This window comes from Rhipicephalus microplus, chromosome 2 (genome assembly GCF_043290135.1).
Source record: "Rhipicephalus microplus isolate Deutch F79 chromosome 2, USDA_Rmic, whole genome shotgun sequence".
Lineage (NCBI taxonomy): Eukaryota > Metazoa > Arthropoda > Arachnida > Ixodida > Ixodidae > Rhipicephalus > Rhipicephalus microplus.
The window spans coordinates 268,737,872-268,809,960 of NC_134701.1; the positions used below are offsets into that span (position 1 = coordinate 268,737,872).

Here is a 72,089-nt window from a genome sequence, read left to right on the forward strand (position 1 = left end):
TCCAATTCAGCGTCTGCCGTGGCAACCTTCTTTCTTGAAATCATTATCCTGCGTCACGGTGCAACCCGTGTCTTCTTAAGCAATCACGGAAAGACTTTGCTATCCGCAGTAGTTGAAGGAAGGCTTAAAAATTGCGGTACAGTTCACAAGACCGCATCAGCATACCATCCTCAGACGAACGGTATCACAGAAAGCTTCCACCGCACACTAATATAAATGATATCCATGTATGTTGGGCTAGCCCACGACAATTGGGACAACATTTACTCATTTGTGACGTTTGCTTTAACACCGCCACCCAACGCAATACTGGGTACTCACCCTTCAACCTTGTTTACGGTCGTCCGGCGACATTCACGATCGACGCTTCCTTCTTTTGCACAACAACCGTCACTTCGACTACACCCGACCAGCTCGGGTGTAGTCTACAAAACTGTCGGCAGAGTCTTAAAAACTGTCGGAAACTTGATCCGCTTAGTAGCGAAGCCAGTTAATATGATCGCAAGCAGCAGTACGACATCTCTCATCGTGACTTCTCTTTCCGTCCTGGCGACGAAGTCCTCCTTTGAACGCCTACTCGTGTTCCACGATGGTGTGAAAAGTTTCAGTCGCGATTTCTTGGACCCTACATAATTAACGAACAAACATCCTCTTTGAACTATCGTATCGCTCCCGTTGACGTTTCTCCAGATCGTCGCTACCGTGGTTCGGAGATTGTCCATGTTTCCCGTCTTAAGCCTTTTGTGCGACGTCTCTCACAAGTCTAAATCGCGGCCAGGTTGGCCGCTTTGACACGCGGGCCAATTAGTGTGAGCACTATTAATACTGTTAGCACTATTATATTATTCCCCTTCTCACCTGTTAATGCTCATCATTGCCGCTTGGGTATAGGCAGAGGGGCTTTGGCTCAGTGGCTCAAGTGTGAATAAATAAGAGTTTTGGAGGCTTGAACATTATATATATATGCGTGTGTGTGTATTGAGAGAGACAGAGATCTAACAGACAATAATGTCGAGGAAAGAACAGAAGTTATTAGACCAAATGGTAATCTAAATGTGAAGACAAAAAGTGCGGAAAGAGTCGATATATATATATATATATATATATATATATATATATATATATATATATATATATATATATATATATATATATATATATATATATATACACATATATATTGATTGATGAGGCTCGAGCATTCTACTTCATACAGAGCGGAACTTCTTGATGCATCGAAGTAAAAACATGCACGCTAAGTAAGTCAATCCTACCAAAAGTCGTTATGCAAATCAAGATGTTAACATTGCATAACCTAATGGGCTTCTTGGTTAAACAGCGCAAATGGGACAACGACAAGAAAAAAGAAACACAGACAGGCGCTGACTCGCTACTAAAATTTATTTTGGAAAGATCAGGATATATTTAGGTGAAGTGCAGCTTAACAGAAAACACACACACACGAAAAAATTCGAACAGCAAAACACCCAAACATGCCTCGAGCAAAGAAATAAACAGATAAAAATATACATTGATGTCATCTTCTGCGGGTACTGCAAAAATACATAAAATCTGCGTAGCTCAGCGAATCGCTGATTCACTTATAATTTTTCCTTCAGATGACTTACGTGTTCCCAGGAGCATCGACTACCAATCGGTCGTGTTTTCTGAGCACACTCGAACTGTGCTACAGGGTCTATTTATCATCCATCATAAACCACTGTACAAGTTATATACATTAAACCTCGCAGTTAAATAACAAAGCAATAAAAAAGAAACAAAGTGTCGTAACAGAGGCAGCAGTCCTACCATGGCCCTGCTCTCAATAGAGCCTTCACCAAGGAAAAGATTGTTTGTTTACGTAAGGTGCGGAAGTAATTCCTTGCAGTTTTGAGGTAATGTTCGCGGCAGTTGATGTGTCCACAGCAATTGAGAGTATCGCATTACGTTGCTTTGAGTCGAACTTTCGTAACTTTTGCCAAGCCTTGCAGAGCTACGGCTCAGGAAATAGACACTACCATTATTGTTAAGAAGGAGAAAGAAGATGACCACCTGTTTGTGACACAAAGCGACAAGGAAATCCGTGTGGATATCTCAGAAAGAAAAGCCTCTTATTTGCCAAAAAATTCCTCCTGGTGCGTCGTTTTTTTCAGCAACAGATTTTTTCGGCAACTAAGAGGCTTTTCAATCTGCGGAATCCGTTCGGATTTCTTTGTCGCTTTGCTTTGTTCTACAAACGGGTGGTTTGTCTTCTTTCTTTTTCTTAACCATTCTGCCATTTTGCGAGTTTCCGCAGAACTCGTTTCAGGGCAAAATTCGTGAAAAGAAAATAGGCATGCACGTGACACACACACACACACACACACACACACACACACACACACACACACACACACACACACACACACACACACACACACACACACACACACACACACACACACACACACACACGAGCACACACGTGCTTATATTGATTAACGTGTTTCCAAGTAAAAAAAAATACGGAACTAAAATGTCACCTTATTATCGGAAAGGAAAGTCAAAGCGGCTGTGTAAACTATTACAGCTGAAGAGAAAGGATAGTTCTCTCAAGTAGCTGGCAAAGACGAGCTGGCAAAAAGCTGGCAAAGACGAGGCCTGCGCACGTTACCCTGCTTTTTGTTGGTTGCTTCTAGTCATACGAAAAGCGCCGTAGAGCATATTGAGACGTTATGTATATTGCAAAAGCCAGTCGTTGTCAGTTATAATCATCGTCACCGGCGTCATCGTCATCCTCATGGCGGATACGTGGGTACCCCACATGTGCCATGCTGTGATGGCAGAAAGAGAGTGTGGGGTCTGGAACGCGCTTGTTCTTCATCGTCATCTGCATCATCGTTATCGTCAGTGGCAGCTACGGGGCACAACGCCGACAACAAACACGCCCCGACCTTGGGTAGCTTCACCTTTAAAATGTGAAAGTAGGCTGTCAACATGGGTGTGACATTGTTTGCGATTGGAATGCAGTAGCTGCCCGTCTTTTGACCATAAATGCTGGCCTTTTATAGTAGTCAAAGTCGGGCCCTTTAAAAGAGGCGGATAGTTTTGAAGCAAAGTCTATAGTGTCTCAGTCACGTGTGATATAGGGGTAATTTTCCTACGGGTTTCTGCCAGTAGACGCGTGAATGGTTCGCTCTTGGTAAGAGCCGATTGCTCTAGGAGAATGAGTTGGAAGGTTTGACAGTAAAATTTTCAACTGTCCCTCTGTTCACATATCTGTCTATACAACCCTGTTACTTCAAAGAAGTGGGACGGTGAGTGGAAAGGGGACTATACCGCAGCATGAGTAAACATTAGGTAAGGGTCAGCATAATAAACTTGTTTAGAGAGTGTGGTTGGGGAAAGAAGATAATAAGGATGCTATTTTCTGCCTCCCATCGTGGGGCATGGCTCAGTGCCTTAAGATATGCGGAAGGGAAAGTAAAGATAGGAAGGAGCTTCTAAGGAACGTATAAACTGAAACAAACTTTTTTTAAAAGAGGAAGGGCGTGAGGGCGTAAAAGGGGCACTGAGGCTTTGGCTCGTCCTTGTTTAAATTGTCATATTTTGTGAGGCTTTCGCCTGTCCTTGTTGAAATCGTCATATTTTCTGTTCCGTGGTGCCGCGATTTCAGGAACTAATAATACACTTACTTCTGCTGAAATACACCAGACAGGAAGAAATAATCGGTGTAACTAAAATAATCATTTTTAACACGGAAGTGTTGTGCTTCATGCGGCAGTGCACCAAGGGTTCACTGGCGCAATTTCCATGATGTTTAGAAGGTCGGTAAAGTGAACACGAACAGATGACGATTTAAAAAAAAAAGCAGAAGGAAAAGTTTCGATGATGCGAATGTCCTAAAAGTGGAAACCACCACGATTCTGTCTACTGCAATAACTGCCGGGCACTCTGCCCACTACGATACCGACACACATGTACACAAGGATAAACAAACGCGGCTTATATTTACCACACCTTCTTGCTTTGAGTGCCCTTGGTGGGCGGGATCGAGGAGCGTCGCCACCTAGCAGTGGTTAAGGAAGAGGCGTCATCGACTTTAAACATGTTACGTTTTTTGCGCTCCCGTGTAGTTATGCATCCCGCAGTAAGTATTTACCACTGGTAATCCACTGGAGGGACGTACAAATATCTGTAATACTGATTAGTATGGCCAGTGCCGAGCGCAATTCAGAACGGGCAATGAGGGAGAGATCAATCATGTTTTTTTTGGTAATGCTCAAATAACAGTAAAAACCTCTGCCGTTGTTGACGGCTGAACCTGATCACTTTAGAGGACCAATGCGATGTTCTACAAGCTGGGCTACGAGCATTGATGGGCTACTATATTAGATTTTGGTGCAACTAAATCGTTGTTTCTCTGGCCAGTCGTAGCGGTCATGGATTCTTTTTGAAACGTCTTTGTTTATACATTCATTAAACTGCAACAGGTTTACAAACAACTGGCGAAAAAAAATTTCGAATGCCATCTTCAAGGCATAAAGTAGTTACTACCTGTGTGCAAAGTATAAACAAACTAAAAAAAGCCAGATACAGGAGAATGAATGAAGAATGTGCGTGACACCCGGAACAGCAAACAAATGTACCACCAAAGCAATTTCCGAAGAAATCGCGCGTCCGTAACGATACCTTGCATCAGTCAGACACTCAGTTATGCAATCCGAAACTTGTTATTCCGGGTGCGCCAACACTGTTGTCTAAAAAACGCCAAATGAAAATCCTTCACTCAGCGTTTTCTCGAATGAAGCTGGGAATGTTGACCCTGGGGCGAGGAATGAAGGAACACGAAAGAAAGGAATGGCAGGAACGTTCACCAGTCTAGGAGGACTGGTGTGCGACCCTACACAGGGGAAAAGGGGGAGAGCTTTGAAGATGCAGAAATGGAGAGAGGAGAGAGCACGCACACAAAGTCACACTTCACGGTCATCATAACACATTAGGTTAAAATCAACGGTTTGAAGGACCCTCATAGGCCACTACCCTTCCCAGAGAAGTTCAAAATTTGTTTCCTGTCCTGTACTTTTATTTATATTTCTTGAATGTGTGAGTGATATATACAGTGCTGCATAAGTGCATTTTGCCCCTACCGCAAATAAGCGCCTTTCTACAGTTCGAAAACGCCCGAGGGAACACAAGAACCGGAACAAGGCTTACCAAACCTACGCTGTGTGTGGTGACTCCTACCACGAGCAATATTTCTTCGAGCAGGCACAAAGGACCTTCCCCGCCGACATAACGCCTCATTCAATATCATGCGGCCAACGTTTTCAGGTTTTTTTCCCCGGCAGTATTGCGTAAACAACCAGCGGTTTCAAGGGCACTTACGACGCCAAGGCCAATTCAGGAAGACCATTAGAAATTTTGATCTGGCCAGCATAATGTACGAATGTTCCTTCGTCCCTGTTCATTCGTACCTCCAAGGCCTATCTGGACGATAAGACGCATATAAAATTACCTTAAAAACAAATTTTCACATATATGCGACTTTTCGCAGTGTAGTCTTGACACTTGTGTTATCTGTTTATGGGACAATTCATAAACATAATGCATAGCAGGAGAACACATAAAGGGGACATCATTCTTTGCATACTATAGTTTTGATATTTGAGACGTTATTATGGCAGGGTGTTTTTCAAGTTGTACATTGTATGTGCTGTGGATTTGTTACGCCAGAGGAAGCTCAACGAGCCCATACTGAGGCGCGGCTGGTCAAATGTACTCAGTTTTATTTTGCCTCAGGATTGCCTTAGCGACAATGTGGGGACCCTCAGAAGTGCTTGGCTGAACAATAGTGTTTACATTTATTTTAGCAGGAAGAGGTTTCTAAATGGCCCCGCCACGGTGGTCTAGTGGCTAAGGTACTCGGCTGCTGACCCGCAGGTCGCGGGATCAAATTCCGGCTGTGGCGGCTGCATTTCCGATGGAGGCGGAAATGTTGTAGGCCCGTGTACTCAGATTTGGGTGCACGTTAAAGAACCCCAGGTGGTCAAAATTTCCGGAGCCCTCCACTACGGCATCTTTCATAATCATATGGTAGTTTTGGGACGTTAAACCTCACAAATCAATCAATCAGAGGTTTCTAAATGAGCTCTATGAAAAAAGTCAGACAGGACGCGTTTTTCTTAGTTTTTCAGAGCACAGTATAATGTAGATATTACTGTAGTATAATCACCAAACAGCGATAAAAACAAGCTTAAACTCTGGGATGAAGTGTCGTGCTAGCATACTGTTCTTTGACAATGTAAGGATTATAACTTATGTTGATGCGTATATTTCTCGACTAAAGTATATTTAGTTTTGTTGTGTATTTATGAAATAAAAGGTCCCGCTGCTTTTTTCTTTACTGTCAGATTCGCCCCCCCCCCCCCCCCGAGTGATTTCTTGTTAGGTTCTGCTCTGAGAAAGAAAAGCACACACACTTATTTGAAATGATCGGACGCAGCGAAACTGCCACGGTGCCGTTTTTACAAGCAAGATCACCCCCCTAAAAACTTTGCCGAGACCTTGGTGTTACGCATGGCTCAACATTGTCGTAGGTCAACCTTCTAAAGCGTTGTACAAGGTTGCAGTCGTCGTGACTCGGCACAGGCATAGCGCTCACTAAAAAAAAGAGAACAAAACATACTTTTTAATACAATTTTCTATTAACGGTGCGCTTAATCATACATATTTAATGAAGTCTCTATAGTAGCTTGATTGTGGACGACTTGTTCAATAATACGCACTTGGCCACAGAGACAAAGGTACGCTTTATGGCAAAGGAGAAGACAGCCATTATATTCTAGTTCTTTTAGTTCAGCCTTGCACGTATACGACTCTTCAAAGAGACTCTTATGGATTATACGACTCTCCTGAGAGAGTATAAGAATCTTTAAAGAAGAGTTCCCGCGTTTCTCTAAGGGGAGTAAAAAAAGTGGCAAGCTAGCACTCACATACTAATTTCACATTATTTCTTTTTAGATCGCAGGAGTTGGCAGAGATCCAGAATTGAGTTTTAATTACGGACACTTACGCGCACAGGAAAAAAAAAAGCTTTAAGAAACAAACTTAACAGGTTACCTATTTCGTCACGACAGCTTGGCGCCTGGGTTCAGCGAGTCAGAAGCCCAACACATTGAGTAGGAATGTGACGTATTCAAATGCGTACGCAGATTTTTCGCACAAACGCTCCACGTGTTCCTGGCTTTTTTATTTTTTTCATATCTGAAAGAATTACTTGCGATGCGTACAGAATTAACAAGCCTCACTCCGCCAACCCGATGCGAGCCTGGTCCGTTTGATATGCAAATCAGTACGCTTTCTTCGAGCTAGAGCATAAGATTTTTTAAAAATCTCTATACGTGCGCACCGCCTTTTAACAAAGAAGTGACAAACTTCGTCTTTTCAAGCTCCGGTCTAGGCAGATGGAGCGAAAGCCCACACAATCGGTGACGCCGTGTCTTGGGAATTGGTAACACGAGATTGCTTGCACAGTATGGTAGAGGTTGGACTTCTGAAAGACGGGAATAAGAAAGATAAATGGTGCGCACGTGCCGAGTAACGCTTGAAATAGGAAACTATAAATTTGAAAGGCTTAATCAGTGTCAATTACTTTATTCAGGGACAATCAGAGACGTTGTCGAAGTTGGTATTTTATATATTTTCTTGTATGATTTCGTAATTTTGCACAATCACACACACACACACACGCACACACACATCTATCTATCTATCTATCTATCTATCTATCTATCTATCTGTCTGTCTATCTATCTGTCTATCTATCTATCTATCTATCTATCTATCTATCTATCTATCTATCTATCTATCTATCTATCTATCTATCTGTCTGTCTGTCTGTCTGTCTGTCTGTCTGTCTGTCTGTCTGTCTGTCTGTCTGTCTGTCTGTCGGTCTGTCTGTCTGTCTGTCTGTCTGTCTATCTATCTATCTATCTATCTATCTATCTATCTATCTATCTATCTATCTATCTATCTATCTATCTATCTATCTATCTATCTATCTATCTATCTATCTATCTATCTATCTATCTATCTATCTATCTATCTATCTATCTATCTATCTATCTATCTATCTATCTATCTATCTATCTATCTATCTATCTATCTATCTATCTGTCTATCTGTCTGTCTGTCTGTCTGTCTGTCTGTCTGTCTGTCTGTCTGTCTGTCTGTCTGTCTGTCTATCTATCTATCTATCTATCTATCTATCTATCTATCTATCTATCTATCTATCTATCTATCTATCTATCTATCTATCTATCTATCTATCTATCTATCTATCTATCTTTATGAATATGGTAATCAGAAAATGCGAAATCTAAGGCGGCATATTCGACTCATATTTAAAGTCTGGCGTTTTACCCTCCCCCCTTCCTCATCATTTAGATGTACGTGTGTTTAGGCGCACATGTAAAAACACACACAATTCTAACGAGAGATTGTACAACACCTTCCATCCCTCCCATTCACCCTGCCTATTCTCGAGCGAAAACAATTGAAATTTTGTTTATTACAAGCTTTTTCTACAGTCCTTTAAGTCTCCCTCAATTTTTTTTTCAGTTTTGTTACTACGTTACTCCAATGTAAGGTGAGACGAATCTTCGAAAGCTCTGTCAACATGAAGTGCACCGCTGCAGCGAAAAAAATACTTAAAATAATACAGCAATAGAGAGCAGTGGGAGACCGAACTGCTAAGCGCAGAACAAGAAGTGCAACTCGAAGTCCTGCGGCAAGCCGAGGATGCCGCCAGAGCGTAAGGACTCAAGGCCGCCACCTAGAGGAAGAAGATGATTCTTCCACATCTTGCCGTTTTTTTTTTCTTCAATAAAGTTATTTCCGCCTACGAAATACCGACAACCGAAACGACAAAATTGTGAAAAGCATTGAAAATGGAGATATCCGAATGAGCTGTTTTCTGTTTGCCGCCTCCGCTTGGAAGCGGGAATCGTGCCTGCCTCTGGTTATAGGTCATAGGTCTTCTAGAAAGTAGTTTTCTTTCTAGAGATGCGTTGTGGCATTCATGTTTGTCATGCACTACAACTTTTAAGTAGCGCATGACACGAAAACAAAAGAGAAATGGTTAGTTGTGCGATTTGGTAATGATCCACAATGTAACTGCGTGAAAAACGAACGGAAACAGGAAAGGCAAGAAAAGGACAGACTAGCGCAGTCTGTACTTTTCTCTCCTTTGTTGTTTCTACCCGTTTTTCGTGCAGTTACACATATGGACAAAAGGGACACGACATTACCTGAATGTTCATGCCCTCGTTAATGTAGTTGAGCTACGCGGTATGATGATCAATCGCTAACTCTCCCAGCTTTAAACACTATCGAACTTGCAAATAAAAGATAACTTCAGTAATATCACGTCCGTGTCCTTTTCTCGGCATCTAACTCCTATTTAAAAATAAATAAATAAATAAATAAATAAATAAATAAATAAATAAATAAATAAATAAATAAATAAATAAATAAATAAATAAACAAATTTGCCACTATATAACGTTTTTTTTTTCGGAGTCTTGGATTCCCTAAGTAAACGCAACTCGTGCCAACTATTCCGCATATCTCAACAACGCAGTGTCACATTCCGAGACATTTCAAGACGCCGAACTGCACGCATAAGCCTGCGTTGAAGCTCGCATTATTGCACGTTCGTGCTAAGCTGTGCGTGCACCGCGCGCCTTATCTCGTTTTTGCAACGGCAATGCATTTAGAGATAGATGTAAAGCGAGGAGCGTTCGCCGGAGAGCGGACCACACAATAGTGAGCGATGATGCGCTAGTCGTCTCCGAAGCTCAAGAGAATTAACAAGAAGGACAAGAAGAAGAAGAACAGGAAGAAGAAGAACCAGAACGAGTAGAGCAAAAAAGTACAAGGGAGCAAAGCGGGTGCGGTTGGTGTGAAGAGGTCGACGGGAAGGCGCAGTACATTAGGAACATTTCTGGGCTGACTGGAATACTGAACTTTGATGCGTTCCCAACGCTTAAGCGAAATAAAAACAAAAAAATAAGCACGTGCAAGATACGGAAATAAAAAGCACAGTAAGAGGGCAGGCGGCTGGCGTGGCGCCACCGGTAAGGGACGACTCGACCGTGTGGAAAGCTTTCGGTCTTTCTTAATGTCCCTCTCTCTTTCTCTTCCTCCTCCTTTTCATCCTCACTTCTCCTCCTCCTCTCCAAAGGTCCGGATCGGCGCAGGGTGGCGTTTGAGCTCCGGAGACTCGGTGGTGCACTCTCGCGGAACTTCGCACTTGAGATGCACTCGCAGCGAGCGGACGCGTGCGTTTAGCGTGCGAGGCCGACGACGCGTCATGCTGCGCGCGGGGTGCTGTCCTGCGAGATCCGTGTCGCACTTCCGTGTACGCGAGTCATGGCGCTGCTGCGCTCCTGTTGCTGCTGGCTGTCGGTGCGCAAAGGAAGCTTCGCCTGCGGAATCTACACTTTCGTGAGTCGGAGTCTTGGAACTCTCAGTCTTGTCGTCTGTTCAATACTTTGTGGCAGACGATTCGGGTAGTTTGGATTTATGGTGGACTACGTTCGTACCTGGTAAATATGACTGGGGATACGTTCATTGTGGCACATCGAGTGGCGCTCTCTTTCTTTTTTCCTCGAGAGGCTTCTTCTGACAACAGTGACATGTGATGCAATCGCGTGTCGTCGTGGCCTGTTCTTCTTACTGTAGCTCGCCACTGTCCACTTGTAAGGTGCGTGCAGTTTACAGATTATGTTTTGCGCCTAAAATTGATGAACAACATTGCCATATGATCACTAGATGACTGCTAGTTAAAACGATTTATTTCCATATCACCTTCACAAACATCGCTCTCCTTAGATACCCTACCACTCGGTTGATCAAGTTGTCTGCCTTTCTTACAACGCACGCACCGGTACTGGGACGTGAGTTTTGTTACTGGCAGGGTTGCTACTGAGTAGATTTGAAAAACCATCCAAATACTACGCTAAATGCAGCTGAAGTAGCCAATCCACCTCATTCCTCACCTAATTTGTGGTCCGTTCCAACAGGAGTGAATTATGACTACAGCTTTCATTATTTAGCAGTAAATATTATAATTTATATTAGACACAGGCATTAAAATAAATACACCATATTTATCTCCATTGCTTGCTGTTCAAGCCACTAGTAATTGAAATTAATTATTTATTTTAAAACCATTGAGTAGTATTTGGCTTCCTTGTTAATTTCACCACAAATAATAGGGATATTTTCAGCTAAATGCGGCAAGTTATAAGTACAAAGTGCACAGAAAGTAGCTATGCAGGCAACCTGAATCTTTTTTTCTCTAGAAAAAGAGTACCTACTAACGGGAACCCTGCTATTTGGGCATGTTAAATCAATGAATTTTAGAGCACAACGTCTTTACTACTCATAATGTAATCTTGTTTTCAGTGCCTCAAAAATACACCTAAATCTTCAGTCGAAGTAAGAAAAATTGCAGCAATACAAATGAACACGCGCAGTTTTTACGGTCAGGCTTCATCTTCTCTATCTATTGACGGAAATTGTGTTTATTTTGTGAAAGCTGGTGTATCAGTTGTTCTCCTATTAAGCTTTTCCTTCAAACGGTGCACGGCGTCTGTGCCGACCTTCTGTATTTTTATTAACTTGCGTGTTACTTTTAATAAAAAAAACACTATTTATCCGCTCTTCTGTACCTCAATAACTGATTAAGCTTACGAGCCCAAATCCCGAGGACAAGAGAAAGCTGTTGGGCAGATGAGCACTTGAGGTGAACAGCTATGCGTTGATATATGCAAAATTTTGTGTTAGTCCGTATACTGTTGACGGAAATAGGAAGGGGTGCGTGGACATTTTATTGCAATTTGAACTCCTGCAAGCAAAATGTACATTACGATTTTAATATAACATGTTTCAGCGTGTCATTTGTATGTTTCCTTGTGTCACTGGTCCCGTTAATTCGGGAGGCGATCGCCGGGCTAATTCCAAGGGCCGAAGTATCGGCCCCCCGAACCGCACCACGAAAGCATAGACAATTTAGAAGTGGTCCTATTTGGCGCGCCAGCGGACGCCGGCTGTGGCCCAAAGAACAAGTCAGAGCCGAGAGTTGATAAACAAAACAAAATTATATTCTCAATTATGGCAGATCAAAACGATACACAAGTATGCACACTCGACAATAGTTGAATACAATATGTCACCAATCAAACAACGTACTACGCAGTACAATCAGCCACACTCGAAACAACGGACACAGACAACAATATGCACTACAATGCAGTCGCATCCATCGAACAACCAAGACACTTAAAGACTAAAGAGTTAGAAAACTTATTCAGTCCAAAGTTCTTGGAACAAAGTCTGGATGATACTCTTCCGAGAATCACTCACTCAAAGTCCAGCGTTGTTGTCGTTCCGCTGCCCCCGAAGTTTCTCTTCCAGGAAACCTCGCGTCTTCAATTGGCCGCTCTCCAGGCTCCAAACTTCTTCGCCGGAAACACGTCGGTTTCACACACGCAGCTGTTGCCACGCGTCTTCGCTCGAAAGCGGTAGGCAAACACTCTTGCCTGTAGCTCGAGTCTTCACCCATCAGGTGGAAATCCTCTTCTTCTCCTCCTTTGTCACGGAAGACAAAAGGCTTCGCCCACAAGGCGGAACACCCTACGCACTCTGGCGCATACTTTCTTCTTCTCCTGCTTTGTCACTAAGGACAAAACCTTCACTGACAGACGCGGCGGAATAACCCCACGCACACTGGCGCTAACTTCCTTCTTCTCATGATCTCCCATCTCGGATGCTCGATTAAATACCTTCCGTGCGAGATTCCAGAAAGTTCTCATCATTTCGTCGGCGCGATACGCAGCGAAGGCTGGGGAAAGGGCGAGACGGTACGAGGGCCGTCCGCGAAAGATGACGCAACCCTGCATCACCACGCCCCTTTCCATCGAGAACATTCTAGGGCTTGCTCGGCCGCCGATGCGAGGAGGTTCGTCGGCGAACCTGCGCTTCCGAGGGGAGAGGGACGCGCGCCCGGGGAATCTTTGGATGCTTGTTTTCTTTTTTTATCGTTGACCTCGAGGCATCTCCCGGGCGCTTCGTCGCGAGAATTTGGCGGCGCGCCCTTTTTGAGCGCTCGTTTTGTGACACCTTGCTTGTTATTTTTTTATTTTGTGTCACCACTTTCCTTTTTTACTACAGAACTAATAGAAATTGAGTAACCAGGGTAATGCATACGTGAACTTCTGCGCAGCAAGCAGGCTAGAACGAAATACAGAACAGAGCTAGCCTAATAGTTAGTTGAAGCCCAAAATAATCTGGACTAAGGTGACCGCCAAAATCCGGGCATGGATATTTAATTCGGTTTATATATGTTGTTACCATCCTTGTACGGCCCGGAAACTCGGGTGATTGCAGAGGCTCTCAAGAAATAATGCTATCTGTGCTAAAAATGAAGTGCTTGGAATGAAAGTAAAACAAGAGGCTTTATGCTAACACAGGCACAATCAAATTAATTTGAAGGATAATTATATAGACCAGAGAAAGCATAAGGTTCATCAAATCTGGGACAAAAAATCCTCGTTTACGCGGTCGACTTTCCTGCTATATATATGCCGTAAACAAAACATTCCGTCCCACCAATCAAGATGTCTTTTATGCTGGCGAATAATCTATAAACTTATCCACCGTGCTACTGCCTCAGTGCGCTTTTCGTAAACAGTGTTTTGCATATATAGCTGTCACGCGACCGAAGACCGCTCTGCGTGGATTTGCAAACTCCGTTTCAAGTTCAAGGTCGCGCATATTTGGTTGGTCAAAGATGTTGCATGTAGATAGTGAAATACCTCCTTGGAACATTTTGCATGCTTGCGCGTTTGTATTTTGAGGGAATGTTTCGTGCATATGTAATTTACTGTCTTCAGTACATCTTACTCTTCTATTTATACAATGCTTGTCCCTGCACCTAGACGTTCGTAGCATGTTGTGATGGAATAAACTTTCTTCCACGCATAAAAACTTTAGAAATAAGCTGGAGATAAGAGACACAATTGAGACATGTGTAGACTTTTTCCGGTGAAAGAATTGAGCCGCTTTTCCAACTGACCTCTCTTTCTCCTCTCCAGAGCTAAACTTGTTCCCTACGATTTCCCCAGCAGTGTTATTCCCTATAGCAATAAATGTCTATGCTTTAAATGTAATGATTTCCTTCTCCTTAGGACAACTTTTTTTAATCTTACTGATAAAATCTAAAGCAGTATTTGTTTTCGCAATGTAAATGAAAACATTATCACTAAACTAAGTACTCTTTTTTTGTCGTGGAAGCAGGTTCTGTTGTTTCCACGGCGCTGTACAAAAAAGTTGTTGCCAGGTATAGCGTCTGTCATAACCAATCTTCTGGCGCAAGTTGAGGCTATTCAGAAAAGATTGATTTGGGGGGCTCTGCCAAGAAACTAAAAAAAAGAAAATGAAAAGCTGCGTTTTTCAGGAGGCCCGTGCTTGTTTTCTGTACAATGGTCTCCAGTACGTAACATCACCGCCCCAAAAAATCTAAATAATAATTTTTTTCGTGGCATACTTCGACTCAGCAAAAACAAACGAGAGCTCGAAGTCTGGTGAACCGCGAAGCGCCATAAAAGTTATGCTATTATCACGCAGGTCAAAACAATAGAGTAGCAGTAAAAAAAATTTCCTCAGTAGGCCATTGTTTGAGATAAATGCACAGGAATCCCTGGACTTTAATCAATTAGAAATGAAATAATTATATTTGTACTCGTCTGAAACTACTTTCTATATTTTAAGACTACTTCGTCTCATAAAAGTTGTCAGAATACTTTGAGCAACTTGAGACTGCTTTGCCTCATAACATATGTCTAAGCCTACTTTCAGTAATCTGAGACAATGATGTCTCATAATAGACATCTTAAACTACTTTGTGTGCCCCGCCGCGATGGTCTAGTGGCTAAGGTACTCGGCTGCTGACCCGCAGGTCGCGGGATCAAATCCCGGCTGCGGCGGCTGCATTTCCGATGGAGGCTGAAATGTTGTAGGCCCGTGTGCTCAGATTTGGGTGCACGTTAAAGAACCCCAAGTGGTTGAAATTTCCGGAGCTCTCCACTACGGCGTCTCTCATAATCATATGGTGGTTTTGGGACGTTAAACCCCACATATCAATCATTCAAACTACTTTGTATAATGTGGGACTACTTCCTCTCAAATTGGAGGTCTCGAACTACTTTGAGATTACTTCGCCTCTTATTAGAGGTTTCAAACTACTTTGACTAGCTAAAGACTACTTTGTCTGATTATGCAGGTCTCAACTATTTTGAGTAAGTTTAGACTTCTTTGACTCATCATAGATGTCTAAACCTATTTTGAGTACTTTGAGACTATTTTGTCTCATAATAGACAACTTTAACTACTTTGTACAATTTACGAACAGCGTATCTTACTCTAGAGGTACCAATATTTCTTGAGTATTTTGAGACCGTTTTGCGGCCTAATAGATGTCTCAAACTGTTTTAAATAATATAGGCCTACTGTCTCTCAAACGAGAGGTCTCTCGTACTTTGAGACTGCGCTGTCGCGTGGTAGAGGACTCAAACTGCTTTGAGTACATTGAGGCGGCTTTGCCTCTAATAGAGGACTTAAACTAGCTACTTCGAGTAATTTTAGACTACTTTGCATCAAAAAAAGGTCTCAAATCATTCTGAAGATATTGAAAACTTTTGCGCCATAAAAAACATAAAAAAGGGGGGAGGAGGTTGACGTTTACCTCAGTAATCTTCCTTTTACACCAGTGAACCCTCTGACCACTGCCACCGAGAGACATGTTGACACCAACAGGTGACCAAAGTGCACTTTGTAACTGCTTTCTAGGTTACGCTTCGAGCTTTGTGGGACTCATCAAGCGCATAAGGCACCTCGCGTTCAGGCATTTCACTAGACAAGGAGCTTCGCACGTCAACACTCCATAGTGAGACATACCATTTTCCTCGCACACTCCCCTGAATAGACTTCAAGTGTGTCCCGTTTGTACATTATTTTGTATGATTCTCTTCCTTTCTCTTCTTTTTTATTTCTAGTTCCATTTCACTTGAAGCACATGGGTGGTTTCACTGTTCACGCAGGGTTAACTCAAATAAACAAGTGTTAACATGATTAAACAAACGAGTCCACTGGTGCAGATAGCTAATTTTTATACTGCCTGCAGTAGATTAGGCAAGAAGACTGGTGGTGATTATATGAGGAATCTCAATAAAATATTAGCTTACGAGAAAATTTCTTTTGAAAATTTTGAGCAGAAATCATGGGTGACGCGTACTTTGATACCACTGAATACGGCTCGTTCTTTAAATACATTTATTTGAAGTCAGCTATCAAACTTTCATTGCTTTTAAAATAACCACTCTTGAAATTTTACCGAAATAGTGCTGTTTGGCGAACCTTTTCTTCTCTATCTTTCCTTCTCTGCTTGTCCATGGCACTTTTATTTGCAAAGTGGGGCTGCAGTTGCGTACTAAATCCTTTTTATTGTACAAGAGAACGGTAAATGTGCTTATTTACATCATTTGGTATAGGCAACTTCCTTGGACGTTGAAAGTAGGTTGAAAAGGGGCAGTTGCCCACTTCTAGCAACAGCAACCCCCCCCCCCCCCCCCTCCTCAAACGACACGACCGCTTCCTATTCCTGAAACTTGGAAGAGCAAAATTGACGAGGACAGGAAGGAACACAGAAACTTGGCACAGGTCGTTTCTTTGTTCCTTACTGTCTTTGTCGATTTCGCGCATCCAAGTTTTAAGATTACGAACCAACTAGCCGAGCGACGCATTCCTTTGAGCTTGCCCCGCCGCGGTGGCCTAGTGGCTAAGGTACTCGGCTGCTTACCCGCAGGTCGCGGGATCGAATCCCGGCTGCGGCGGCTGCATTTTCGATGGAGGCGGAAATGTTGTAGGCCCGTGTGATCAGATTTGGGTGCACATTAAAGAACCCCAGGTGGTTCAAATTTCCGGAGCCTTCCACTACGGCGTCTCTCATAATCATTGCGTGGTTTTGGGACGTGAAACCCCACATATAAATCAATCCTTTAAGCTTGCTATTCCTATCCGCCGCGATGCAACACGGCTTTGCACCCCACAACACAAAAACTGCTGATCCCCATGGCAACTTTACATTTACCGATAACTTTCCGGTTGAAAAACACTGATTGGCATTGTCAAGGTTAAATCTATATCCCACCATTGTTAAGTTGTCGAATGAGTAGGATTGATGTGGCACCCTATGCCAAACTCTTCTAGCACCGCTCTATTAATTGATATGTGGGGTTTAATATCCCAAAACCACCATATGATTATGAGAGACGCCGTAGGGGGGGGGGGGGGGGCTCCGGAGATTTCGACCACCGGTGTTCTTTAACGTGCGCCCAAATCGCAGCACACGGGCCTACAACATTTCTGCCTCCATCGGAAATGCAGCCGCCGCAGCCGGGGTTTGATCCCGTGACCTGCGGGTCAGCAGCCGAGTACCTTAGCCACTAGACCACCGCGGCGGGGCTATAGCGCCGCTAGAGGAAGCCATTTTTTGTCCTATTATTATTATTATTATTATTATTATTATTATTATTATTATTATTATTATTATCTTGATGGTGTTGCAGTTGTTAGGAGTGTAGTGAATAGAGGTGGACAGAGAGTACGTTGGGAGAGCTCAAACACCCCCCAAAAAATTTACTTTCTTTGTATACAGACGCACGCATACAACCATACATACTATCATGCATAAGAGAAAGGAGTTTTTGGGCACCACCCCTTTTCTAGTGTTACCCTAACTATATTCATATTCACTTTGAGGAGAACTGCCTTTTTTGTATGCTACAACTATAGCTACACCAGTTAGGTTAACGAATTTATTCATTGCGGCAGTTAGAGTTATTTGAAGCAAATAACAGTATTCGACTCGGTTTGTTGGTGCAGCTAATGTGGGCTTCAACCAACGCTTGAACAAAGCAGATGACGGGAGGACGCCACTCGACTTCGTCGTGCTATTCGTTCTATAACTTTCAATATCACATCAGCCTGCAAGAAAATGCTTGGTCTACAAAGACAAACGTGAACGGAGGGATTTCTTAGAGCGTTGAAACAATATAGCGTACACGGATATTTTTGCGTTACACTTACGCTACTGCAAATTCCTACTGTTCCGCCTTTCGTTAGAGATTGGGGCCTAAGTTACGTATTTATTCGTGCACATGTTTTTTCACCAAACAAATTTTCGTTCTCTTCGTGTTATTTTTCCACTAGTGAAAATTGAAGAGAGCCTACTGAAAAGATAATAGGGGAGACCCAGATTTCACCAATTTTTATGGGGTTTTAAGCATGTTTAGTGGTAATGGTGGTTCTATAACATGTACGTTGACCATTGCAGATATTCTACACCATACTGGTCGCTACAGGAGGATCCCACGTCAGTTCCATGTTCCACTCGCCTGGTGAGAAACAGCTTTTTTTTTTCTAGTTTGGCAACAAAGAGAGAACATACTTTTTTCATTCGTATTGCCGAAAAATGGAGTTGGAATTGCAGCATACACAAGGCAAGGCTTAATATATGGTGCAAAGCGTGCTAGTTGTCCAGCTGCGAAAACAGAAGGAAATAGTTGAAGGAAAAAAATGTAGTCAATGATGAGAATTGAAAAAACAAAAATCTGAAATAAGTTAATAAAAAGAAAGCCAAAAGTGCCGAGGAGTGCGGTACCGGCTACACGCACCCTTACAGGGTACCCACTATGCCATAAATCATTCTAATTTTTGTGCAGAAGGCAGGCATTCACTACGCCATTCTTAAACTTTTACAATTTAATCTGTGACCTGTAATGACCCATGAATTCATTTTCAACCATTTCCCTAAGGAAGTGCATTAGGTTAATAAGCACGGCAACGCCCTATTCATGGCCTATCCCACGAAGTTAGATGTGCCAAGAATTTGAGGAAGCAATCATATAGTTTCTCACAAAAGTTTTGTGAGAATCTCTATGTAACCAACTAACCGACCTGCGTGACCTAATCTAAGCAGCGTAATTGACCTCTGGGCCGGTTCCCACTTTAGGGAGAAAAAAGTTTTTCATCCTAATCATCATTCTTCGCACAAGTGTGATACCTGCAACACACTTGCAAGAAATTTCGTGCGTCTTTTATGCTGTGGCTGACAAAGATGGAGAATTATGCGTAGTGCTATTGTAAGGGAGGTTGTACCTTCAACCACCCATTCATTACGCAATTAGCATTCTGTGACGCCTGGCTGTTCCTTCAACACATCCCTGGAATGGGTTAAAATTCTGGCAGGCTTTGCGACAGGCTGCAAAACATAGCCCGCCTGGCATGGTGCTTATGCGCATTATTTGTTTGGGTGAAAATCCCTGAAGCCTCGTCGAACCAAAAATGTACCATCTGCCTCCCTCTTCGTCAACACGAGTGATGCAAATAATCGTCACGTTATGACGTCGACACACAACGTCATCATGACGCACCGAAATGTGTGACGTCCTCATGACGTCAATAACCGGACGTCGCATGATAACGTCATCACATGACATCGACGCTTGCTCAAACCTGGGTGGATCAGGAAGACAGCGCACAACCAGATGATGTGCAGCTGGATGGTACAATTCTGGTTGACCTCCATTTCTTTCTCTCAACTTATTCTCTTTCTTTCTCTCCTTGCAGCGCATTCAATCTTAGAGGCAATAAACAGCTCAAAGTAGCCAGCCGGTGTATACACTGTTCAACCTCTCTGCGTTTCCTTCTTTCACTAATTCTTGTTTACGTGAAAAGCTATCGTAAAACTTTTGCGCAAGCCAGAATTAATTTTCTTTTTACTGAGTGCCGTGAGTAATCCTAAATATTTGTTGTTTCTTTTCCTTTCCAGTGGGCTTCTCACTGATCCTTGTGCTCCTGAGTTTTTCCGGGCTCTGCATTGTTGTTTCAGTGGTGCTTCTCCTGGCGTTGGTTTTTGTAAGTTATGCAGCATACGGTCGCAATTTCGTGTGTTAAGTTCAATAGTTCACACTAGTTCACTGAGTGAACTTCTTCAGTGAATCAGTTTGCAACTTGAATTAAACAGCGCTTTGTCTGCTGTCCTCATCATTCCTCCTCTGAAAGCTATGAAACATCCGTGAAGATAAGGTATCGCTAGAGTCAACATTTCAGCGTGCGGACTTGTGTTCTTTAAGTCTGCAACTCTGAAGACAAGTCCGCTTGTAGAAACATAGGGTCCAGAAACTCCTCGTGTTGACAAAGTCTTTATAAATTGCCTAAAGAATTACCCCTTTAAGTTTTTGAAAGGGTTAATGAAAGAATGCGCGAAGTATGTACCGGGTCTCTCAGGGCAGCTGTCGAGCTGTAATAAAAATACAGCATACTAATGATATAATGATGTATAATAGTAAAGGAATAACTGTAAGCAGGATATAAGTTTCGAATAACGCCTCATTATATTTTACAGGGAACAGTATAACCCAGCCTGAGTTAAAGCAGATGCTATGATTCTTGACTACGAGCACACCTACTTAATATTTAGCCGAAGTGCCATCAATCAACAGAACAATCAACCAATAAATCAATCAACTAATCAACCAATCAATCAAAAATGTATTTTCACCGCCACATACACGAAGTGAAAAATGGTAAGCCTTAGAAAAGCCGGAAATTTATAGAACAAAGCTCTGGCAACCCAGGCAGACAGTAATGAAGTTGTTACGCAATAGTAAAGAGCATATTACAACGTATAACTCGATACAGTGCTATTGCACGTAAGAATAGTGAATCGCATAGCATAGCAACGAAAGATAGCTTAAAGTGGTACTTACAACAGTACACAGCATAGCTTTTTGCCAACCGAGCCAAAGTTCGGTTAACCTCCCTGCCTTTCCTCTCCCTTTATTCTCTCTGGCTTTTTGTTATTTACTGTCGCTTCAACATCGCTTTATGATGTACCTGATTTACATTCGGCGTACTAACAACTGTATATAGTTGAGCAGCCACGATGGTCTATAGTGGTTATGGGGCTCGACTATAGAACTGAAGATCACTGGACCAAATACCGGTGGCGGCGGTGGCCCTATTTCAATCAAAGCCAAGTGACAGTGGCGCGTGAAGAGATATTTAGGTGCACGTTGAAGAATTCCATATGGTCGAAATTTCGGGAGCTCTCCCTTCGGCGCCCTTCATAATCCTATCGTGGCCTTGAGGCGTAAAACGCCTATAATAACTATTATTGTATTATCGAGACATAACTGTTCTTGCCCTTCCAACGTCCCGGACATAAGTGCCACAATATTTCGATCATTGTTGCAGGGAAACCGGCTTCTGCTAATTCCTTGGTTAACAATCGTGCCCATCACAACCATGTTGGACGTCGCACTGTCGCTGTATTTCATCAGAGACCTCGTAAGTACGTGTTGGATTTTGTGTAGTTTGCTTCGTAGCAGCCTTCCGGTACAGCGGGATCAAATCATTACGCGCTGACGATGCATTGAATTGGAGGTAGCGAATTCCTGCGTCTATTTCTAAGATGAGACACTACAGTACGAAAAAAAAAGAACAACTTACGATGACAACGTGAACATGTAAAAGTCATGGTTAAGTAGTGTTATTCCTTTCGGTAAAGCTGTTGTGTACATGAATCCGCACATTTCCACTTGTTTTTTGAAGCAAAACAGCTGTGATGCTTGGCCCAACAAGATTAAAAGATAACAGTGTTTTATGAGTTGAAATGAAGACTTTTACTTGGCGCCGTCTTGTTTTCCTCGTTTCTTCCGCACGCGGTACTTCCACAGAGATAACCGCCCGCAAAATGAAAAATCTAGATATACGTAAAAGCAGATTCCGAAGAAGGAAATAGCGATAGAAGGTGCACAACTTCCTTCGCAGAGTATTTAAAACGACGCAGCAAAGTTGCCAACTACATGACCCAAATCGATGCTGTTTATGCTAAAGCTTAAGCGACGAACACAAGCCTTGTGTGTTTTCTTTTTCCTGATTATGTTGGTGTGTATATTTGCGAAAAAAATATATATGCATGTGCAACGAATCTCATCAGAAAACTTGTACTGGGATATTGGTAAAGAAGCATGTCAATCGAAGTGCGGATGACGTTAGTGAGCTGATGGTACGGCATCCGTTACATCCGTATGTGTGTTGGGTTCGACAGTTCCACGCTAGACACGCACTATTAACGCACGCAGTGCTTCTCACGTGCACAGTCCGATGCGCGGCGAAACTTAAATTTAACGCTTACTAACTCTTGCAAATCACTTTGAGGTCACTACGAAGCTTCGCTTTTTCTTTACATCAACGTACTTTATGTTTAACTACAAAGTTGTTTTAGATTTCGTTTGCACTAATATAAGCATGTTCGCAATGGTGATACAATGTGCCCACGTGGTCTTTCACAGTACATTTGTTCGCAAATTTCAATGATTAAATTTTTTTTTACAGAAAGTCAACGCTTTTGTGATCGTCATGTACATTGCGGACTACACATTATGTTCCATCAACGTAAGTCGTCACCAAATGTTCAGTTTTGACGTGTGTGCGTAGTGTGATACATCAGAGACTGTGAATTAAGCTAAAAACTTCATAGTTTAAGCATTCTATAACAAATCGCAATACGGTTAAACTGGTTGCAACTCAATATTGAATTTAGCCCCCACAATAAAAACAGGCATAATTAACAATAACTACTCACCCGCCATTTATTTACACTGAGAAAGCGCGTACGAGATTACTAAAATGAAAAATGCGAAGAATATTTCGAGCAAAGCACAATATAAACGAACGGCAAATGTATCTCTTGTGGTGGTACAGCTTATGCTCCTTTTCTTTGTGAATAGTCAAAAATGAAGCCAATGCCAAGAATAATATGATGTTGTTGCACTATAGACAAAGTGAACACGATACCAGAATGTTCATATGAGTACTTATTTGCAGTGTTAAGTTGGGTAAGATGCTGCCCCGACAGAAAATCGAAACTGGTGCAGTTAGGAGCAGTAGGAAGGTCACAAGCTGAAAACAAACGAAGAGGAAACAACTCCCCAATAATATGTTTCCGCCTTTCGGGTACACAAGTGTCCCAATCACCGGAGCAGTCAATTCGTCGAACATTCCGCCTTTTGCGTCCACCGGAGAGGAGTAGCTAGATGAAAGAAATTGTACGAGTTGATTCAAGCTGACCATAAAGAAGGTATTTTGCCTTTAGCGATACACGCAGAGTGAAAACTGCCCCCCCAAAAAAACGATGAATTCGAGAGCATTGTGTCGTGTTCACACATTGCATGCTTCTTTGTTCGTAGCGAACTGGTTGCGTACTGCGCAAGCACTGTGTAGGAATAAAGAGAGGCAGGAAAGGGCGCCAGAGACTACACTCTTTCCTGTCTGTCTTTCTTGCCTCCTGTATGCTTGCGAAATACATCACCAGTATAGAGTCAAGTGCACTTGTTTTTTTACGTTCGATTGACTGTCACAAAAAATGTATGCGTGTTACCACCCCTCGTCACAGCTGGCGCCAGAATGTTTTAGCAATGCCTCCTCTATTTTTATCTATGCCAGCCAGATGCGCCCTATCCAGCCGTTTACCACCTCTCCTGTGGCCCTTTTTTGCTCTCACTCATCGCCTAGCCTTCGCGTGCGCTTTGCATTCACGGGGAAGAGAAACCCTCATTCAGTGCCTTACGACAAAAATCATATGGAGTAATTTTTTGTTCAGTCTTGTACAGATCCGCGAGGTGGCATCTTGCATTCCTCGTGTTCACAATATTGGCGGTCACGCTGGCGCTGTAGAAGATACGTTGTTTTGAGATAGTGTGTCGCTGTTCGTAGCGCTGTGTGGGCAGTCAATGGGGAAGCGTCACTGCAACGCTAGTGCACGCGCTGCACTGTGATGCAGCGGTGGCATATCTTAGAGCTACAAAGAAGAAGCACGAATGAATAAATCTGACAGACGCATGATATCGGAGTGGGAAACACGTCTATCGCTTCTCCGAAGGAAAGCTCTCGGAAGCACGTGTGACGCAAGCAGCGCTACCCCTCATGTAGCGTCACATCATGACCACTGCCTGAACTAAGGCGGACCGAGGGCTCCCGTTGAGAAGCGCGTTCGCACTGAGATTAGAAAAATTAAAGAAGGCGTTGGTTTTAGAAACTCCACACTTGTTTAGGACTATTTGATAACGATGCGAGCACGACACAAATACGCTAAAGCAGAATCGCAAGTTGTGTAAGTTGGTGCATGTTCATCGTAGAATATTTTACAGCACAAAGGGTCCCTTCTCGGTCCGTATCTAACCTGTTACGCTGTAAAATACTGTTTGACAACGCGAATAGTTGTGTGTGTTCTGAAGTTGATGCAGTCACTATAGATAATGTGGGAGGGTTAGATTTTGCATGTAAAAGACGACGTGTTTTTTTTTTTTTTTGATGAATGACCGTGCTAACCGCTGTCATTGTCCCGCTATAGCACTTTGAGGTTTCATTCACCAGGAAAAGCTTGCCCCATAAATAATACCGTATATTTCAGTTATCTTGCTAAGCTTCGTCCCCGTCAGAGCTCTAGCTAAATAGTAATGTTTTCTTTAGTTTTTTATAGTCATCGTGCCGTGTTGTTTGCTAAAAAAATACCGATGGACAATCTGCTTCAACGAGGTGCGATTGTTAGCAGGGTAGCCTACCATCAAAGTATAGCAGAGTTTTTTATGCAGATGGTGAAAACGATCATTAGAAGATAGCGAACGTTGTTCGCGAGATATGGGGGTTCGGTCCAGATAATAATCATGCAATTAAAAGCTATCCTTGTCACAAAGCATACCTTCTTTCAAAGCCTTCTTACACGTAATCTATGAATAATGCAAACTTAATAACACAGAAGCCACTCTGTTCATATCTAGCTCTTATTAGTTTTAAAGAAGCGTGGAAATGTTTTCAGAAATGGTGCCTTAGTGGAGAATGAACCATCGCAAGGAGGAACTTTTCTTCCTGTGCGTACTGTATTCATTGCAACTGCCATCAAGTTTAGCGAGTGATATTCCTGATAGCTCACTAAAGTATACAGAGGGCGTGTTTCAATACTCACCCTCGACGGCTACATAGAAAGATAAAAAGGATAATCCATTCCACTTCTCAGATAGCAAGAAAATTGGACACAAGTTGTCGATGACAGCATCTGAGACAAGCACGACGCAGGCTACATTGATTCTTGAACAGGAAGGTTGCTGAGCGTAATGCTCGGATAGCTCATATCTCACCGGATGTGGAGATCGTCCCACAAGTATACGCGCTTTTGGTTCTTCATTATTCCAAACAGCAAAAACGTTTTTAGAACAAGTTAACGATTATCTTGTTTTTTTACAGCTTTCTCTTCTCGATGAGAGGTCGCGTCACTTCGCACAGGCGCGTTGGATATTTTTGAGGATGGACTCGGACTGGATGCTGTGTTCTAAGCCTTCAACGTAGAATCTCTGCGATGCTGTCCAGAATCAGAGCCTTATAAGCAAGAATGTTATGAGCCAGAACGTTCAGATGACTTCAATACAGAACCAATTACATGAAGACCGGCACAGCTTCGATATACGCCCGGTTTTCATTCCGAGACCCTTAAAGACGGTGCATATCACTTTGAAAAGAAAAAGTCCCGGGCGTACCACTATCGAATACAATAAAGGGACGGCTACGAAACCATCCAATTTGGCTTTCGCAACAAAAGAGTAGGGTTGCGGTTTATTCTTACTGATTATATAAAGAACCAACGAGCCGATGAATGGGTGTGTAGGATGATTTCATTTTTATTTTCCCAAGTTTCGCGGACTTCTTCAAAGCTCATGGCTGCTCAGAGCACACTCAGAACCTTTCATTGTAAGGGAAAAGAAATTAGACTTGTCGTTACCCTGGCAGAAATATTTACCCTTTGATCTCTGGCGACTCATCCGATACTTGTTGGAAGTCATCCAATATATCATGATATCTGAAAGCTTTCTTTCTTCGGCACCGACCTTTAAAACATTCAGAGTGCTTCTTGTAAACTTGTTCATTATTATTATTTTTTTTATTTTTTGCAGTCTGAGTGGTCGCTGTTGAGTGCACACGTAGCTAAAGGATTTTGAGGATATTACTTGAAATTCTGAATGCTCACGGCCTTGTTTTCTATATGTGTCGCACGTCCAATATTTGAAGTATTTTTGTCTGAGGTGCTTCAATTTGCATACATTTATCTGAACAGTTTCACTTCCCAGCTTTAGCTTTCAACAGACCCACCCAATCTCATCAAGTCAAATCCCACTTGAAAAACAATCGGGTCGCCATCGTTCCTTCTTTTTGAACAGTTGTTTGCTTCTTAGTTCTAGAAGCAAAACGAGAACGGAAAAGAAATAATGACAATAAATTCAAAGCACCGCAGTCAACTCAAGGCCCACACGTTCGGAAATAGGACTTTTCACAGATTGCTTTACAAAGCACCAGATCAAAGCACCTGCCCGTTACAGCAGAATCAACTCCGAAGAAGTTGCTGAAACTACTTCTTGAGCTTTTTGAACAGTATCGTGGCGCAAGTAAACGCACACACAAAAAATGATTATGAACACAAGCACAAGTGCCTTTATTGTGTTTCCATGTAATTGCGCTGCAGTCATAGGCGTGCCCTCAGAGAGGGAGGCATGGTGAAAGGGAGCAGCCACCTCCTTCCCTCCCCCTTTTCCGTGATACTTCGTATTTGTGCTGATAATACCTCGTTTTCACTCTGATGACATATGCCTCCGTGGGCGAGGGTTGAAAAGATGAATCAGGGCGAGCACTGCGGCAAAACTTCTCCTAATTTCCCTCTACAAGAGGACTAATGCACACACGATACAATGCTATTCAAAGAAACCTTACCAACATTCCCGCATTTCTAATTAGTAATAGCAAACGATCGGAGTATGTTTTCTTAAAACTCGAATGAATTGCAATTTGTGAGCTGTCACATTTCTTGAGAAATCAAGTGTGACTTAAACCGAGGCTGCGAATATATAGAGACCTTTTTTTATCCGCCAACCATGAAATGCGTAAACTGAGCTGCCCCTGAATAATCTCTGATCAAAATACGTATAATTGAGTTGATATTTTTGTCTAATAACTGACTAACGAAACGCAAACTCTCACTGTAGAAACAGGGACGTAATTATGATTGATATGTGGGCTTTAACGTCCCAAAACCACCATATGATTATAAACAGGGGTGTAATAAAGCACTAGACTACACGCTTGGCAATTATGGCCTGCCCCCATTTGGTGTTCATTTTTAAGCATACACACTGTCCCTGTTTGGTGTCTTCATGACTTCGCATATTTCAGTAATGTGTGCGATGGAAGTTAATGTTTACATTACACGTATTGCAAAGCATTTATTGAGAAAATTGGGGCCGTTTCAAATTAAATCACGCTGCAAACATTTATCCGACATTGCCAACGACAAAAACACGAAACAACGTTAATCTTAAACCATTAGTCTATCTGAAGGCTTTGGCAGCGTACGCTTGGTTCACACGTACGCTGCCCAAACGCGCTGTGCGTATTCTGCAGAGGCTGCGCTTGCGCCATGTAGCAACCAATTCAGACTGCCTTCTTTTGAATGCGAAGCATTTCTTAGTGAACTACGGCGACTTTGAGCATGTCTATCTATCTATCTATCTATCTATCTATCTATCTATCTATCTATCTATCTATCTATCTATCTATCTATCTATCTATCTATCTATCTATCTATCTATCTATCTATCTATCTATCTATCTATCTATCTATCTATCTATCTATCTATCTATCTATCTATCTATCTATCTATCTATCTATCTATCTATCTATCTATCTATCTATCTATCTATCTATCTATCTATCTATCTGTCTGTCTGTCTGTCTGTCTGTCTGTCTGTCTGTCTGTCTGTCTGTCTGTCTGTCTGTCTGTCTGTCTGTCTGTCTGTCTGTCTGTCTGTCTGTCTATCTATCTATCTATCTATCTATCTATCTATCTATCTATCTATCTATCTATCTATCTATCTATCTGCTTACGTTTGAGTGCTCTCGTGATCACCCCCTTATCTTGGCGTGAACCAAAATTAGCATGGGAGGGTAAGAGGGTTTGACGAATATGACGCACTGGTCAAGACATGAATAATGTCATGAACCCGTCGCGTACATCGTCAAACACTTCCCGTCGAACAAGGGCACATACACATGGGCGGGTATGTGCCGCTGGTATGCGGGTATGTGCCACATGTGATTGACACTTAGTATCTACCCAGGAATGACGAGAACACACATGGGCAATTCTAACGCGTCCGCGTTAAGCAATACCCGACATCTGTAGCGTCGACCCAACTAAGGCATAGAATAAATAGCTTTTTTTAAGAAAAGCCTGACATTGGTAACGCTGACCCTCCGACGAATGCAAATAATAAACTTCAGGGTCCCAGCAGATATCGAGCCCAAGCATTCTGCGTGGCAGTCAAGCATTCTACCACAGAGCTACGCCAGGTCTTGGAACTACTTTTCAAATAGACGCTAATTTTCTTGAAACGTCAATAGTGGTTGCAGTACCGCGTACCCAATTTTATAAACATTACATATGTGCTTCTTTGATGCAGCCGTCACGTTGGGTTAACGTCAATTGTGGTTAGGTGCCATGCGCTGATGTTGATTTATATAGCAGTGTCCAGGGCCAGCATCAGCGCTTCGTATCAAATTCTGGTTTTGCTGATACGCATGCTCCAGTTGACATCGTTGCGCAAGTGCAAACAATTAGTGTTACAAACATCTGCAACTATTCAACATATATATGTGCGTGCAACATTTGTATATAGATTCAGCGTCATTTCATGACATGTCGCTCAGCAAAAAAATTGCAACACTGTCACCTTCCCTCCGCATGCTTCGCATAACGTCAAATTCTAGGTACTTGGAATCGGCCGAATGTTTCATCTTGGCGTACATTTAACGTTCCTAACACAAGTCTGACCACAGACATATGTGTTAATTTACTAGCACTATATATATAGATTTCGCCGTATCAAAGCACTACATGAGATCGATTGACTGTATCTCGCACGAGGCGTCGTGCACATCGTAGCGAAATACACGAAACACTCTATAGCAGGTGCTCGTGTTCGTCAAGCCATCTTAGTATCTTTAAACAGCTTTAACTTGTGTCAGATGGACAAACGGAGAGTGGGATACTAAAGCAGCACTCTACGGGATCGTGTCGTTGCGGATCTGATCTGTTGGTGGTGGACGACGCGTCGTGCGCGTAGAAGCGATGTACACTATAGCCTGACAGTGCTAGGTGGTCATGTATGACTTTGTTCGGTACAAGCTTGACTTACACAGAGTGGTAAACTCTGTATTGATAACGTTGAAGCTAATAAACAGCTCAATATTAAGCGTCACCTGCCCATTCCTGCCTAATGGAGCGAGCGAGCGCTGGGACACACTTGCGCGCCTATTCGACCATTCCAGCGACTATAGGCGGCGCAACGGTACGTCGAAATGGCGGACGAGACGGTGATGTCGCGAGCGTGCACATCAGCGTAGCAGAGCGTGCAGACGCCTTCTTTGGTTCATGACTACTGAGAGACCGAACTGCGTCGCCAGATTATCACCATGGGACAGCTTCGGAGCACAGCCACATGGCGCCGCCTGCGTCGCTGGAATGACCGAGTAATGTGTGGGTGGAGATTGTCATTTCTTGCGAGTCTCGTCCAAGCGCCCACATCAGCTTCTGCTCGCGCTCGGGCAGCGGACGTGTGGTTCGGCCTTGATTTGGTCACTTATAGAGGTCATGTGCAAATAAGCGCCTTCCAATGTAACCTTGTTCATTTCAAGGATGTGTTCACATGATATGTGACACGGCCGTGTTTTTTTTTTCGCAGGTCTACTGCATATTGTGCGTTCTCTCCCAATACCAAACATACGCGATTGAAAGGAGAACCTCAGGCCAGGGAAGCCGGCTGTCGGTGAGTTGTTGGTATCAATAAAGTGAAGAAAATGTAAATAAAGTTACTTACAACCCTTCAAATTAGTTATTTTCTAACAGTTGGAATAGGTTTCACAATTAGAACTGTGCTTAAACAACTCAAGTCTTGTGGGGTATTGTTTTGCAGCTGTGGCCGTACTATTTATGTTTTAGTCAGCCAACTAGTCAATCACCCTTCACTTTATTTATAAACACAAATAACCTAGAGATAAGAGGGTTAATTCTATGAGCCCCCTTCCCCACGCGCACACACACGCATGTGCTCATATGTTTCAAAATCCAAATAAAATAAATATTTATAGAATAATGATTCACGTTGTAGTAGAATGGGCTTTAAGATAGATTTCACCAACCGAATTGCACCGTCATGAATGGGTCTAAACGTTAATCCATGGCTAAGACCACGTTTTCATTTAATCTTTTTGCTGCAGAACCAGCGGGTGATCTCGAGTTCTAAAACGCCATGCCATAGGTGTGTTGGTATTGTGTTGGAACTGATCCGGTAGTTTTAGTTCAGTGTGCTCAACATCACAATGCCATAAACACAGACAAGTACAACAAAACAAATTGAGAGCCTCGTAATGGCTGATTCTCCGACATGATGTGAACGAACGTCCACGTAATCAAACTGCGCTGTCAAGTTCACTTTTGTTCGGCCTATTTCGTAACACCTATCGCTGAATGAGACCGATGCTGGTCATATCGTACACTTAGAGCTTGGCGTGAAACGCTGAAAGGCGTTTAAGATTAAAACTGAAGATATCAATAAAGTGGCCCTAGCATTCTTAAACGGGCACACGAGGTTCGGTGGGCGAGGTTTTTTGATCGAAATGAATTTGAATGCGCTTCACCGAGGACGTTAACCGAACCCACCACGATGGCTTAATCACTATGGTGTTGGGCTGCAGAGCACGAGGTCACAGGTTCGATTCCCCTACGTGGAGAGCACGGCATCGAACCCGCGACCTCGTGCTCCACACTCCGTCATCATGGTGACTGCGCCATCGCGGTGTGTTTTTGCTGGAAGCCTTGTGAACGTGAAGGATAGTTACGCATGCTCAGTGCGTCGGCGGTTTCCCGCACGATGTATATTTTGAAGTATTCCCGTTTTCTCGAGAAGGTGAGAGATTATGCGGTAATTTTTTTCAAGAGTGCACTTGATGAGGGCAGTAAGTACTAAAATAACTCCCACCCTATATTTAACGTCGCAACCTTTTGTCATTATTTCGTATATGCAAGGCTGTCAGACAACTTTTCTTTTTTTAGAGACATAAAACACAGTCAACCATAAACGTAGTACGTCGAACTTAGCATTGGGCCTACGATGGCGCACTTGTAGTTAAGCCCCTGGTTTTCGGTAACGCCACGTGATGACATCAAGCAATGACGTCACACAGGGCGTTCTGTGTTCACCGTCGTTGCCGGGAGTGCACGTGGTGGTAGCAGTTTTCTCGGGATTCTTTTCAAGAAAGCGGTTGAGACAGTGTGCGGCGGTGACATGTTAAGCTTAGCTGGGAGCATTGTGCGGGAATTGAAAAAAACGCAGGCTCATACGCGCAGTCGCCTCTAGCATAGAGCTGCTCCCTCTTTGCTGAAATCAGTCGATTTGATCTTCACGAAGCGATGTATTGGGACAGTTGGAGGGGGGGGTCATGATTTTTTGTTGCTTGCGTTTTGAATTATGAGATGATGAGACAAGGACTGCAGGACAGTGTAGTACTACAGGACTGCAGGACACAGAACTGCAGGACAACAGCAAACATAACAACAGGACAGGTGGTGCCTGCGCACGACCTGTTCTGCAGTCCTTGTCTCGTTCTTGTCTAGCAATCCGAAGCGTAAGAAGCAAAATCGCGATCCTCACGCTGATGTTTTCTCCGTCTTCCTCGCACGAACAAAGCCAAAGAACGCGGTACCAAGACGGCATCACAGCGCCTCGGCAATGGCCGCCGTTCCGCGCAACTCGAGCGGCAGCAGCCGCAGCACCTTCAGCCGAATAGCGTCGTGGCCCAGCCGCCGGATCTCGCGCAAGCCGGCGTTCCCGCAGAGCGGATCCCGTGTCTCACCCTGCCGCTTCGTGGCCCTCGCCGTCCCCGCTGCCACAGTGACCACCACCGCGACGGGTAATGTGGACGTCTCTTTTACTGCATTGTCGCGTGGAGTCCGCCTTGGTGGTAGAGTGCTTGAGGCGCTCGGCTGCTGAACCGAAGGCCACGCGTTCGATCCCGGCCGGGGCGGTCGCAATTAGACGGAGGTGGAACGCTGGAGGCTCGTGTAACGTCAGTGTACGCTAGGGAGTTCCAGAAGGTCAAATTTTTCGGAGCTGTTGACAACGACGTGCCTCATAATCATATCCTTGTTGTGGCACGAAAATTAATAATAATAATAATAATAATAATAATAATAATAATAATAATAATAATAATAATAATAATAATAATAATAATAATAATAATAATAATAATAATAATAATAATAATAATAATAATAATAATAATAATTATAATTATAATTATAATTATAATTATAATAATAATAATAATAATAATAATAATAATAATAATAATAATAATAATAATAATAATAATAACAATACAGTTGCAGATAAGCCCCTTTGAAAGTGCGCATTCTTTTATGTAAACACAAAAATCTAGTTACGGCCCTTCGAAATTATCTATGATGAGCATAGAGCTGCATCTCTAGTTTTAGTATCACCCTTTTTTTCAAGTGCTACGCGGCATTTTGCACGAATAGCTCTCTACAGGAACTTGGTCGGCACACGAAGTTTATTCAGCACCTTATTTAAAGCGAGTATGATGTATGATTGCGAGAAAACAACATGCTGTCATGGCATGCGCACCGAAAAAAAAAATCCCGGCATATTCACGAAGTGAAGGATGATGAGTGGGCGAAGCAGTGGGATCACTCGCGCCTGGCATGAATCACCCGTGATATTGACCACTCACGCACGTGAATGAGGGACAAGGCTGGGTACTGTAATATACAATCTTTATTGGTCATAAATGGTATGTTCTGTTCAGTTGCGAATTTCGCTTTGACCTCAATAATTTGCTTTGTAGTATCGAATATACCCCGAAGTTGGCAAATACGAGGTCTGTGCACGTTCCCCTGGTGGTTGTTGGTTCTTTCCAGTCAATAGGAATGCATCCTAGACAACATCGAGACGTCATGTACTGCCCAAGCCAGTCGTTCTCCGAGATCATCACGGTGGTCATCTTCATCGTTATCAGCGTCATCGTCATGGCTTATAGTGGGTCCCATGCTTGTGCCATATGCCGTGATGGCAGAAAGAGAGAGTGTGGTCTGGAACGTAGTTTTTTTTTTCATCGTTATCAATGTCATCGTCATCGAGGAACGATGGCGGACATGACTTGACCCTAAGGAGCTAAGCTCCTAAAATGATTTTGGTGCACCTGGGCTTGTTATCAGTGCGATAAGTATTTTGTGGCCCTTTTTTCTGGGTCTGTATTCCCAAGCGTTCTTACTGGATAGCTCTGAATATACAACACTTTTGGGTCAACTTCACCGAATGCAAGCCCCCACGTTTACAACACTTTTGACACGTCAAACACACGAAGCAGGCCCTCCAAACACTGAAGTTTCGGAGATAGATAGATAGATAGATAGATAGATAGATAGATAGATAGATAGATAGATAGATAGATAGATAGATAGAATTTAATGATAATTTTGGAGATATGCAGGCGTAGTCACCACCCGGCAGCGACGTACAGTCTGCGTAAACACACCCCAAGAAGGTTCTCGTAGCGGCGCACGAATGACATGTACACCTATATATCTTCCTATATATCTGCGTTTGCAGATGCGAGAGGCGGCGTTACTCTTTCATAGGACCAACAACTTACAGAACAACATCGCTTTTTCCCTTCTCTTTTCATGCCCGGTAGTCATCAGGCTCATCACTGTGCGAAGCAGCTCTGCCGCTGAATTTTGCACAAGGCAGTCGGCTCATTAGGCGTCCACTTGTGAGCTGTGGGGCAACGCTTATGAGTACGTTGGACTCTCCCGCAAGGCTCGTTAGACGCGCTTTTCGCGCAAACGCCCGGTCTCCTGCTGGGGTGTGGCTCGCTCCACCGACGAGTTTCTCGCGACTGCAGATGCTATTTTCTCACCCGGGGTCGTATCCGAAAAAGCTAAACAGCTTTGGGTAAATGCAAGTGGGCGTACGTGCACTGGCTGGCGTCAGAGTTTTGCGAGAGCGTAGAGTCCACTTGAGCAAGAACGCTGCTACGCTACTCTATGGCGACACTACACTCAAGGAAGGCTGCGTTCACGTGAATAGCAGCTGACGAGGGGGAGACCAAAGTGCAATCTGAAGACTGCACGCAGGGTTATAAGTACCAACAACTTGCGGGGTGCCACTCAAACTTGAAGTTGAGTGTCAACCCGGGGTGGCCCCAAACTCAAGTACTCAAGTACAGAATCTTTTCATATTCGTTCATCATCATAAATCATCATCATCATAAACATCATCATCATCGTCACCACCGTCATCGTCGTCATCAATATCATCATTAACCTGACTAAGCCCTCGTCACACCTTCAGAAAAAAATTTGGAAAGCGCGCAGGTTGCACTGTGACGCAAAGCTGGAATCATCAGAGGAGCTGGTGTTCGACCCAGCTGAAATTGTCTAGTAATGCCAAGCTTTTGCCAGAGTTGCTCAGGTTTCGATGCAGTACTGAGCACGGCTAGACTTGGCTAGATGCGACTACGTGACGCTATTGGGTGGCGTTCGGATTTCAGTCGCGTTCGTATATGTTTCGTAGTTTCTGGGGGGAACATGTTGTCACAGAACGAGCGCTAAAAACGGGCGCGCCGCCAAATTCTTGCGATAACGGGCGGGAGAAACGCCGCGAGGTCAAAAAAAAAAAAGAAAGCAAACGTCCAAGGCTCCCCGGGCGCGCGCTCTCCCCGCAGAAGCGTGGCTTCACGACGAACCTCCTCACCCCACAACGGCGGCCGAGCAAGCACTCGATTTTTCCAGAACGAAAGGGGCGTGGTCATACCGAGTTGACTCATCGGCCGGAGAGGGCATTCCAACCGTCTCGCCCTCTTCCCAGCTTTCGCTGCGTATCGCGCCGACGAAATGACGAGAAGCGTCTGGAATGCCGCGCGCAAGGTATTTAACCGAGCAGCCGAGATGAGAAAGCAGGAGGAGACGGAAGTTAACGCCAGAGCGCGTAGGGATTCCGCCGTGTAGTCGGCGAAGGTTTTGGTCCGTAGGGACGAAGCCGGAGATGAAGAGGATTTCCACCTGAGGGGTGAAGGCTCGGGCTACAGGCAAGAGCGTGTGTTTACCGCTATTGAGCGAGGACGCGTGGCAACAGCTGCGGGTGTGAAGCCGACGTGTTCCGGCGAAGAAGTTTGGAGCCTGGAGAGTGGCCAATTGAAGACGGGAGGTTTCCTGGAAGAGAAACTTCGAGGGCGCGGAACGACAACAACGCTGGACTTTGAGTGAGTGATTCTCGGAAGAGTATCATTCAGACTTTTGTTCCAAGGACTTTGGACTGAATAGGTTTTATATCTCTTTAGTCTTTGAGTGTCTTGGTTGTTCAATGCATGCGACTGCATTGTAGTGCGCATTGTTGTCTGTGTCCGTTGTTTCAAGTGTGGTTGATTGTACTGTGTAGTACGTTGTCTGTTTGGTGACGTATTGTATGTAACTATTGTGGAGTGTGCATTCTTGTGTATTGTTTTCGATCTGCCGTCTTTGAGAATATAGTATTTGTTTTGTTTATCAACTCTCGGCTCTGACTTGTTCTTTGGGCCACAGCCGGCGTCCGCTGGCGCGCCAAAAAGGACCACTTCTAAATTGTCCACGCTTTCGTGGTGCGGTTCGGGGGGCCGATACTTCGGCTCTTGGAATTAGCCCGGTCATTGCCTCCCTAATAAACGGGACATGTGTGACACATGTTGTTATTATGTGGGGTTTAACGTCCCAAAAATCACCATATGATTATGAGAGACACCGTATTGGAGGGCTCCTGAAATTTCGACCACCTGGGGTTCTCTCACGTGCACCCAAATCTCAGCAAACGGGCCTACAACATTTCCGCCTCCATCAGAAATGCAGCCGCCGAAGCCGGGATTCGATGCCGCGACCTGAGGATCAGCAGCCGAGTACCTTAGCCACCAGACCACCACGGCGGGGCTCTGGGGGGAACATAGTAGAAATAGTTGGTGCGGATATGTTACGTGGTTCTAGTCCTGCGATGACATGTTACGAGACGTCACATGATTCTAGTCACGTGACTATTTTTACGTGATCTTACGTAAATTTTGCCTCTTAACATACTACCTCATTTTTGTCACTTAACATACTAAAGGCGGGTGCACACCGGCGACTAGCAGCGGTCGCGCGACCATTTGCGACTGGTCGCAAACAGATACAAACGAGTGCGTTCCTTTGGGTCTGTGGCACCATGGACACCACGGAGTACTTGGCTTGGAGATGGCGGGGCACAGCAGCTCAAACAAAGTGTCGAATTTACGTGGCGGCATTCGCAAGAAGCTAAACACCGTCAAAGTAAAGAGAAAATAAATTGTGCACTATCTTTCCCCTGTATTCAGAATCGTTTTTTTTTAACTTGACTTTCTACCGCCTTAAAGGCAGCGCGTTTGGAACGCGTTTGTGCTTCATCTCTTGGCAACGACTTAAGACACAGCGCTCGATACGCGTTTTAAGTGTGAATACACTTTATAAGCGACCCCAAACCATCCACCGCCGTCGGCGGCGTCCGCAGTCTTCTCTCTATCTTTAAAAGAAAGAGGACTTGGCGGGCCGCAGCGCGACGCTCTACCGAATAAGCCACGGACGCGACGCTGATAGTCCCCCTCCCCCTTCGCTCGCTCCTCCGCTCTCCTCGCTCGCTGCAGCTGCGCGCGCACCCCTCTCTCTCGCGCGCCCGCCTTCTCTCTCAGTCTCCCGTCGAGAGCGGGTCGTGAGGGGGAGTAAAGTTAAAATCCGTTGGCATTCGCCAGTGAGTTAACGTAAACTCCCCCGTGTGATCAAATTGCGATTCCCAGGAACCATTACACCATAAAGGCACCATAGTGTGATTAATAAATATAATAGTGCGAATTAATAAATACCCCTCATAGCATCACCCCGTGTATTCGCACTTAACCATGTTCACCTTCGGGGAAATGCTTGGGAGTTTTTTGCTGCATTGGAGGCTGTGGCAAGTTGAAATAAATTCAAGAGCGTTTCTGAATACGTATGACTCTCGGAAACACTCCTCGTCGTCTCGGCGCAGCTCGAGATGCAGGCGGCTTGCATCACCGGCCAACTCACGCGATCGAAGGGACGGTCACACCCACCACCGGCTTTTTCGGGACGAAGCTCCTTAAAGCGGCACCCGTTCGTCCCTCGCAGTAGTGCGTAACATGTCTTACGCTTTGACCTGCAAGGTGGTGCCGGTGGGAGATTTCTCCTGTGCGTTGTTGAACAATAAAAACTTCACAGCGTGCGCATTAACTAAAAGCCGAATTCTCCTGTCTCTCATTCCCCATTAGCAGTCATTGGCATGCACATTGAGCACTATCTGACAAGAAGGGCTGCTACGTTATACTCGCTGGGCGTAACCTCCTTGGTTTTAGGAAGGTTTAGCGAGCGCTGGGCCGCAGTGCCATGAATACAGTGAACTAGTATATGCCATGAAATCGAGGTGGTTAAAGGTGGGAAGTAGACACGAAGCGCAAGCCGTAAGAAAGTGTGTGTGTGTGTGTGCCCCCTCTCGTTTAGTCCTTAAAATGTCCGCTGGATGACGGTGCTTTTATGTGCGGAATATATGATGAAAAGATGTGAGATGGTGGTACTTGGAGTGTTGACTAGATGGACGAACGGACACACAGACAGATGCATGGACAGACGCACGGATGGCTGCCAGGACGGATGGACGCATGGACGGACGCAGGGGCGGATGCATGGACGAACGCAGGGACGGACGCACAGATGGACGCGTGGACGGGCGGATGGGCGGATGGACGCACGGACGGTCACACAGACGGACGCATGGACGGACAGAAGCAAGAACGAATGGACGGATGGATGCTTCGCCCCACTCTCCATCATTCACCCCGTGGATATGCTGCCATTTTTTTTTTATTAGAGGCATCTGTGCTGCCAGCGCTGACAGGGAATTGAGGCAGGGGAGATTAAAAATATCAGTGACAGGTTCCTTATCATGCTGTCTACAGCACTGAGAGCAAAATAATTTGATTATCTTGGTATGCGCGTTGTTGTTTTGTGATAGTTTGTTGCTCCTGCGCAGCAGTCGTTCCCGTGTTTTGCCACATGAGTAGTCGCAGGATAACAGAAAGTTAAGAAGCCGGTCTGCCGTTTGGCGGACCTCCTAAAAGGTCCGCCAAATGGGAAACCACGAATTGCAGTGCCTCTTCGTTTTGTCACAGTACATAAACTTCAAGGTTAAAAACTTTATTTCAGCAAGCCTATATAGTGAAAAGTACGAAAAAAAGAGAATATTTTTAAACTCATTGTGGCTGTATGAGTGCACGGTTTTGTTGCGCAAATTGTAACATCGGCGCATCGGCCCTTTGCACTCTCTTTTTTTCCATAAAGCTACCAAGTTTTGTTGAGCGAGCACTTTCATCACAGCCTCACGTCATTGAGAGCTTTCGTAAGATGCTACGTTCAGACCCTATAATTTCTTAGGCTTGTGGGCCATAATGAACGATCTCAGCTTTCTTGGTTTCCAGCCAGGCATGCATACTTTATTCCTCCTCGGTGCTTCACTTAGCGCGCGTATTTTCTCAGAGGACGTATATATTAGCGTTCTTTACTTTTTTAAAAGCTTCGCTTCGCTTGGGGTCTAGAAATTTCGCTTTCTTTCGTTTCCACCCTTTCTTCTTCAAAGTTGTCGCGCATCGTGTTTCATCGCTGTACATGTCGGAAATTTGGGGGTGCTGCATATTTTGCGTGCTAAAACCCGTGCATACATAAACGAACACCCACAGCACCATTCTGTCGAGCATTCGGAAACAAAGGCAAGCTAAAGGGGCAAATCACCGAGGCTTCTAAGCGCAGAGCACTTCAGGGGCCCAAACAGTCGTAAACTATCGTATGCTGTTGTGCGCTGTCGTTTGCTGCCATGTCGTCTCTTGGCGTAACGCAATCGAAATAATGTATAGCACAGCTATGGAAGTATAGTATATACAAAGAGTGTTTGAAGAAATGTGTCCAATATTCTTTAGTAATCAGGTAAATGCTATATTTGCTCACTGTCTTCAGAGTTGCTTTTTATGTAGTGTGAGACATTTTAAGAGGGCTGAAGATATTTTTTGGAATGGTAACTATATAGGAAAGTTAAAATAATTAACTTTTTAATTTGTGGAACTAGGCAGTCAAGTCAAATAGAAGAATTGAAGTCCTTAATACGAAAATCCAATTGCCGCTTTGAGATTTTGTAAAAGCGGCTTCCAGTAATAACTGCGAAATAATGAAGTTTTTCCCTAGTCTGCGGTGAAACAAACCGAAACGCGAAAGAGCGCAACTGAAATGGGAGAGCGTTGTTGGTTCAACCATTAACCGACTTTGTTGTGTGGGCGTGCGGGCTGCGCTCGCATTTACATCACGCATGACGCACATACGTTATGAAACGGAGAAGAACTGCACCCCTGTAACCGCTGTTTTCAACGGCGACGTCATTGTAGTCGTCTGCTTGTTGAGCTCTTCGGTCCGTTGGTTTTGGTTTCGCCGCAGAATTCAGGAGAATTTAATAATTCGTTGATATGGCTAGAGGCCACTTTTCTGTAATCTAAACGCGGCAATGGGGTCTTCGCATCAAGAACTTCAATTCTCCCATTCGACTTAACTGCTAAACTTCGCTAATTAAAAAAGTTCAATAATTTCATTTTTAATTACCGTTTCAAATCATATCTGCAACCTTCTTAACATGTCTGCTGCTACAGAAAAAGCAACTATGAAGACAGTGAGCAAATACGGTCTTTTGCTGATTTTTAAACAATATGGAACACATCGCTTGAAACACCCTGTATATAGCAAAAGGTTAACATAAAGGAAATGAAGATGAGGACAAGAGAAGTGAGGATGAAGAAGAAAGAAAGGAGAGGAGGAGGGTAAAACATAGCGCGAGTCTCTGCAGTACAGCATAGCAAATGGCGTAAATGGATAGTGAGGGCGATTAAGGGGAAAGGGAAGAGGGTGAAAGTGGAGCTTAGAATAGGCATGCAACTTACAGTAGAGCAAGTGAACGGAATAGAAAAGTGAGAGCGAGATGGGTGGAGGAGAGGAGTGTAGAGGGTGTCACTGCATCACCAACGAATGTGGTTCCTTTCCCGGCATAAACAACGAGAAGTTTGTACGTTTGGAACTTCACCGCTTGGTTGCCCTTGAACGTTACCATCACTTAAGGACAGGCGAATCCTTGATCCACACCTCCCAAAGATTTCATGTTAAGTACAATGCCATAAATAAAGAAAAACATGTTTGCTTATGGATCAGCAAACATACCACTTAGGGAGTAAGAATATCTCGATAGATAGTTTGCGCAGTGACGTACAGTATCTTTGTGATGTTTACTAAGCATGATCTGGTTTTTTTATGTACAAGCACAAAATTAGTTTGTTCTTATAGACAATCGGATGCATAGAATTGTTTTACAGTTTAAAAGAACTGAACACGCATCCGCAATGTTTTCTTTTTCTTCGCCTTTGTTGCGTTGAAAAGTCAAAATCGCCTCCAGGGTTCTAAATTGAACCACTGCTTAAGGCAGGCGCTTGTCCCGCCTGCTTTACCTTCTTTCATCTTTTTTATTTCGCAAATACCCCCAAAATGTATCCATAGAGGCGCTTACCTAGAGAGCTGGTGAATATAAACATGATGTGCGCTTAGTACAAATGTCGCGGCTAGTATAGCAATAACTTGTGCAATAACTATAAGTGATGGATTAACAATAAGTTGACAAGTAAGCTAGTACAGATAGCATAAAATGAAAAAAACGATCCTAATAACGTAGCATTGAGAAGTATGCATGCAGAATGTCACATCAAAAGGAACTCTTAATGATTATTTAGTATAGGGTATATTGCACAATTGTATACCATAAAAAAGGAAGCGCTGTCTTTGCGCCTAAATATGCTAACAAAAACATACAAGCTCACTCAATTTGCACTTCTTTTACGTTAAGTGCCTTTGTGATAGCTTCATTTCTCTTCCCTGAATATAATTTCAGGCAAGACTACAGAGGATGTCAGCATACCAGCGCAGGAAAACTTGCTGACTCCGGAGAACGCTATGGAGTGCGTCTATGGCGTCGACGACACGTCGAGCGCGCTGCACCTTTCCACGGCTGAGGCGTCGCTTCAGCATTCCGCCGCAGAGGCCGAGTTGCCAGAAACATTCTCTATTTGGTAAGCAACTTCCGATGAGAGGTTCGCTGCGAGCAAGATCGAGCCGGCTTTCCTAGAAGTGCGAAATAAATATGCATGCGGGCTTCTACCCACGTGCTTAGTTGCTACACGGAGAAGCATAAGCTTTAACTATAGTCGCAATAAGTACGAGCTCAGACCAAACAACCTTGGCGCGCTTGTCGATGCCACTTATGTCAGCGTCAGCTATGCAAGAGAGTCATGCAAGCTAGTTCCATTTCACTTCAATGTTTAGTTCGACGTGTTACATCTCAGCAAGTTACATCTCGAGGGATGATACGGCTAAAAAGAGCTTAACTGTCTGACAACGGCCCTACCACCCAGGCACTGTTCAACAGAGTTTTGAGCATATCAATAACTCATACAATAAAATAGAAAGCGGAAACACCAAGAATAAAAAAGTACGATGCATAAGTACCCCTTCTGTGCTGATGGAGCTACCATACATATACACAGGTAAGTGTTCGTCGTGCACACCTTAAAATATGAAACTTTTGGCGTAACAATGATGCCAGAAACTCTGATTGAGATTGCCAGGCCGTCGACGTTTTAGAGTTAAAACTAGTGGGAAGAACATGTGTCTGTGGGGGATCACTGCCCCTCTAAACCACGCGGAGTGTGTCTGACGTCGTGGAAATTAGCAAATATGATTGAATAGAACGTCTATGCCATTTCTCTGTTGGTGGAACGGCGATGACTTTGGGCATAGCGTATGCTTATGGTTAGGTTGTAGCCGATTAGTATTAATCTAATGTTAACTTGTGAAAGTTGCGCTGGTGAGATTAAATTTGAGAGAGTAAGTTAGCAAAATTTGTACGTCGATAAAAATAGCGTGGTGAAAGAGCCCCACCAGTATGCCTCGAGTCGTCCTAGGAGAACACGTAATAGACACTTATAAGTTTTTTAGTTTTTCTCAGTGGCCTGCGATAATCTAGTGATGTAGACAGGGCAACATTACTATTTAAACATTGCTCTTTTACGCTAACTTTCTCGCTTGACTCTGTTTTTTTTTATTCAACTCTGAACGAGGGCAAATTGAGGGGGTGGGTAAGAGTTCATGATAGAAAAACTAGGAGTATTGACACTTCTCTGAATGCGTATAGCTTCCTATGTCACTGTCGATTGCCAGTTTGTCTGCTGCTGAACAGAAAAAGCAGGTCTTAAAGAGATGAGATGAAAATTTACCCAAAACAAAACGAATGTTTCTAATGGCATAATCAACACCGGCTCCCTAATTTTGTGCGTACGCGCTCGAAAAACTCGAAGTGCCGAGCTACTGTGTTAGTGGCTCATGTGGGAGGCGCGGAATCGTTAGTATTTCTCGGTATACTATTTCCGCAGAACAGTGTGGCAAGCACCCCCGCCGTAGGAATGCGATATACACGGCGGTCACTTAATTGAATCTTCCTCGCCTTGATATTGGCTGTGGAGCCACTTTCCATATTACGTGCGGGGAGCTCCTATTGAGCGAGTTCGCGTGTGACTTGCGGTCACGTTTTGCCAGCGCGGCCGATTCACGCTCTACGTCGATATCTGAGCGGTTCCCGTGTAGCTTACGTGCGCCATCGCAAAGCTAAACACGTCTTGCGCACTTGATTACGACTCGACGTAATGCAATTTCGCTGTCCCGTACATTCCTTTCGAGTGACAGACGCGAGCTCATGGGAAGTAGCACCGGCAACACGACTTTCGGCTCGCTATGTCCCCCTTCATAATAACGTCAACTCGATTACCTACAGAAGAAACCGATAAGTGTCCGGACACTGTCAATAGTTTTCTTTAGGTGTTTGCGTTGAAAAAATAAACATCGCGTAATCTTGTCAGACATGTAAACACTTACGGAACTTGCTGTTTATAAAACACAAAGGAAAAAAATACACGCTGGCAAAATAACCACTTTGTCAGAGCCGATGATGCGTGAGTTGGGTATACGCGGTGACGATGATTGTAGCTCTCAACTTTATGTCGGATTAATTTAGGATAATCCATCTAATCCCAAAAGCCGAGTGGGCTAAACAGTTCCGAGGAAGGAATCAGAACTGTTGCTCGAAAAAAGAAAATTAGGTGTGGCTGCACGGCCAGTCATAGCTTAACGTTCAGCCAAATACAGCCTAAGGAAATGAAAGCGGTACTATGACTTGTTTGTGCTTCGTATTTAACTCTTACAAATATAACTACTTTTATACAGACACGCTTACTCTGTCCTGAGCCCTCATAATACGCACGTCTTTTCGAAAACAAAGTTAACGTAACATATACTCGTGTCAGAAAAGTCCAAGAGCTTTTTTTTATTGGGATGTATTGTATGGCAGGGCTACAAGAGAAAAGACACACATACGCGCAAATTATTTCCGTTCCTTCTGAAAATGAAAACATGTTTAGTTAATGATTGACGAGTCGCAAAATTTACGTGTATGCCAAAGTAACCTACTACGTGTGAGCTAAGATAGACACAACTCAAGACTCGCACGCATGGTGAAAAGAAATAATAAACGCAGATTAATTCCTCTTAGAATGTTGGCGGTTACTCGACTTCGCGTCGGACAAATTAAAGTTCATTCATTGAGCATATAGGTTGGTCTATTCTTCACATTTTGTTTGTAAACCAGAGTCTTCATTTTCAGTATTTTATGCCGCACAATAGTGAATGTAAGCGTATCACTATTTTCTCTCTGCTTTGCTCTTCTTTGCAGATTTCAACCACCGAATGGCTTCTTCGATTGTCGCCGAGAAAGAAAGAAAAACTCAAGACAAAAGGAGTTTCGAATGACCTTACTCGGCAGAGCGATTGATATCTGTCTGCACACGTGGATCATCAAAAACACACCTGCGTGGAGACACGCATCCCAAAATCGGATGGACTCTTCCATTGAGAAAACACGAATCTGAGTACACGTATGCGTGTATGTGCGTGTGTGTCTGCTGCACCTATGAAGAGACAAAGTGACTTCACGCTTGAAAGTCTTAAGCTTTCTTCCTCATGGTTAGAAAAAAAATCTCTCACCTTGTTGAATCCTTTCGAGTCACAGTATTGCTGATAAAAAAAACTTATGCGTCTCGTGTATGAATGTACCTCGTGGGTGGAATATGTGAAGACCACGTTTATCCAGCGAAAAGTGCCTGAAGAAAATCACAGTGCTAGCTGAGCGGCACACTTCCGGTAGTCAGCGACGTGCCACAAGCACCCATGGTTGTGCTTTCATACCCCAGCTCCTAATTTCTCGGTTGCACTGTCAATTGTATTCGCGTGTGTGTTCTCGATGGGTTTAATTATCAACCGCGTGACCGTGACCTAAACTTGCGTTACCGACTTTCGCGCATTCGCTTTATGATGTTGCAGGCGCGCTGTGATGACGAGTGCACCCACTACTAGTGTACAGAGTGCAAACTCTCAATATTTCTTCCACTTGGTAGAGTAGTGCAGCTGGTGCATCTTTCTTTTATGCCTACATATTTATCCCTATAGATATTCATCACTGGGTTGTGACATCACGACGATGCAGCAGTTGGTTGCCATCCTACAGATTCATGACCAGCGCTAAGCATCAACTTTCTCGGTCGACGACCTGGTGACTAAAAATATTTTTCTCACCACAATATGTCTATTCTTTAATATGCATCTTTGCTAAATCTGCAACATATCATGGCAGGTGCTTACGTAAGAGCATTTTGTGAAGTTTGATTTTTAGACCACCCACAACTCACTTTCGGTAAAAACCAGAGTTGTCAGTCCTGCTTTTAATACGTAGACTTGAACTTCTGCTTTCACAGAGCCGTTTGTAGAATTTTACAGTCACATTTCAAGTTTTTTTCGGCTTATCTGCAATTTTCCAGCGAATATCGTCATTTTAGTGATCACTACTTTCACCAATAGTGTGTTTGGAGTTCAGAAATGATGCATTATGGCTTGGCGTAGTTAAGTATTGAAGCCAAACACACCTTGGTGGAATCAACAAGTGACGTTGATAATGCACGGGCAAAGGGGCTTTCAACCGAATTATTACAATGTTAATCCCTGAAGACAATGTTAAAAGCATGGAGGAAAAAAAAGGAAAGGAGGCATCAGGACGTCACGTAAGCAGCTTTGGCAAACCGTGACGTTTTGAAGCCAGCATTATCGGCTCAACACGTGACGTTTTGCGCAGAATCACGCCAGGAATGAGACTTTCCGATACTTCGGAGTACGGCGCCTGGTAACTTTTGATTGAAACGTGCTGGTTTGGCACTGACCGGCCGGCTCACGCAGGTGGTTCAAAGACGCAACAGCACCAAGAGCACTAAAACCTACCACAAACTCTGACTTTTGGTCACGTATTGGGCCAACAAGGTGGGCTTCATTGGTGTGACCTAATGACCCCTCCTTTTGTTTTTCTTCCCCCATGGTTAAAAGTAAGTATCTGCTTTCGTTGCCATCTGTGCATATTGAGCTGTTTACCGCTTGCCTGTGTTCGGCACGTGACGTCATGACTGGTAACTGGGCTACTAGGTGCGCCGAGCTACCCTTACAACATGATGTCCATAGGAATGAATATTATCGACCGGCACAATAAAAAGGGGCGGTTTTTCATTTGTGTCACATAGAGCGCAGCCTGTTTACTGTTTATTGCGACACGAATACGCGTCGTGCTCGTATGCAGAGTCACTGCACATATTTCCGCTAGCTCCCCATCCTTTGTGAGAGATGTTTTTATGGTTAATAAAGGTATTCCAAAGAATGAGAAAATTTATTGAATTTCCGCTTCTTTTGTGATCCTTTCGTGATGGTGATTTGCTTGTTAGCTTGGTACTATCCGGCCGCTCTGGGGGAGACAGAAGAAAGGGTTTGTTGTCGGTTTCATAACTTATTCATAGAAAACCTGTACAGCTACCTCCTGACAGATCGTGATATCACACCGTGAGAAGCATTACATCGCGTTGCTGTGCTCCAAGTCATATTTACAGGTGGGCGTCAAACTTCAGAACAAACGCTAATCTGTACACTTAGACTGTACATGTGCTTTCTTAAAGCATCCACACGAATGTAGGTTGTGTTAGGGTGTTCACTAGCGATGGTGATAGTTGTTGCTGAGGGTGCGCATCTCGGAAGCCCTAGGCATATTCTGAGTGCTTGAGCTTTATTGACTGGAGACGCGCAGGTTTGTTATTCAAAGTTCCAGACAACAGAGCCTTGTATGTATGTATGTATGTATGTATGTATGTATGTATGTATGTATGTATGTATGTATGTATGTATGTATGTACGTATGTATGTATGTATGTATGTATGTATGTATGTATGTATGTATGTATGTATGTATGTATGTATGTATGTATGTATGTATGTATGTATGTATGTATGTATGTATGTATGTATGTATGTATGTATGTATGCATGCATGTATGTATGTATGTATGTATGTATGTGTGTGTGTGTGTATGTATGTATGTATGTATGTATGTATGTATGTATGTATGTATGTATGTATGTATGTATGTGTGTATGTATGTATGTATGTAGGTATGTATGTATGTATGTATGTATGTATGTATGTATGTATGTATGTATGTATGTATGTATGTATGTATGTATGTATGTATGTAATACCCCTCCCCTTTAGTCTGCGCCAAGAATGGCACTGAGGGGAATGGAATAGGAATGTTTTGAAAGGAGCAATATTCCTTTAGCACACGTATCTCTATAAAGAAACAACCTCGGGAAGGAGAGGGAAAAGTGCTAGGTGCAAGCTTTTAAGCATGTAGAAACCAAGAAAGCTTGAAGACTGTTGCCGGCCGTCACTTACTGCGCCATTATCAGATAGTCTAGCACCGACAAGGAGGGGGGAGGCGAATGAAAGCTTGGTAAAAAACAAGGCAAAACAATGTCCCGACGCATGCACCTCTGCTTAAGCATGTGAGCAACGCTTACAATATTGCTTACGATTCTAATATTATTGCCTCATGAATGTAATGAAGACAGACATTGAGCCATTTGGCAGCACTGCACTGCCTCTTGTATGGCTCTAGCGTTTACCTAATGATCGGAGACAATCTGGGACGCACAGAAGCACGGGCCCCTAGTGCGATGACGAAACTGAGTTCCCATAAGGGAGCGGTGCAGGTGACAGCAAGTCTCAGCGGGCCGAGTGCTGGGAATGAACGCTTCGTACGCCAATCAGGCCTCTCGTAACCGCGGAATCAGTGGCGCTGCTTCAGAAACAAGTGATAGAAAACCCAATGTCGGCTACACGTCTGCGCAATGACGTGTATAATGTTCCCGCCTTCGTTAAAGCCGTTGCTACCTCCATCTGCTCCCAGCCGCCGCCCGTGTTGCAACGTTGCTCAATCGGGCAAGACACGCGGCGTAATGCTGCTTTCAAGCTGGTCAAAAAGCACAAGACCACATGCTCGTGGGCGAGTCTGCATTTGTTGACGCTTCTGTATATATTTGAGTCAGGACGCCCAACACACGTGTTGCATACAAATACACTTAATTGATATTTGCCACGATACAAAAATGATCGTTTGATGAATTATACAGCATGGAAGAAGGTACATAATTTCAAAGAGTTTCAGACGTCGTTGTAAACAGAATTAAGACCTAACCCTGTGTTTTTGTCGTGGGACTCTGGCACTTCCCACAGCACATTTCATCGGCGATATGCACCATTTTATTGGCTTAAGTTATTTCGCTATAAGGTCGAGGGTCGGTGAACTCAGTTCGTGCGAAATTATCGTTCGTCAAGACGATTACGGATCGGAACACCGTCAATTCTGTGCAACTCGGCTTCGGCTAGTGATCCCGTCTGAACCAACTGTATGGGCGTCTTAGTTGACGACTGACATACGTTGTCTGCAAACCGCACGGTCAAAAGAAAACAGCACCCGAATATTCCGAGCACACAAAACACATGTGACAACGAGCTAGGTTACTTAAAATATATTACGTGTTTTAAGCGGTAAGTAAATATGCATCTGTACCGTCATGCCTAGCTAGGACTTTTCAGTTCTCGCAGCTTGAGGTGTGCACTCCGTAAAAGGGCCATAACGCCCATTTTTTTTAACATAATCTTTGTTATGTGGATTAGTCCTCCGGCGTTCACCAAGAAGCTGGCGAAATTTCAGCATATTTCATCTAGCACGCAATTTACAATTGTATATTTTTATAGCATGTGAGAGGCCCGAGAGTCTGGCAACAATTGCGCTCTCATAAGCTGTGTCGTAACTAATTGCTCGCTGTATGAGTGCGCATGTGCATATGCACACGAGAAATAATTTTGGTTTGTGCTCAGCGGCGCTTTCATTCGAGCTACTTGAAAATTGTTGAGATTGACATTAAGATTGAACGATTTGAAATGGTTGAAACTTTAGTGAAAAATGGCGGCTCCACTCTATGCAGCATATGAACTCACACATGCCATCGAAAATTTGCGGCCGCTGGCAGAGCACCCTTTACTTCTGTTTTTACCTGAAAGCAGCAAATTCTTGAATGACCGTGTCATGACACATTTAATCTGTGTTGTGGTGCTGTCGCACTGTAAATAACTATGCCTCTATACCGACCTGCCTAAACAAGCAACAGTTGAGTAAATTAGGCGCATTTGCGTTACCTCTCAAAAGTTCGTTCTTTGGTGTGTTTGTTCGGTCGATCCCACACTGGTGTAGTGCAATTCAAGTCAAGGTTCTCGCTTCCAACCTCAAGTCTGCAGTATCATCTAGCCGAAAAGATATCTCACACTTCTCGAGTTCAATACTGCATGTATTTCAAATATTGGTGCATACTGCAGTCGGTGCACCAACTGTGCGGATAAGTGTTACAACCGAACGGGCCGATGCCAGAGACAGTTATCACGCACGCTGTGAGCTCGTTGTCACCGCGGCTACTCGTCCAGGCAGGAAGATATACGTAATTTCAAAGCCTTGAAAAAACTTCTTGCTGGTACAGTTCGTGCTGTACGCCCGACAAACAACATTTCGTAATGAGCGTTTGAGACTTGTTCAGCAATGAGAAAATCATTCTGCGTGGAATGTTGTTAGATCGAACCTTTCGACAAGAAGGCGTGTTGCTGTCAGGGCAACAACGAGCCTTCTTGTCAACAATAGGCCTTCTTGTTGTTCACCTGTCGAGACATTGGTGTGAGTGGCATTCTCTGTTCATGGGTCGCTCCTCGCATCAAGTCTTAATGTTATCCCGCAAATCTTTCACTACAAAGCATAAATGTATAAGTATAAATATAGATTTTTATGTCGGTATATCCGGCAAGGTTTTCGTTAGAAAACAAAAATACACGAGTAGAAATATCAATTGTATAGTCGGTATGTGAACAAATGTTTACTTTCAAGAGAAATGTAAAATAGGCATTTACATCGCGACAACTGCAAACGCAAACTTACTCAAGCCCAGTTCTCTTTCGTCTCTCTTACTCTGATCAATATTTGACAGAAAAATTCACGATTTGCGATGTGAGGGAAACATTGGCCCACATACTATGGGAATGTTCGAGTTTAGGCTACAAAACAGACAGAAGCCACGAGGATACAGTTTCGAAACGAAGGGCGTGCTGCGGGGTGGGGGGGGAGGAGGCGTTCTTTGTTAAGCTCTGCATTGGAATAACAACTGTGGGCCATTCAGCAAGCCATGGAAGCCGCCCAAGCACAAGGGTTTGCTGCCGATGCCTAGGCCAGGGTTGTGTCCCGCCCAAAATCAACCTCGCTGTAGAATTAGTAATGAACTTCTTTCTTCTTCTTTTGGGAAACAGGCCAAAAAGAACAACAAAATAGCCTGAAGCTCACAAACGCTTGGCTGAGATAAATTCCAAGTTATCGTACATGATAACAGACAGAGTTATCAGATTAGCGCAGTCCCTCGCACTTGAATTGCACTCGCCTCTACACAGTATGGTTCAGAACACAGGTCGCACCAAGATTAATATTGTGGTCATAATCTACACGCTGCCAAATGCAGTTTAAACGGCTCTAATACCTTTTCTTTTTGACAACAGGTTGACAAAAGAATGTGGACCTCACTCACACTTGTACTCAACAAGTACATTTTGCGTTTGGGACTCACTCGGACTAAGACTCAACAAACATTTCGTCAACCAGACTCAGTAAGACTCTGACTTACAAAACTTTTTTTCAGCCAGGCTAAGTCGGACTCACTTAAACGAAATTCTGAAAAAAAAAAACTACTTATCGGACTCGCTTAAACAAAGACTCAAGGCTCGATCTGAGTCTCAGCGAGTCTTTCGACACACGCGTCCTCCTCCATAAGCACAAGAGTGCCTTCAGTGCCTTGTGCTATGGGCTTGTGTGATCACTTGTGCCTTGCCATGCAGTCCCGCACGCGTAAGTTAATTCGCTTTCCCTTCTCTCTGTCTTTCTTTCTCTTTTTTATTACTCTATCTCACGGTAACCGACCATAGGCATTTTGGTTAATATTCCCACCTCTTTTGTTTGAGTACCCTTCTTTCCGTTTGTTTGGTGAAGAACATTCACGTTAAAGGTATGCTTTTGTAGTTTGGATGATCTGTTTGGCCCCGAAGGTTTCTCCACTGAGAGTGGTCTTTTGTTTAAAGCACTGAGCTTATTTCTTTTTTCTTTGCCGAGAGAATGTGGATGCTGATTCTTACTTGTTTTCCCTAGTAGGGAGCTCCTGCCTAACTTTGTTTTCCTTTGACAAGTGCGAGGTGTTGCTCAAACGTGCCCTTTGACGCGTTTCATATTTTCTTACGATCTAGCTGGCATTACACTCACATGTTGAAAAGTGTTAGTCACATGACTGCAATCACCGGTCGCATTGTACACAATGTTGACAGTGACAGCTTCTGTCAACAGCCGGCCCCGTATATATTTATGCCAAGAAGTTTTCAATACTGTGAGGAGCGCATTTTCTTTTTTGTGGTCGTTTTCGCACTGTAGTTTGAATGAGGCATTATGCTACGCTATTGTATTAAAAAAAAGACACTCGAAATTAGGATGCATAGGAACTGGTTTCAGTGAAGTTATAGTTAGGCTGTTCGGTACAAAAAATAAAGAAAAAGTGCCCCCCCCCCCCAAAAAAAAGGAGACGATCATTGTTACTTTTACGATCTTCCATTTCAGTGGTCCTGTGATTTGTTTTTCTCGCCTACATTTTCACATTTTTGCGACCTGCATACAGCTGAATATATTTATTTCATTAGAATAGACTGGAGTTCAACTAGGGCCCAGGAACGTATAGGCAGCTGGTGTAACGTAAAGGCTGTTTATGCTCGCGAAATCAAAGGCGGGGAACGCAGAGAGCCCGATACCTCACTTCACGCTTCACGCGTGCACAACTTACCTGCACGCTATGCGCACTGACCCCTTTTGTGCCCACAGCGAGGCTTACGGCAATGCTGCAAGCACATGACGAACAACGCTGCGAATGCGTGGGAAATGCAAGCGGCGCCCTGACTGCATAGCTGTCGCTTATCGGCAGGCGCCAGGCGGGCCGGCGTTGCGCCACCGACTGTGGTCTCGAGTGCACACGTTATTTGCACCTTTATAAGGGAGCCAGCCAATCGTGTCCGCACACTCCATCCTTAAACTGTATTCTGACGGCTGCTTGGCTCTGCCTTCAAGTCTAACGACACTTGAACTGCTGGGCCCGCGATGATCCGTAATGCAGCATTTAGCGTGTGCTCACGAAGGGGCGTATACGGGCTGGTGACGGATTGAACTTTGGGAACTACGCATAGCTCATGGCGATCGTTAGCGGAGGTAGCGGTGATTGGTGCGAAAATGTGTGGACGATTTACTTGTTCCGAGTCACTGTGGCGTACAATGCTACGTAAATCGTCTCCAAATACTTTTTATGTCACTTCATGGCTCGTGCTTTTGCAACACTGGATGCGGCATCAATAGGCACCTGGATGGGGCTAAGTAATGGTAGGGCTCCAGCTTTCTATTAACTCGGTGTCACTCTAGGCCGAGGCCTCAGCTTGCCTTCAAAAACCACGACACTGAGTCCCCAGTATACATTCTATTTGAGTCGGCTATATTTATAGGGTTTATTCATTACTATGCAAACTGGTTGTAAAAATAAGGTAAAACATTAAGTTATCTTGAGTAATTATTTATAGGTTGTTGTTTTACCGGATCACTAATTCGAAATAGCGAAGGCCAAAAAGCGACTAATACAATTGCAACAACATGCTTGTAATGCGTGACTTTGTGTTGTTATTTGCAGTCTGCCTCAACATTTGATTACTATTTGATTTGCTAAATTTTTCTTTGTTCCACTTCATATTGTGAATGCAACCATGCTGTAATTGTAGTTACAATTCTCCTCGAGTATATGGGGTTGAAAAACAGATACGTTATTGGTGCACAGTGTGCGATGTACGATGCGGCTGATTCGGCATAACTGAAAGAAACCTGTGCTACTCGCGGCTTCTGTCTTCTTAACCAAAAGCAGCCAGAGCGATAACCGAGACGTCTCGCAGCAAAGCAAGAAGACGGGACGTAACATTCCCCACTTGGTTAGCGTTGTTTAGATAGTCCCAGGAAAGAGCGTCGCATAGTTAATGCAGTGATATCCAGATTTGCAAGCTGCCTGAAGCCCGACCACTGCTTACTAAGGGGCTTGTGCGGGATGGGAAAGCTTCCAATAGGAAGCGTGTCTTTGGAAATTCCCTCCGGCTGGAAAGGCATATTTGTCTTACACAAAGCTTAGCAGCCGCTGACAGTCAGCCCAAAGTTCCTGGTAACGTGCTGTTGGTTTATAGGTTGCGGAAAAGATGCTTATTTATCTTTCTTTTGACAGTAAATGTCACTTACCCCTGAATGTCACTTGCACTCCCACTTATTCAACTTGACCACAGACCGAAGTAGTCAGCGACTATCTTCAAACGTCATCCTGAAAATGCATCGGCAATGAAAGCAACGAAGGTGCTGTTAAGACAGACAAAGAAATAAATACAAGAAAGAGATAGGGAGGTTAACCAAGGAGAACTGTCTTGCTACCCTGAACAGGAGTTGGAAAATAAGGGTCAAAAAGAGGATAGAGATAGATAGAGGTAAAATAAATGAATATAAGACACTACACTGGCAAAAGCCACTGTGCACTGAGAGGGATCCCGTATACCAACATCAAGCCACACGTTTGCCTGTGGCTAAATGTGATCAACAAAAGCTTTAAGTAAGCAAAATGGCTACATCGCTTATCTTCCCCCCATGTTTATCGACACTTGACGTGCGTAGCTTGCGAAGTGGGTGACGTTTGTGGCAGTTAAACCACGTGCTTAGGCAGCATGCTGTTGCTACAGTGTTATAAACAAATATTTCGTCAGCTCGAGATGTAATATTTGCTCCGGAACGATTTCCAAGTTATGATTTGTACATTAGTCACGCATGTCCTGTGTCCGCAGTGTGCTTGTTATTATATAGTTAGAAAGCAGTTGAGTAACTGTTTAGTGTCGCTGCATATTGAAGGAGAAGGCCGTCTTGTTTTTTGTGACACCTCTTTTCATTCTCAAAATCAGAGGTTTGTTTGCGCCTACGCTCGCTCAATAGTAAATGAAAGGAAGACTTTTACCCTGTCATTAGCTTTGTTGCTGTACACTGATAGATATTCGATCGTGTTAAGAGATTTCAATTGTATTAAGAACTCTATAGGGATCGCTCATATTTAAGAAATCGTTATCATGCAAGTGTTGTTTTACTGCAACAGTTAATGAATGACAACAATCTAATAAATGTGGGAGAGCAAGTGCCTTCGTCAGTGATGTTTACGCACTTTCAAGGCGTCTCTCATGCTCGATTTGATCGTGTGTATGTCTCTATAAGCCCATAGTGTAAGCTTACGGCATGACTGCTCGTTCTGCGCAGGCTTGGCGGATTTTTTTCACAGACCACTGTTTAGTGGCCATGGAGTCCTAGAAAATTTCGCAAGATTCATGTAAACTGGAAATTTTGGAAGCTAGACGTAAAGCTCTAACATGAGGAACGTTTTGCAAGAATAGTCAAAGAATTACGGCAGGAGGTAACGCAGTATTGTCAGCTGCCAATTTCTGCTCAGTGGGTAATCTTCCAACAAAAAGTTAAGAGCGAAGTGACTAGTGTTCCACGTGAGCTATTCTAAAGAAAAAAAAAAGAGCACGGAAAACGTTATTGTTATGATTGCTTTATTAAGCTGCATGCTTTTAAAAGCCAGCAGCCGGGGCTCTATGGGGATGAATTAAATACTGCTCAAACACAAATACCGAAACACGATACAAAAGCATACTCAGGGGCGATGATCCATTATGCTGTTATTAGTTATATTGAAGATTAACCCCCCGAAAGATATCTTGGGGATAAGAAGCGATACGCGCGCTCCAAGCAGATGTTTTCAATTGAATCGCGCGGCTCCATATACACAGGCACACAGCAAATCGCAGCCGCATTTGAGGATCATTACAATGGTGCGTTCCCCACGTCTGAGCTTCTGGATGATTATGATGAAAAAGTTGACTATTTCATAAATTTAATGCAATATTTACAGGATGATGATCGGATCACCGTTGATAGACGGATAACTGAGGAGGAAATTAAGTTTGCAATCAGAACTTCACAGAAAAACAATACTCCAGGCCCAGACAGCCCCAGCATGAATTTTTACTGGAATTTCAAAAACTTTTCACATATTCTCTTGAGTCAGTTTTTAAAGGTGCCTATGAATTTGGGGAACTTCCTCATTCATAGTCTCAGGGCCATGCCACTTTGATCCCGCATAGTGTAGATTTAAAATGAGTAAATTGAAATAGTCCTATTTATTTATATAACGTTGATTATTAGAAATTTGCAAAAATCCTCACAAACAGGTCGCAAACAGTGACTACTGAATGTTTGGGGCCCCATCAAACATGTGCACTTCGAGGTCACTCTATAGAAACGAATACTTATATAGTGCGATCACTACTTTACTTTTAGTGTATTATTGTGAACATGAATAAGGTAGCTCTTTTTCAGAACGACCTTGGTACGGCTTTTTTCATAATGTTTTGTTTTGACTGGTAAAACATCTTCAGTTAAGAAACGTTTTGTAGAATGGTACATATTACTTTGTTATAAAAAGTCCACCACAAGATTAATTGGCCATCGCATTCTTTCACGTACAATGCAGGTATATTCACGTCAGGGGTGTCCACTTTTGCCTTTACTTTCTGCAGTATACTTGGAACCACTTTGTTTCACTATACTGCTTGGTTTTGCTCATAAAGGATATAGATATGAAGCCGAGGAAATTAAAGTTCTCGCCTACGCAGACGAAATATCCCTCTTTTGTGTGTAGATGAACTGAGTGTTTAGGAAGCAGTTAACACTACGATGTATTTTTGTGTGAATTTACAGAGCTAGTATAAATTTTGATGAAAGCAGAGGATTCTGACTGGGTACGTGGGCTCTTAACTTCCTCGGGGTTTGCAAATATTCGTTGAAACGGCACTCCCCTGCCTTATCTTAGTGTGCCTCTTGATAACCGCTGTAATAGTGGCCCTCACTGGTCGTTCGACATAACCACTACCTGTCCATAGGTGTTGACGGAATGTAAGGAAGGGAGTTTCCGCGGCATAACGTCACCGGGAAACTGCGTCGGAAGGCAGCTCACCCAAAAATCCTTCTTTTTCTTCTCTACATTCGCGGTTTCAGTTCCTTACAGCATATAAGGAAGGATGTCTCTGCTCCACTAACGTCGGCGGCCATTCGTAGGGCTAATTGTCTCCTTCGTAATTTTCAGTAGAACAGTAGCGACAGCAGGGATTTACCCATTGTAGCGCCTAGTCACTGTTATGATAGACCACGGTTTCGTGACACGCCGTGACGACAGGTGACGCCAATAAAACTGGCCCCTGAGGTGCTTCACACCTAAAACACAAGGTTGCTATATTGTCACCGATTACTCTTGCTCTTTTTAGTGGTGGTTGCTCATTCTTTCTTCAAATCGCACGGTGCTATGTTTTACAACTCGATATCTTGTCACATGTTATAGTATTCTATTATCCAGCGTTCCTGCACTCACAAGATATCCACTTGTGGAGATGCTATAGATTTATGATCGTCTTGGTTAGAATTTCTATAAAATCTCTTCAATTGTACTCTTGCGAGAATTTATTTCACAGAGGCATTACAGGTTGTACCGCTCAAGCAACGACAATATTTTCAAAAGCTGAAGTTTATCGCCAAGCGCGACAGCATTTTTATTTTCCTGCGCGAAGATACAGAGACCAGTAAGACGACCCATGACTGTCAACATTAGCAACGTTAGCATTATTGTGTTGGAGAGATATCGGTTTGATCTTGCGCGCTAAGTCATTCAAGCTGATGATCGCATCAAGAAATCGAGTAGTGCCACTGGCTCCGTAGCAAAAACGAAAGCGTACGTCGAAACACATTGAGAAATCATAAATGTTTCGGCTCATCAACAGTATATATATATATATATATATATATATATATATATATATATATATATATATATATATATATATATATATATATAGTGTAATGATAATAAATAGTGGGGCTCAGGCAAGGGCGCAGGCTAGGTTAGGGAAGCCGAGGAAGACGAAGTCAGAATAAGAACAGCCGGCCTGCAGCAAAGGCGTTGTCTCTTATTTCTCGTCGTTACAATGGCGCAGCCGACGAAGAAAACGGCTTACGTCTCGGTTTCGTCATCCAGAACGCCCGCCGACGTGCAGCCGCGGTAAGCGTCGCTTGAGGACGGCGTCAAGGCCTCCTCGGCAGCTGTTTACTGACACCACCGTTCGGGGACGGCGTCAAGGCCTCCTCGGCGGCTCCAGCACCCGTTACCGGTACCAGTTCACGATAAGGAACGCCGTCACGCTTCTTCGCTGATGGAACCCGCAAGGCGTCCGTCGCGGCCAGCATCGATCCCAGCACCGACGGATGGCGTCCAGGCCTCCGTTGTGGCTCCGGGAAACTTGTCCTGGGACGCGACACGTCGCGGCAACCATGCGCACGGGCCTCTCTCACCTAGGGATGGCGTACATGCCTCCTCCATACCTGGCAACCTGTCGGCGCTTCAAGCACCCACCGTGTACGGCGTCGAGGCCTACCCGGCGGCGCAAGACCGCTTCATCTACGCCACAGTACCAGGTCACAACTCATCACACGGGTTCCGCTTGCCTGGGAACGTCGTTGACGCTTCCAGCGCCCTGGAACCCATGTCCACGATTCCTACCACAGCTGGATTTCCAAGGGACGCCGTCCACGCGTCCTTGGTCAGCAATTGTACCACCTCGAGTACCGCAGTCACTGTATCCTCCGCAGAGGCGGGCCTTGGCTCTTCGTGCGGATCACACGACAGCGCAGCGGAGCTGCAGCATACCATCGCGCAACTCCGCGTCACGACCAACGCCCTCATAGCGTCGAGCTCCCAGCTATGTCCTGCCATCTTGCCAACATTGTGCGCACTCAATGCCATGTTGGCTGCGGCCGCCTCACAAAACTTCGAGGTAAGCTCGCCCGAGAACCGTCGCAATCTCGGGCGTTCTCTCACGGAGGTATCAGAGCAAGTGAACTGCTTGGCGTGGGCACATCTCGGAGTTTTGCCCGCAGTCCCGCCATCGCCGATTTCCTTCGAGCTACCGGAGTTTCGCGGCTTCCAGGACGATGCCAAGGAATGGGTGGCAACCGTCAACGCTGTCGGAGATCACGCAGCGTGGACGGACCAAAAGAAGTGGGGCATGGCCATAGACCGCCTTCGGAAGGCTGCCGCGGCTTGGCATCGATACGAAGGCGTGCGGCAGACGTCCTGGGTGGACTGGAGTGACAAGCTCATAGCTGCTTTTGGACGGAGTCACCATCACCTCTCCACGACCACCCAGTCTTACGCGACCGCTACCGAGAATAGATCCCAGAAGGAGACCACCCTCGCGGCTTCAGCTGTATTTTGCAGCTTCCCGACAGCCAATTTAACCACCTACCCTGGGACGAACAACCCTACAGTGTTGACCCTCACTTCGAAGCGACATCTCCTGATATCACGTCAGTCTGTGGCCGAGTGTGCGGACGTCTGCCACACGCTAAGCGCCGCCTCCTTCAAAGTCACTGTCAACAAAGACCTACCAGAGAAGGTAATACTTCCGGTTAGTGACAGGTCATCTGACAATGAAGGCTCTACTGCACGTGAAACTATAGGAATAAACAGCTTGAGCATGAGTCCGACAAAGGCAGTGCTGCAAGAGCACGCGTTGCCTCTCAAGCTGCAACCTGAACTCGGCTCTCAGATGACTACAAAGACACCCCGACGCCCCTTGCCACACCGCAAGCAACGCAGGCGTCGACGCTCAGTGCAGCAGGTGACGGTGCAGCGTGGACTATTTCCAGCATTTGTAACACGGCTGCGACAGGATGCTCAAACCGACGAGATTAAACCAACGCGGCCACTTTGCAGGAGTCTGTATCTCCTGCTAGCGGCATCTTGTCCAAGTCAACAGCGTTGGCCCCATCGTGGACGACGCCTGCACCGACCATCACGTCACAGCCAGTGTCGTCCTCCGGAATCTCCTTCAACAAACTTCCATGTGAAATATCAGCTTGGCCGAGCCCGGCCACCCCGGAATAGTCAATGCCGCCCACCGGAGACATTGTCGGTAGCCCACGAGGCTCGCAGTCGGGGCCGAGTGTAATGATAATAAATAGTGGGGCTCAGGCAAGGGCGCAGGCTAGGTTAGGGAAGCCGAGGAAGACGAAGTCAGAATAAGAACAGCCGGCCTGCAGCAAAGGCGTTGTCTCTTATTTCTCGTCGTTACAATATATATATATATATATATATATATATATATTCGATTGGTAGACCAGTCTTCGTCAGGGTTTAAGCATTGTTCGCAAACCCTGACGAGAGTGCAGTGCGTCGTCTTCTGCTTTGTTTTCGATTTCTCTTGCTACAAGTCGGCTTTTATAGATTCACATCGAGCCCAGAGAATCTACGCTCGCAAACAGCGACAACTGTCTGCGGTTCACCCAAGCGAGTGAATGTTCGATCCGCGAGCGGCCTTCGAAGTTCCGGGCAGCTCCGATAGATGGCGACGCTAATCGGTAGCGTCGTTTAATTAAGGCACGCGGCACAGCTGCTACAACTGCAGTGAACTAGAGGAGGGTACCACAGCCTTGGGCCGGCTTCATCAAAGCTTCCGCCAGCTCCACACACTGCCATCGATGTACGTGCTTTACAGATTTAATGCCAGCCGACGTCTCTCTCGTCCTCACTTAATTCCTGGTTGGATTCACTGAAACACCCGGAACCTCATTACTCGCCTGCATAATAAGTAGGCAAGGAAGCCGGGCCGGTCACTTTCAAGTACGCGACGTGCTGAGCTTATAAAGTGGGAGAATTACGTGAGCTCGTCGCAGGCAGACGTTATTCCTCGCGACTGTTATGTGGCGCTGCTTAAATCTACTAAATGACGTGTGTCGTTTCTCTAATGTTGACTTGATAACAAACGCTGTATCTCTTAAGTATTGAGAATCAAGAGCTGCACTTTGTCGTGTTCTGTTTCTTTCAAAGCAATGCTGTCTCAGCCTAACTTGAGTAGCAGCGTCGTCGTCTTCTTAGTAAAAGTAGTGGTAGTAGTAGTACACGTATTGTAGTAGTAGTAGGGATAGGCACAGCAGTAGTATTGTTAGGCGTAGTAGTGGTATTAATAATATTAATTATCCTGGGTTCTATGACCTAAAACATCGATATTATTACGAGACGCACCTTAGGCCCCTGAAATTTCGACCATCTTTACGCATACTGACAGCACACAGGCCTCTCGCCACCATCAAAATGGGACCGTTGCAGCCGGTATCGAATCCGCGACAGCAACTTAGCACCATGATGGCTACATCATCGCGGTGAATGCGTAGTAGTAGTAGTAGTAGTAGTAGTAGTAGCAGCGATAGCCATAGTAGTAGTAGTGGTAAGTGTTGTAGTACTAGTTGTGGTAGGACTGGTAGTAGTAGTTGTTGTAATAGTAATACTAGTAACAAGGTTTCATGCCCCAAAACTATGATATTGTTATGAGAGACGCCGTAGTTGTGAGCTGCGGGAATTTCGACCATCTCTTGTTTTGTTTGTTTTGTAACGTGTACCGACATCACGCTGTACGCGGGCCAGTATACTGTGTACACAGTACACACTAAACGGGCTTTTCTGCCTCCATCGAAATGCGACCGTCACGGTCGGAATCGAGCTAGTAGAATAAAAGTAGCAGCGTCAGTAGTATTAGTAGTAGGCACCACGCAGGCTACGCGACTGGAGGGAGAGTGAATGAAGAAATAAATAAAAGGAAGTGATCGAGATGATGTTAAAAATGATGATGAAGACTTTTTTTGTGCCAAATGTCATCATCATCGTGAACCTCATCAACCGCCATTATGACATCTCTTTGAAACGGTTTTCAACGGCGTGTAAGTGGCTGTTCTTTTTTTCTTTCATTTAGGGGCGAAACTTCATAAGGCATGGGCTGTGCGTCCCCTGTATGTAGCCACCCCTCGTTTAGTTTTTGCAGTGTTCACTAGATGGCAGTACCGTCCCCTTTATGTTTTGTATGTTTGTACAAAAGGTAACAGGAATTGACTAAAGGTAACAGGAATGCAGCAGTCATGAAAAATAGGGCACTGTGGAATTACAATAGGTATGATGTTGTGAGAGGAATATGGAAAGGGGTCATGGTTCCTGGGCTGACGTTCGGCAATACGGTCTTGTGCATGAGATCAGAAGTTCAAGCAAGATTAGAAATTAAGCAACGTGGAATAGGTAGGCTTGCTTTAGGAGCTCACGGGAATACACCAAATCAGGGAGTACAAGGTGATATGGGATGGACATCATTTGAGGGCAGGGAAGCTAGCAGCAAGATAAAAATTGAGAAGCGATTGAGAGAAATGGGGGAGGCGCGTTGGGCTAGGAAGGTATTCAGCTACTTGTACATGAAGAATGCCGATACAAAATGGCGGAAGCGAACCAGAAAATTGACTGGTAAATACTTGGAAAACAGCAGGGGGCCAAACCAAAAAGAATTATCGGTTAAGAAGAAGGTGAAGGAAGCTGAGACCGATATGTGGAGAATTGGCATGATTGAGAAGTCCGCACTAGAGACCTATCGAACTTTTAAGCAGGAAATTGCCAAGGAAAGGATCTATGATAATACTCGGTGTAGTTCTCTACTGTTTGAGGCCAGGACGGGAGTACTGCGAACCAAGACATATCGGGCCAAATACGAAGGGGTAGACACAGTATGCAGTGCGTGTGGAGAGGAAGAAGAAACTGCCGAACACTTGATAATGTTCTGTAAAGGGCTTCACCCTATAGTTCAGGATGATGGCGCAGAGTTTTTCAAAGCACTGGGGTTTAGGGACCGGGAGGGCAAAATAAACTTTAAGCGGGTAGACTTAACTAGAAGTAGGTTATCTGATTGGTGGCTAAAGTCAAGGCACGAGTGAAAATTAAACTCTTCACTGCAAAGTACGAATTCTCAAACTCACTGTTTAAGGGAAAAAAATAAATATAGTTTTTGGTTCATTAGGTATTACGGCTTGGTGGCGCTAGCCACCGCCCAATCTAAAGGGTACAGCCATATCCATCCATCCATCCATCCATCCATGTAGTCACCTCTTGTTTATTTCTTGCAAAGTTCACTAGATGGCGGTACATGTAGCTGATGATGAAAAGATGCAAGTTGTTATAAACTAGACGGCGGTACTTGTTGATGATGAAAGATGCAAGATGTTATAAAATAGGAATGATGTCACATATGGTGCGTGTCATTGGTGGAAGGCAATCGTTCGATTTAGTGCGGCGACGTACGCTAGTGAAAGCATTGTAATAAAATCGGGTGGGCAAAATGTACGGACGATTCATGGTTTACAAGGTTTACCTCCGTAGCTTCGCCCACTCATCATAATTCACTTCGTGGATATGACGGCACTTTTTTTTTGTATCATTAATCCTTCAGGACCCCAATAAAAGTTTTTCATCCATCATCCATGCATTGAAGTGTGATGATATGTTTTGCACTGAGTGTGTGGTCCCGGAGAGAAAATGATCGCAAAATCTGAACCAATGAAGAAGCGCGAATATTGATAATGAATTTTATCGCTAGAAAACACTGGTTCATTGTACTTTTTCAGGACACTTAGTATCTGTATACCACGAGAGCTACGAACGCGGGGCTATCAATGGGCGAGCGAGTAAAGCTGATATAACCTTTATTCTTTTTGCTCAACGATAATTGTATTCACGTAGATGCGTTCGTATGCGGCGCAGTCAGACATTCATGTAACACGGTTATTTGAAAGGCTTCCGATCGAACCCCTCCACTGCGACAGAAACGCCAGAGTGCATATCATTCTGAGAGAAAAATAGAAGGAGAAGTGAATGGTGCGCAGGCCCCGTCATCGGTGGACAGTAAGAGCTAGTATGATTCAGCAGTGTAGTGTAGTAGTGGTGTGCTATGATATTAAACAAGATTAGGACTCTGAGGCTGAATTTTGTGAACATTATTTTGTTACAGTACTCTTCATACATATACTTCGATATATATTCGGATTTATGACCATGCTCTTGATGAGAGAAGGGCGAATTTTTGGGTCAGTGATCGATCTGGAATGTGTAAAGTGCTTCTCGTGATCTTTAGGCCTTTTAAAAGTCTTAAAGGATATCCAGTGAAGTGCATGTGATTAGAGCGAGCGATATTGATTGATTGATATTTTTTGCTATAATAATGACATTTCTGACCAGCAATCTGCGAACTTCTATTCCACATGACCATTGGCGGCTACATAAAAGAAAAGCTTTGCGAGATTGTTTACCGAAAAAAAAAAGTCACGATGTTCTTTCGCTAAGAAGAAGAGCAAACCAGTAAATGTTAGTATACCAGTTGCACTATAATAAAATATTTGTACGTGTTCATTACTTCTTTTTTCATTTTTTATGCTATGTAGTTTTTGCACTCTGTCTACACAGATTTCCAGATGCGATTCTCCAGTGACCGTTAAGGTTTAGTCACATTTTGTTTATTCGCTGCATGCGAAGAAACGTTCGGAATGTTGCAATAGCGAGGACATACTGTATCTCATGTTCCACCAAAGCAAAAAAAATGGACTATTCTATATCCGTAGGTATGTGCCTTGCGCGTTTTCAATTTCCGTTGGGAATGCGCTGTCATTCGATCTTTTCATACTGCAACGGCTTTGTGAAGCGGAATGCGTGTGCTACGGAGCTTACCTTTCCGAGCTACATGAAGTGCACTGGTATGCAAAATAATACCTCGTATCGCATTTGCATGCTGCGCACAGAGGTCTTGCGATACTTTAGAAAAACGAGATTCCTCTTTGATGGAAGATAAAAGCAACGGTTTCAACTTAACACGGTCATGTAAACAGCTCCTGACTGAGGTAGCCTGTATCGTCCAGGTCTCTATGGACGTTGGCTTAGAGCTAAGCGCTTAAGACAGCTTCTGGGAGGCTAACACGATTACACCGAAATGTGAGACCCACTGCGGGAGTAGAGCGTTATGAACAGTCGACTTCCCAGTTGCAGTAAGCAAGAAAGTGCGTAAAAACGAAGCAGCCTTCAACCGACAATCAAGCTTGCTTTTGAGGTTGAAAGGTGTGCCAGAAAAAGTTTTGGCTCTTCCTCCACTTAGGCACAAAACATACCATATGTATGCGCTGCATTACGCATATGTATGTATGAGGTTTGAAACTGAAGAGCACAACAAGCATGGTGGGTGTGCTCTGATGAAACTGTTAAGGAAGCTACTTGAAGAAGCCCGTTAGGAAAAATTGTGGCATGTATTACTTATTTGAGAAATATGCGCCATATTTTCACCCCACCTTTGTTTACGCTATAGCACGATATATTTTTTTTTGTGGCCAAGAACTTTCAGTCACAATTGGGCACGTTGCGTGTGATTTTATTTTAATATGAGTAAGGTATATACTTCAGGCAATATCAAAAACTTTCCAGGAAATACCAGCAAGCTAATATTGACTCCCTTGTTAAATGAGAAGTGCACGGGCAATCTCTGTGCCGGTAAAAGAACCTTATCTTTAAAATGAAGGATTTACTTCTCGAACTGCTATTTGGTTGCATCGCGAGGAATAAATCTTTTTTTTTTTCGTGACTAGTTGGCACTGATATCAGTTGCATGTTGTTCTAGACACATTGGATGACGAATCAATTGTGGGCGTATCAAGTAACCCCTAGGGACCTTTTAACACGTCGCGGTCCGCCGCGGCTACGCTGACATATCTCCATCACGGATATCATATTATCACATATGCGCTAACAGATGGCAAATAAAAAAAATAACTTAAGAAAGTTCCATCTCTGAGTGTCAAACCTACGACCCCTCGCTCCGCAGCACAGGGCATGAATCGGCTAGACCACAGAGCATAAGTTCCTAAGATAACGGTGGGGTATTTATATACACTACTTACCGTTGGCGGAACTTAGAGCTCGGTGGATTCAGCGTGTTCTAGTTGCCGCTATAGTGAGGCGGCGTGAAGGGCGCAGAGGGCGCTCTTTAAAGGTCGTCGGCCCGCGCGTGTGACGCTCGCGCCTCTACAAATTGTGCTCCCTCATGCGCGCGCTTATCTTGTGATTTGTACGTCTCATGCTCTCACTGCAAGTTTACGTTAACGTTATAGAGAGCATGGAGGTCATTTACCTTGTAGCCGTGGCTGCGTTTGCGAAAGGGAGCGTGCTGCTCATACACACACAAAAATTGACCCGAATCTACTTGTTACAATGTAAATGTCGTCGAAGGACGACGTATGGCGTCGGAGAGAGTGAACGAAACGTTTATTTGATGTTCTGCGCAAAAACATCGGTTAATGGTACTCTGAACGCGCTGCGTAAGAGTGCCTCGAGCGTGTGGCGGAGGCGAACGAGCGCATCTAGTCACGTTAGACACAAGTGCCATCTGGCAGTAATTTTCGAAAACGAAGGCGTGCAGCCCGCGGAGAAAGATGCGCGCCAGTCTCGGAGGTGATAAGGTGTAGAACGCAAAGCGACGGGCAGGTGCCACCACCGTGACGTCGTAGCAATGCGTTGGAAAGACCTTTTTGAGCATCGCGTTGCACTGTCAGCGCAGCGCGATTAAACGCTACATTCCTTAGAGTTACTTGTCTGTGCCTCTTCTAGTATAAAGGCAGACATAGAAAACATCGAAGCGTTGTTGTGGCGCCTCAGATATGCGCAATAATTGCTTTTTAATTGACAATCGCACAACTATGAACGCTAAACCTTAGGCAATATTGGTGGGCGCTGCGGATGGGGTTGGCCGTTCGATGACGCTTGAGGTATCGTTAGGGCGGACAAACAGACAAATGTACAGACAGACAGACAGACAGACAGACAGACAGACAGACAGACAGACAGACAGACAGACAGACAGACAGACGGACGGACGGACGGACAGACGGACAGACAGACAGACCAAAATTTTTCCGTCGAAGGTCCCCAAGAAAGACTATCGTCTTTAAAAGTAACAATTGTGACAGTTGTCCGTTCACGCTCGTCCTCTGTGTGTTAGTTTTGTGCGTCCTTCCTGCATAAGGAGAGCACTGCAGGTTTCTACCTGCTTGCCGTTCTTCGGGTGACATTACGATTTGTTTTTATAGTAATTGTTCTTGATCCTTGCAGCGAAACAACGCACAATAATTGTTCATTTACGTGTGTGAAAACACGTTTCACTGTCATGTTATACAGGTTGATATGACACAGTGTTAAGACAAGCTTTTTTTTTTTTAAGGGCGAAGTTCCTTAACGCGTCACCCGATCGTCCTCTGTAATAAAACAGGGGAGTAGAGTTCTTGGAATGTCCGCAAGATGGCGGTACTTATATACTCAATATATGATGAAAAGATGCGAGATGGTGGTACTTAGAGTGTTGACTAGACGGGTGGAAATGCAGACAGACAGACGGACAGACGCATGGAGAGACAGATCGACCCACGGATGGCCGCACGCTTCGCCCCACCCATTATCATGCAGTCTGTGAATATGCTGTGGTTTTTTTGTAGCTATTATTCGTTATTCAAAGCAATTAAGCAAAAGATTCTCGACTTCGGCCATTTGTCTGGATAATAAAAGGGATACTAAAGAGAAACAGTGATTTGATTTAGATTGACAAACTGCACTCTTGGCAGCTCTAATGTCACAATGTCACATGTTTCTCTATCATAATTCAACTATTAGAAGAAAAAATTAAACTTGAAGATTCATTCTTAAATTTTGCGCTGAAGCCACCGAGAATGACGCAAAAAACTTCAAAGGGTATTTGTGGTATTTTTGTGACGTTGGCTCAACGAAATTTTTCTAAACTTCGTATGTTAGGCATATGGCACCTACAAGTGACAATGTCCTTCATTTATACCAGTTATAAACTAGCTAGGGCCCAGTAGACGCCGTCAAAATTTATGACGTCATGGTACAGGAATCCCAAGGTGGCGTCTCCTCCCACATTTACTGTTACCACGCTTTCTGACTTACCAAGCTTCGTGTCGCCGTAAGAGTGGTATTTCTGGGATCGTGTAATTGCACTTTACTGATGCACGAAAATTCGTTTTGCTCTTTAGGGTTCCTTTATGACCCGCACTTTCTCTGATCATTGAGGCAGGGTAGAATGATACGGGTAATGGGCATCTGAGGAGCAGCCGTGTTAGAACAACCTGCAGAAGACATCTAAACTAAGAAATCGACGCCACGAACAGCATACCAGTAAGAGCAACTGCGCCACTTCCCTCTTCAACAGCACACCTTATTGGCGATTACTGAACAAATGGCCTGAAAATATGCTTGAAACATAAATCTCGTCTTTTGCGCTGGTTGAAAAACATAACCTTGGGGTGCCTAGAATGAGTAAAGCGAGTCAGTTGAATTTCAAGTAGAATGAATGATCTAATCAAACAATGAACGTTGCCTGATAGACTCACATGAATTATTTACACTAACCTTCATTTCAACAACAAGCTACCTGCCTCTGTTGAAAGAAAAAATGGTCAAACACGTGATGAAATCTCGTGCACTCAAACAAACCCGTCTTACTGCACTACACCCAAACGAAGTACTAACTTTTCATATAGGTAAATAAAAAAATTACGAAACGATCAATGCTTGGAAGACGAACATGCAAGCGCACTCACTTAAACCCATTCATAGTGAACACAATCTATGCTTCAGGAGACTGAATGCGCGCTGTTTGTGTACGCTCACAAATTAACACGCTGAACGGGGAGCTTACCGGTAAAGCTCACTCTTTCAGCACACTTACTCCTCGTTAGCGCGACCACGATGGTGTCATCCGCAGACCACTCGAGTACTGTCCGCATCACTCCGGTAATTAGTTTTGCCTGGTCTCTGAGTCCGTAACGGCGCTAATGAAATATCTTCTCCAGGGTGGATTGGCTGTCTCCGCACTGCGGCGCAATCCGAGACTACCTGACTTCTCTGCTGAACTCTTGCGGCACGCGGGCTCCTTGCGAGGCAACCGTGGCAGATGGCTTTGCACTTGTGCTAGAGGCCACATAAGTTAGATGATTACTTTTGTTTTGATTGTCGTTAAGATCAGTTTTCTTCGCTGTTACTTTATTATGACCTACTCTTACAGGTTGTTTCTCGTTGTTAAAGGGGCCATCACATGAAATTCTCGATAGTATAATGTGTCTTAAGTGGTTTAATCCTTGTGTGTTCACAAAGAAACTAGCAAAATTTTAGAGCGCTTGGTAAGGTATCTAATATATAATTTAATATGAAAAATTTAGAGGCCTGATAGTCGAGCAACACTGGTGAACTCGCTAGCCGTGACGTAACAAGATGCTTGCTTTGTGAGCGTCTGCATTGCGGGGAGCGATTTTGTTCCGTGCTTAGTTGAGCTATTTCAGAATCGTCAAGCTGTACATCAGAATTGAAGGTTTCGCAGTGGCATAAACTTCAGTAAAATACGGTGACTCCGCTTTATGCAGGACGCACCGCTCCATGTATACCGTCCCACACGACATGCCGAAACGGCGGTCGGCCGCGCTGGGCGAGGTTTACAGTCGGTCACCTCTAGGGCTTGTATAGCGCTGATGTATCGTTTTACAGTCCACTTTTTTCTTATATATGTTGGCACAATCAACTCTTTCGTTCCACTTTTTGTTGAAAGCCGCGAATTCTTGGGTGACCATGCCACGACCTTTGTGGCTACCACTGAGGATACCTGCGACATTAAGAGTACGTCAACGTCATGGATGTTTTATTTCGAGTTTTTTAAGCACACTGATATGTTTTACTGATATCATAACGAACCACATAATGTACCCACCTAACATCCTTATCTCTTAGCTCCTACTTTGGGTATTGTATTAATTCATGATTTGTTAAACTTACAAGCCACCTTATCTATTCAAAGAAACAAGACTCGGTTATGTGCCAAATATATCGGCTTTGAAGATTACATACAGACGTAGACGTCTTGCGTAGAGGCATCCTTCTTTATTACAGAAAAATATTTGAAAGAGGAAAGAGATGTAGCCATGCTGCTGTTGATTCGGCTTGTCATTTCCAATTACTAATGTAAAAATAAGGGTGTAGCGATTTCAAGTGAGTAGTTTGCAAAGAACGACACAAACCAGGAAAATAACAACACTGAGTAAAGTAATGTTAACGGTCTCCCTGTGCAATCACTTTTGTACGGTGCACTTCGCGAACGAGAAGACTGTAACGACGTTTGTAGCAAATAGACACAGTTGCAATGGACAGAAATGTCCTAACTGGGAAGAAAAACAAAGATGCCCCTCTTGATCGCTCTGATATACTTCTTTTTTGTCGATGGCAACTCTCTGTAGAGAGAGAAAAACGAGAAAAAAGGAAGGCAGGGAGGTTAACCAGATGCTAGTATCCGGTGCAACTTTCAACTTTCTGTAGGTCACTAAAGAATTGATAACAAGCTTTGCTTGCGGCGAGATTCATGATCCGAGTGTACTGTAGTTCCCAAACTAAGCAGCAGCTTTTCATTTAGAATATTTTCTGCTGGCGTTCTTACATTCAAGCTGTAAGGTACAGTATACCATGGCGGGGGGAAGGACTTTAGATATGGACAGCTGCACACTAATAAAGTTCAATTTTCCCCGAGAAAGCTGAGCTGGAGCGCGTTCAAAGGATGCTTAAAAAGTTCTTTGTGCGAGGTTTCCAAATATAATGAGTAGGCTTCGTGTAGCTTTAGCTTCAGGGTGCCTTGATGATATATGGTGCGCCCATCGAATGGTTTTTTTTTTCATAATTGTTTCTACGTGACCGGCTTCTGCATCATCAAAAGAAATATTTTCAAGCTCGTGGGAGTCGAGTGCACATGAAAGTATAAAGCGAACTCTGATATTACCAAAGAAGCGACTGAAATTGTATATGAGCATGATACGACTCTGATGATTATGATACATAATAGGGAGAGCGGGTAAACGGTGGCAGCCAATTTGGTTTTTCTTTCTAGTAATATATATTTTGTGACAGTCTGAAGGCAAACATATTTGACAGATATCTGCATGGCTGGGTGAAAATACACAAACAAACAGACTCTTCAGCCACGTATACTCTGTACATTTTAATATTAGACACTGGTCCTTAGTTTCGGGACACATTCGGTCTTTTATTCAAGGGGTTACTGTCCAGCCGGCTACGAAGGTAGCGACTTCTCATATTGGTTGTCTCTGTCCCTACAATTGGTCTTCCCATCGTTCGTTCTTGTCACCACGTTGTAACAACGCACTGAGAAGAACGACGGAATGAACTGTGGTGGAGAGGCCAACTTCAACGTAGACGCACTTGAGTGGATGGCACTTGACTACAACTAACACTAAGCCAACTTGACGACTGTGTCATTGAAGCACCTATTTCATGCTTTCAGAATTAGACATCTAGAACTGCAACAATTGAAGTTTTACCAACGCCGTTCTTCGTTCTTCATTGTGGCACAGGTGGTCGCCATATGTATTCAGAATGATGCCCCCTTGTGGCCTCTCTTGTGGACTTCGTCTTATTATAGTGGCGGTGCAAACGTCTTTGTTGAAATATTGACGAGATCGGGCGATTGTCAAGACGGTATGACGACATGTGGATGAGAATACTGGCTTTGCTTGTTGATTCGGGTTGAACTGTTGCCACGGCAACCACGAGGGCAACCACCTTCTCTTAGGAATTTGCCTTTTCTTTTCTTTGTTCTTATTATATTTATTTCTTCGAATACGGAAAAGGAGTCCACGCAAAGCTCGAGCGCGCGGTCTTAACAACGGGTTCACCGGTGGCTTCGATCAAGCCCCTCAACACGGTTACGTAGGACCGGCAAACGACGTTTGGCATGTACTCGACCCTTATACGCAGGTCTAAGACACGGTTTTGTCAGCGTTGTTAGAGTAAGCGATAAGGGACACACTTTCCACGTGTCGGGAGCTCAAGTAGAAGTCAACCTACTGCGAGAAATCTGGTTAGCAAGTTCGTACAAAAGCAAAGGTTCAAGAATGACACCATGACATGGTTCGCGGTGCTTTTCAAAGCAAAGGCATACGAGCCAACATTTATTGTCGTGGCAGCCTAGCACCTAAACCGTTTCGTTGCTATTATTTGTATACCGGCGTTTGCATTTCAAAGAAGTTGAAATGCAAATACTCCCATATGTTTTGATATAGGGGCACACTGAAGAACCCAAGGGGTCCGAATAACTACGGGTTCTCCCAAAACAACGCGACTCATCGTGTTTTGAATTAGTTAATTAAAACAAAAACAATTGAGAGACCCTTAAGCTTCGTCTTTAAGAGTACAATGCGATAGCAATATTATGTGTCTAATGCGTATTTCAACCACTTGGTGCATCATTTTTATTATATGTCGTAACCCAAAAAGGTTAAATTGTGGGTTACTGCAATGCAATCGACAAATTTGAAAGTGGCTTGTGTCAGTGAGGCTTTCGCATACAGCTGTATTCTGTGTAATGGGTAGCATGCTTTAAACCACGAGTAACGGTGCGCATAAATTTTTTCCGAACTTGCTACTCACCTACAAACTGGTTATAAGGAAACACGCGCCGAAAACGTGCATGTCTTTTTTTAATGGAGGGCTGGCTTGAAACCATGACGTCGTTACGATAATCACATGTTCTGACGTTTGATGGCCGCGTACGTTTGTAACAGGCTATATTACTGTGATATTACATGCTTAGATGAGCCGCTTAAATGCTTAGGTGTCTGTGATGGTGGCGACTTGGTGGGCAGATAATTCCAGTCACGGGCTGTTCGCAGGAAAAACGAGGTGAAACGTGACGGTATAGGCTTTCACTGGATAGACGGCGCTACAGTGACTGTGGCGGGAAATACGATGGGCTCTTCTGATGTATGGGTTATCTAAAGGCAAAGAATGGAAGAATTTATGATAAAGGTTCAGACATGTGATTACTTGTGGTTTGCCAACCGCTAGGTATTGATTGTCACTTAAAATGAAATGAATTAAAGTTGAAATATCTATCAGCGAGATCCAAACCCGAAGCATTCGAACCACGCCTCCCATGTTCTACCATTTGAGCGATTATGGTAGGCATTCCACCGTCCACATTTACAA

General features: G+C 44.0%; 1 protein-coding gene across 1 annotated transcript; it reads left to right on the forward strand.

The window, feature by feature from the left end:
• Nucleotides 1-10,297: 10,297 nt before the first annotated feature.
• LOC119169235 (uncharacterized) lies at nucleotides 10,298-44,469 on the forward strand. Its single transcript, XM_075884763.1, has 9 exons — nucleotides 10,298-10,488; nucleotides 18,440-18,503; nucleotides 19,937-20,022; nucleotides 21,364-21,456; nucleotides 22,507-22,566; nucleotides 29,956-30,039; nucleotides 31,960-32,182; nucleotides 41,317-41,494; nucleotides 44,206-44,469. Coding segments are annotated over exons 1-9 (864 nt in total). The 5' UTR covers nucleotides 10,298-10,413; the 3' UTR covers nucleotides 44,207-44,469.
• The last annotated feature ends 27,620 nt before the right edge of the window (nucleotides 44,470-72,089 follow it).

Excerpts from the sequence above, each read along its gene's own strand:
- LOC119169235 (XM_075884763.1), top strand. The coding sequence starts at position 10,414 with ATGGCGCTGCTGCGCTCCTGTTGCTGCTGGCTGTCGGTGCGCAAAGGA. Across the intron at positions 21,457-22,506 it reads TGTATTTCATCAGAGACCTC|AAAGTCAACGCTTTTGTGAT; the intron begins GTAAGTACGTGT and ends TTTTTTTTACAG. Across the intron at positions 30,040-31,959 it reads GCCAGGGAAGCCGGCTGTCG|CCAAAGAACGCGGTACCAAG; the intron begins GTGAGTTGTTGG and ends GCACGAACAAAG.